At 39.1% G+C, this 72,089-nt stretch overlaps 6 protein-coding genes across 8 annotated transcripts; 2 read left to right on the top strand and 4 right to left on the bottom strand.

Annotated features, from left to right (window-relative positions):
- Positions 1–29,116: 29,116 nt before the first annotated feature.
- On the bottom strand, positions 29,117–30,155 carry LOC104119058 (chlorophyll a-b binding protein 16, chloroplastic-like). The gene has a single exon (XM_009630462.4). It carries the CDS (start codon positions 30,080–30,082, stop codon positions 29,282–29,284), a length of 801 nt encoding a protein of 266 aa, XP_009628757.1. The 5' UTR covers positions 30,083–30,155; the 3' UTR covers positions 29,117–29,281.
- A 1,806-nt stretch (positions 30,156–31,961) lies between these two features.
- On the top strand, positions 31,962–33,091 carry LOC138899446 (chlorophyll a-b binding protein 40, chloroplastic-like). Its single transcript, XM_070185859.1, has one exon. It carries the CDS (start codon positions 32,102–32,104, stop codon positions 32,903–32,905), a length of 804 nt encoding a protein of 267 aa, XP_070041960.1. The 5' UTR covers positions 31,962–32,101; the 3' UTR covers positions 32,906–33,091.
- A 1,658-nt stretch (positions 33,092–34,749) lies between these two features.
- LOC104119056 (chlorophyll a-b binding protein 40, chloroplastic) lies at positions 34,750–35,826 on the bottom strand. The gene has a single exon (XM_009630460.4). The coding sequence runs from the start codon at positions 35,739–35,741 to the stop codon at positions 34,938–34,940; it is 804 nt and encodes a 267-aa protein (XP_009628755.1). The 5' UTR covers positions 35,742–35,826; the 3' UTR covers positions 34,750–34,937.
- Positions 35,827–37,737: 1,911 nt separating this feature from the next.
- Positions 37,738–38,896, top strand: LOC104119055 (chlorophyll a-b binding protein 16, chloroplastic). The gene has a single exon (XM_009630459.4). The coding sequence runs from the start codon at positions 37,858–37,860 to the stop codon at positions 38,656–38,658; it is 801 nt and encodes a 266-aa protein (XP_009628754.3). The 5' UTR covers positions 37,738–37,857; the 3' UTR covers positions 38,659–38,896.
- A 1,482-nt stretch (positions 38,897–40,378) lies between these two features.
- LOC104119054 (histone-lysine N-methyltransferase, H3 lysine-9 specific SUVH1) lies at positions 40,379–47,347 on the bottom strand. 3 transcript variants are annotated; one of them, XR_011411081.1, is made up of 5 exons: positions 47,200–47,347; positions 46,864–46,910; positions 44,566–46,554; positions 44,329–44,495; positions 40,379–40,650 (listed from the first exon to the last, which is right to left on the bottom strand). XR_011411081.1 is itself a non-coding variant. In XM_009630456.4 (4 exons), the coding sequence occupies exon 3, from the start codon at positions 46,490–46,492 to the stop codon at positions 44,378–44,380; it is 2,115 nt and encodes a 704-aa protein (XP_009628751.1). In that variant the 5' UTR covers positions 46,493–46,554; positions 46,864–46,910; positions 47,200–47,347; the 3' UTR covers positions 40,379–40,650; positions 44,329–44,377. The 3 variants fall into 3 exon arrangements, 2 of the variants coding, with proteins under 2 accessions (XP_009628751.1, XP_009628753.1); XM_009630456.4 differs by having other exon boundaries at positions 44,329–46,554; XM_009630458.4 differs by lacking the exon at positions 46,864–46,910 and having other exon boundaries at positions 44,329–46,554; positions 47,200–47,325.
- Positions 47,348–68,483: 21,136 nt separating this feature from the next.
- Positions 68,484–70,181, bottom strand: LOC138899333 (uncharacterized). Its single transcript, XM_070185494.1, has 2 exons — positions 69,647–70,181; positions 68,484–69,547 (listed from the first exon to the last, which is right to left on the bottom strand). The coding sequence occupies exons 1-2, from the start codon at positions 70,179–70,181 to the stop codon at positions 68,484–68,486; spliced, it is 1,599 nt and encodes a 532-aa protein (XP_070041595.1).
- Positions 70,182–72,089: the final 1,908 nt, after the last annotated feature.

The following is a 72,089-nucleotide window of genomic DNA, read 5'->3' as shown; positions in this document are numbered from 1 at the left end:
TTTTCTAAGTGTGAATTCTGGCTTGATTCAGTGGCATCCTTGGGCCACGTAGTGTCTTGTGATGGGATCAAGGTAGATCCGAAGAAGGTGGAGGTAGCGCAGAGTTGGCCTAGACCGTCATCAGCTATGGAGATCCGCAGTTTCCTTGGTTTGGCGGGGTATTACCGTCGCTTTATGAAGGGATTTTCATCCATTGTAGCGCTTATGACCAGGCTGACCCAGAAGGGTGCTCCGTTCAGGTGGACCGATGAGTGTGAGGAGAGCTTTCAGAAGTTCAAGACAGCTTTGACTACAGCCCCAGTATTAGTATTGCCTATAGGTTTGGGGTCCTACACTGTTTATTGTGATTCCTCAAGGATTGGCCTTGGAGCGGTATTGATGCAGGATGGTAGGGTGATTGCCTACGCGTCTAGATAGTTGAAGGTACATGAGAAGAATTATCCAGTCCATGATCTTGAGTTAGCAGCTATTGTTCACGCCCTGAAGATCTGCCATCATTATTTGTACGGTGTTCCTTGTGAGATCTACACTGATCACCGGAGTTTGCAGCACTTGCTCAGGTAGAAGGACCTTAATTTGTGTCAGCGGAGGTGGTTGGAGCTACTTAAAGACTATGATATCACTATATTGTACCACCCGGGGAAGGCCAATGTAGTGGCCGACGCCTTGAGTCGCCGGGCAGAGAGTTGGGGGAGTTTGGCATATCTTCCGGCAGCTGAGAGGCTCTTAGCCTTGGATGTTTAGGCCTTAGCCAGCCAGTTCGTGAGATTGGATATTTCAGAGCCTAGCCGGGTATTAGCTTGTATGGTTGCTCAGTCTTCTCTTTATGGCCGTATCAGGGAGTGCCAGTATGATGATCCTCATCTTCTAATTCTTCAGGACAGGGTTCAGCGAGGTGATACCAGAGATATGACTATTGGTGATGACGGTGTGATGAGGATGTAGGGCCGGATCTGTGTGACCAATGTAGATAGGCTTCGGGAGTTGATTCTCGAGGAGGCCCACAGCTCGCGGTACTCCATTCATCCCGGTGTCGCGAAGATGTACCAGGATTTGAGACAGCACTACTAGTGGAGGAGGATGAAAAAGGATATAGTTGGGTTTGTGGCCAAGTGTCTCAACTGTGAGCAGGTCAAATATGAGCACCAGAGACCGGGTGGATTACTTAAGAGGTTAGAGATCCTAGAGTGGAAGTGGGAGCGGATCACCATGGACTTTATAGTTGGACTTCCACGGACTTTGAGAAAGTTCGATACTATTTGGGTGATCGTGGATCAGCTGACCAAGTCAGCTCATTTTATTCTAGTGTTGACCACTTATTCTTCTGATAGGTTGGCTGAGATTTATATCAGAGAGATTGTCCGCCTTCAAGGTATCCCAGTATCCATCATTTCAGACAGAGGTACGCAGTTCATATCACGATTTTGGAGAGCCGTACAGCAGGAGTTGGGTACTAGGGTGGAGCTGAGCATAACCTTTCACCCTCAGACGGACGGGCAGTCCGAGCACACGATTCAGATTCTTGAGGATATTCTTTGTGCCTGTGTGATATAGTTCGGAGGGTCATGTGACCAATACTTTCCACCTGCAGAGTTTGCTTACAACAACAGTTACCAGTCCAGCATTCAAATGGCACCGTATGAGGCTTTGTATGGTAGGCGGTGCCGGTCCCCAGTGGGATGGTTTGAGGCGGGCGAGGCCCGGTTATTGGGTACAGACTTGGTCCAGTATACCCTGGATAAGGTGAAAGTGATTCAGGAGAGACTTCACACAGCCCAGTCCAGGCAGAAGAGTTATGCGGATCGGAAGGTTCGTGATTTGGCATTTATGGTTGGTGAGCGGGTCTTGCTTCGGGTATCGCCTATGAAAGGTGTCATGAGGTTCAGGAAGAAGGGCAAGCTGAGCCCGAGTTTCATTGGCCCTTTTGAGATATTGCGGCAAGTTGGGGAGGTTGCTTATGAGCTTGCCTTGCCTCCTAGCCTAGCAGGAGTTCACCCGATATTCCACGTGTCTATGCTCCGGAAGTATCACGGTGATCCAACTCATGTATTGGATTTCAGCTCAGTCCAGTTGGACAATGATCTATCTTATGTTGAGGAGCCAGTAGCCATTTTGGACAGGCAGGTCAGAAATCTCAGGTCAAAGGATATTGCTTCAGTAAAGGTCCAGTGGAGGGGTCAGCCGGTCGAGAAGGCGACTTGGGAGACCGAGCAGGATATGTGCAGCCAGTACCCTCATCTTTTCACAGCATCAGGTATGTCTTTATACTCGTTCGATGATGAACGATTGTTTTAAGAGGGGGAGGATGTAACAACCTAGCTAGTTGTTTTAAGAAATAGATCCCTGATCCCCTAATATCTGCTTTCCCCATGCTTGTTTCTACTTTTGGGATTTGCCGGAGTGATTGGTTATGGAATTCGGGGAGTTTTGGGAAACTTAGTCCCTAGTTGTGAGATTAAGTATTTGAATTTGGACCGTAGTCGAAACTGTATGAAGATGGATCCGGAATGGAATTCTGTTGACTCCGTTAACTCCGTTGAGTGATTTTGCGGTTAGGAGCGCGTTCGAAATGTGTTTTGGAGGTCTGTAGTAGATTTAGGCTTGAATTGGCGAAAGTTAGTTTTTCGGCGATTTCGGCCGATAGTGAAAATTTTCATATCGAGCTCGGAATGGAATTCTGAAAATGGTTGTACGTTCGTAGTGTCATTTGTGACCTGTGTGTACAATTTGAGGTCATTCGGACTAGATTTGATGTGGTTCGGCGTCATTTGTAGAATTGGAAAAAAATCTAAATTCTTAGGCTTGAATCTGTGCTTAATTCATGATTTTGGAATTGTTTGATGTGGTTTGAAGGCTCGACTAAGTTCGTATGGGGTTATAGGATTGGTTGGTAAGTTTTGTTGAGGTCTCGGGAGCCTCGGGTGTGTTTCGGATGCTTAACGGAATGAAATTGGACTTAGGGAAAAATCTGGTGCCTTTGCTGGTTCTGGTGTTTCGCACCCACGGAAGGGAGGCCGCAGGTGCGGAGAGAGTGCGCAGATGCGGGACTGGTGGGGCTGGTGATGGAGCGCAAGTGCGCAAGTTTGACCGCACCTGCGAGCCCGCAGGTGCGAATCGTGGCTGCCTTTGTGAATGCGCAGATGCGCCGATTTGGACCGCAGGTACGAGAAATGCCTGCAGATGCGGCCCCAGCCCGGATAAGTGATCTTCGCACCTGCGATAATTTTGTCCACAGGTGTGTGGCCGCAGGTGCGGTCCTAGGTCCGCAGGTGCGAAAATCGCTAGGTTGAAGAGGCAGATTCGAGGGTTCATTCCCCATTTTTCACCAATTCGAATTTTAGCTCGGGAGAAGGTGATTTTTGCAAGGATTTTTAAGAAGAAATTAGTGGGTAACAATTCTTAATTCTAATTCGTGTATATTTCATTAATCTAAAGGAATTTTCCTCATTTAATTAAAGGATTTGAGTGAAAGAGTGGGAATTTGGGGGGAAAGTTCTCCAATTGATTTTTTTGGTTTTGATCGAGTTCTAGGTGTCGGAATTGGATAATATTTGGACAATTCAGCTCGTGAGTATTGGGTGTTCATAATTTGTAACTTTTACCCGATTCTGAGACGTGGGCCCGGAAAAACGTTTTGGGCGTTTTTCCAAATTTTATGTTTTAGCTTCGAATTAATTAGTTAAATTAGTTACTTGTAGTTATATTTATATTATGCAATAAATTTGAATAGATTCGGGCCATTTGGAGTCGGATACTCGTGGTAAAAATGTGATATCAAGTTGATTTGAGCGGTCGAGGTAAGCGGCTTGCCTAACCTTGTGTTGGGAACTTTCCCCTTAGGATGTTTGATATTAATTGAGGTGTGGGCGCCGTGTACATGAGGTGACGAGTATGTACACAGGCTGTTATTGCAAAAATCCCATTTTTCCTTTCTAAATTATAAACTGTCTTTCCCTTATTTAATTGCACTAATTCGTTTAATTGTTCATCTTAGACTAGAGAAGCATGCGTACGTGTTTTAACTGCCTATCTGACATTTTGTGTGCCATGCTTAGTTAAGTCCCTACTTTCCTTATCTGTGTTCTGTATAAACGGTGTAACTCGATGCCTTACCTGCCATTTTATCTTGCGTTGCATATTTAAATTGGGACTACAGACGTATTCCGGGAGATCCCTCCCTGTCTTGCATATTTATTTTGGGACTACAGACGTATTTCGGGAGATCCCCCAGCACTGCATATTTACTTTGGGACTACAGACGTATTCCGGGAGATCCCCCATGTACTGCATATTCATTCAGAACTACGGGACGGTATCCCCGAAGATTTCCCATTGTGTTTTCCTTGTTCTGAGCTGAGGGCTTCCTTAACTGTTAAATTTTTGAGAATTTCTTTAACTGTGTTACCGTAAACTTTACTTATATCTTTTACTATTTTATTTATTATATATACTCCGGTAGGGCCTTGACCTGACCTCGTCACTACTCGACCGAGGTTAGGCTTGGCACTTACTGGGTACCATTGTGCTGTACTCATGCCCTTTCCTGCATATATTTTCGTGTGCAAATCCAGGTGTGAGCTATTATCCTCGGGGTTAGTGCGTACTTCTGATTATAGGAGACTTCAAGGTACTTCTGCTTGCGTCCGCAGTTCCTCGGAGTCCCCTTCTACTCCCTCGCTTAGAGATTTTCTTTATTATCTTCAGACTTTTGTATAGAGCTACATAGGTTATAGCAGCTTGTGACTTAGTGATATTCCGGGTCTTGGAAAATTATTTTGTATATGCCGAGTGGTACTACTTTTGGTTATTCACAATATGTTGTTTATCTTTAAAATGTTATATTTTCTTTATATTTTTCGTAATATTAGGCTTACCTAGTCGTAAAGGCTAGGTGTCGTCACGACACCTTACAGAGGGTTAATTTGGGTCGTGACACATCAAGAATTTCGGTGATCGACCCCGAATCTCCTAAACTTTTGTGGGCTCATTAATATCGGCCTAATGAACATCGTCATTGTTTTGCCATGATTGTTCCTCATTTTTTGGCGCTTTAAGGCCATTAAACGGGAATTCAAGATGATTCCCAGATTAGTCGTATGCATAGTCCACGCTATCTGGATGAATTCGGGCGACCAACTCCGAATATCCTAAAGTTTTACGGGCATATAAAAAATGACCTAATGAACAATAGTCATAGCTTCTCCATGACCATTCCTCGTTTTTTGGCATTTTAGGGCCATTAAACAGGAATTTAGGATGATTCTCAGATTTTTGTGAGCTACAGTCTATGCCATATGCGTGAATTTGGGCGACCGGCCCCAAATCTCCTAAAATTTTGCAGTCCTATTAAAAAACCACCTAATGAAAAATATTCATCATGACCGCTCCATGTTTCTTGGCGTTTTAGGACCATAAAACATAAATTCAGGATGATTCTCATATTTTCATGTGATATAGTCCACGCTATCTGCATGATTTCGGGAGACCAGCCCCGAATCTCTTAATATTTTCGGGGACCATAAAAACGACCTACTAAATAATAGTCATCGCTTTTCCATGACCGATCCTCATTTTTTGGCGTTTTAGGAACATAAAACAGAAATTCAAGATGATTCCCAGATTTTCGTGTGCTATAGTCCACGCCATCTGTATGAATTCGGGTGACCGACCCTGAATCTCCTAAAATTTTGCGGGCCCATACAAAATGACCTATAAACAATAGTCAATATTTCACTATGATTGTTCCTCGTTTTTTGGCGTTTTAGGTCCATAAAATAGGAATTCAAGACGATTCCTAGATTTTCGTATGCTATAGTCCCTGCCATCTGCTTGAATTCGGGAGACCGACCACGAATCTGCTAAAATTTTGCAGGCCCATAAAAAATGACCTAATGAATAATAGTCATCGTTTTTCCATAACCGTTCCTCATTTTTGGTGTTTTAGGGCAATATAATAAGAATTCAGGACGACTCAAAGATTTTCATGTGTTATAGTCCACGCCATCTGCATGGATTTGATCTACCGACCCCGAATTTCCAAATATTTTGCGTCCCCCTAAACAATGACCTAAGGAACAATAGTCATTGATTCTCCATGACCGTTCCTCATTCTTTGGCGTTTCAAGGCCATAAAATAGGAATTCAGGACGATTTTCAAATTTTAGTGTTATGTCTACGCCATCTGTATGAATTCGGGCGACTGGCACGAATCTCCTAAAATCTTACGGACCCATAAAAATGACTAATTAATCAATAGTCATCGCTTCGTCATGACCGTTCCTCTTTTTTGGCATTTCAAGGCCATAAAATGGGAATTCAGGACGATTCCTAGATTTTTATGTGCTATAGTCCACGTCATCTGCATGAATTCGAGAGACCGGGTCCCGAATCTCCTAAATTTTTATGAGTCCAACAAAAATGGCCTAACAAGCAATAGTTATTGCTTCGCCATGGTTGTTCCTAGTTTTTTGGCGTCTTAGGGCCATAATACAGGAATTCAAGATAATTTTCAGACTTTTGTGTGCCATAGTCCACGCCATCTGCATGAATTCGGGTGACGGGCTCTAAATTATTTAAAATATTGAGGTTCCATTTAAAACCACCTAATGAATAATAGTCATTATTTCGCCATAACCGTTATTCATTTTGGCATTTTAGGGCCATAAAATAGGAATTCAGGCCGATTCATAATGTTTCCTGTGTTGTAACCCACACCATCAGCATGAATTTGGGCGTCCTACCCCGAATCTCCTAAAATTTTTCAGGGCCATCAAAGACACGATAATGAACAATAGTCATCACTTCGCCATGACCGTTCCTCATTTTTTGGCGTTTTAGGATCATAAAACAATAATTCAGGACGATTCTCAAATTTTCGTGTGCTATACAAGGAATTCTCCTGTCTCTGAAAAGATAAAGCTAAAAGCAATCTCTGGTATAGATATTGATATTGACCCACCTATACGGGAGGTGGGTGGGGATCAAGAGAAGAAAGGTCGTGCACATCATACTCTTTAGAGACTGTGTCATGTCAATTTTCACTGTGAATTTCTTGTGTATCCACCCTGAAAGTGAGAGCTTGAGGCGGTAGGAAAGGAGAATCAACAAGATATGATGATTTGTCCCAACTAACAAGAGTGGGAAGATTCCAGCTCTGAATCTTATGCAAGACGGTGATCATTTTTAGCACGTCATAATAATCTTTAGTGCTTTCTGTTTCAATGGCCGCAAATCTTCTAAAATTTTGTCGGCCCGTCGAAATTGACCTAATGAACAATAGTCATCGCTTCACCGTGATTATTTCCTTTTTTTGGAATTTTAGAGCCATAAAATAGAAATTCAAGATGATTCTCATATTTTCGTATGCTATAGACCATGCCATATGCATGAATTCCGGAAACCAGGCCCGAATCTTCAAAAACTTTGTCGGCCCATCAGAAATGACCTAATGAACAATAATCACTCCTCCTCCATGACCGTTCCATATTTTTGTGCTATTTTAGAACCATAAAATAGGAATTCAAGCCGATTCATAAATTTTCATGTGTTATAACTCACGACATCTGCGTGAATTCGGGCGTCCTACCCTGTATCTCCTAAAATTTTGCGAGCCCATCAAAAATGACCTAATGAATAACAGTCATTGTTTCTCCATGACCGTTCCTCATTTTTGCATTTTAGGGCAGAAAATAGAAATTCAGGATGATTACCAGATTTTCATGTAATATAGTCCTGCCATCTATATGAATTCGGGCAAGTGGCCCCGAATCTCCTAAAATTTTATAGGCCCATCAAAAACAACCTAGTGAATAGTAGTCCTCGCTTCTCCATAACCGTTCCTCATTATTTGGTATTTTAAGGCCATAAATTAGAAATTCAAGACGATTCCCAGATTTTCATGTGCTATAGTCCAAGCCATCTGTATGAATGCGGGCGACGAGCTCCTAATTGCCAAAATTTTTGCGGCCCCACTAAAAATGACCTAATGAACAATAGTCATCATTTCGCCGTAATCATTACTTATTTTTTAGCAGTTTAGGACTATAAAATAGGAATTCAAGCTCATTCATAAATATTCGTGTGCTATAACTCACGCCATCTTCATGTATTCGATCGTCCTGCCTCGAATCTCCTAAAAATTATGGGACCATAAAAATGACCTAATGAACAATTATCATCGCTTCGCAATGACTGTTCCTTATTTTATGGCGCTTTATGGCCATAAAACATAAATTCAGGATGATTTCAAGATTTTCGTGTGCTACAGTCTATGCCATCTACATTAATTCGGCTAACCGTCGCCAAAACTCCTAAAATTTTGTTGTTCATCAAAAACGAACTAATTAACAATAGTCCTGACTTCTCCAGGAACCTTCCTCATTTTCTAGCATTTTCTAAAATAGGAATTCGGGACGATTCCCCGATTTTTGTGTGCTATAGCCGACGCCATCTGCATGAATTTGGGCGACCGGCTCCGAATTTTCTAAAATTTTGCGGGCCAATCAAAAAATGACCCAATGAACAAAAGTCATCGCTTCGTCGTGACCGCTTCTCATTTTTTGGATTTTTAGGGCCATAAAACATGAATTCAAGACGATTCCCAAATTTTTATTTGATATAGTCCACGCTATTTACATGAATTCATGCGACCGGCCTCGAATCTCCTACAATTTTGCTAGCCAATAAAAAACATCTAATGAACAATAGTCATCGCTTCTCCATTATTGTTCCCTAGTTTTTGGCATTTCAGGGCTATAAAACAGGAATTCATGACGATTTCCAAACTTTCGTGTTTTATAGTCCACGCTATCTACATAAATCGGGCGACACGCCCCAAATCTCCTTAAATATTGCGGGCCCATAAAAAATGATGTAATGTACAATACACATCGCTTCTCTATGACCGTTCCTCATTTTTGACATTTTAAGTCCATAAACAGGAATTCAGGATAATTTCTAGATTTTCGTGTGCTTTAGTCCACGCTATCTGCATGAATTCAGGCGACCAGCTTCGAATCACTAAAACTTTGCAGGCCCATCAAATATGATCTAATGAATAATAGTCATCGCTTCGCCGTGACCGTTTCTTATTTTTTGGCATTTTAGAGCCAAAAAATAGGAATTCGGGATGATTCCTAGACTTTTGTGTGTGATAGTCCACGCCATATGCGTGAATTCGGGCGATCGGTATCGAATCTCCTAAAATTTTGCGGGTTCGTAAAAAATTACCTAATGAATAATAGTCATCTATTTTTCATTACCGTTCCTCATGTTTTGGCATTTTAGGGCAACAAAACAGGAATTCAGGACGATTCCCAGATTTTCGTGTGCTATAGTCCACGCTATTTGCATGAATTCGGGCGACCGGACCCGAAACTCTTAAAATATGGTGGCCTATAAAAAATGACCTAATGAACAATAGTCACCACTTTGCTATGATTGTTCCTTATTTTTTTTGACGTTTTAGGTTCGTACAATAGGAATTTAAGACGATTCCTAGATTTTCGTGTGTTATCGTCCACGCCATCTTTATGAATTCGGGCAATTGACCTCGAATCTCCTAAAATTTTGTGGCCAAATAAAAAATGACCTAATGGACAATAGTCACTACTTCGCCATGATAGTTCCTTATTTTTTGGCATTTTAGAGCCATAAAATAGGAATTCGAGATGATTCACAAGTTTTCATGTGCTATAGTCCACACCATTTGCATGAATTAAGACGACCAGCCCCGAATCTCCTAAACTTTTACGGGCCCATCAAAAAATACCTAATGATTAATAGTCATTTCTTCGCCATGACCGTTCCTCATTTTTTAGTCCACGCCATAAAACATGAATTTAGGACGATTCCCAAATTTTCGAGTGCTATAGTCCACGCCATCTGCATGAATTCGGGCGAACGGCCCCGAATCTCTTAAAATTTTGTGGGACAATAAAAAAAATGAACAATAGTCATCACATAGCCTTGATCGTTCCTTATGTTTTGGCGTTTTAGGGCCATAAAATAGGAATTTATGACTATTCCTAGATTTTCATGTGGTATAGTCCATGCCACTACATGAGTTCAAGCGACCAGCCCTGAATCTCCTAAAATATTGCGGGCCCATCAAAATGACCTAATGAAAAATACACACCGTATCGACATGACCGTCCCACGTTTTTTGGCGTTTTGAGGCCATAAAACAGGAATTCATGACGATTCCCAGATTTTTATGTGTTATAGTCCACGCTATCTACATGAATTCAGGTGACCGGCCCCGAATGTTTCGGTCTAATAAAAATGACCTTGAGAATAATAGTCATTACTTCGGCGTGACCGTTCATCATTTTTTAGTATTTTAGAGCCATAAAACTGTAACACCCCAGAAAATTTAAGGTTATTAAGAAGATTAACATGTGCTAATTATATTAATTCGGGTGTGAACAAGGAATAATGATATGAAGGATATCAATTGATCATGGTAATATGGTCTAAGAAGAGCCCTAAGGCTAAGTCAAGTTGGAAACCATATGATGGGATAAAGTTCCAAATGAGTTTGCACAAGACCTAACTTTAAACGAGCACAACTCCCAATATATAAAGATTTATGTGGTGTACAACTATCAAATTAAATATCTATGAGTCTAGTTTTCAATGCTTCAAATTGTTCGTCATTTGGATATTCTTATAAGAAGTTATGATATTTTAACTGAAGGGTAGCACAGCAGCCACGTAACTACACGAGCTGTGCGTAGCTGATTCTAACAAGCTTCTCAAAGGAAGGGGAACTGAAGAGGAAGTGAGCGTAGCTATGCTGGATGTGTGCGTAGCTACTGTTACGAGGCACCTTCCTGATGTTCCTTGGAAGGGCGACGTAAGGATAAGCAACCGATGTCAATGCGATTGTTGTCCGCCAACTGAGGTCCCCTCCGTACGCTAAACTAGATTGTCAGTGCCGTACGGGAAAACCAATTTCGTGATCAATTGAAAGAGAGAGCAGAAAAGAGAATTGAGAATGAAAGAAAGCTTGATTGCATTGAATGAAAGCTATTACAGAAAAACAACACGGTGTCGGGGGGAGAGACACCAGTACAGAGAATTATTTGCTTGCTTGAAAGTTTGATTGCTTGGTCCCCCTTAATAATGCTTAAAAAAAATAAACCAAAGTTACATCACTAGGCCTATGAAAGCTGGAAAATCACACTTAAAGAAAATGCAGTAAAACTACTCTATATTTATAATGAAAAGGACTTAGTCTTCTACAAAGCAGAAACAAGTCCGTTGGCAGCAACTTTGTCTTTAGCATCAGGGTCTGCGCGCGCAGCACTGTCTGCGCGCGCGACGCTGTTGGCATCTGCCTATGGCTGGGCGCTGGCGATGGCTATAGGTGGGGCGACAGAGGCACATGCGCGCTTGTCACTTGGAACTGCCGAGACCACGGGGCCGACCGTGGCGACGGGCATTGGGAAGCTGGCCAGGATGCCACGGGGCGCGTCCAAGGGTCATGGGGCATGGTTGGAAAGCCGCCCATGACATTCTCCCCCACCAGAGTTGGCGACGTCCTCGGCGACTTTCTTGCAAGGTAATCATCAATCAGGCTCTTATAGGCTTTGAGGTTTGTTCCTCTCTCCCAAGTATTCTCCTCTGCATCAGATCCCTGCCATTTCACCAAGAACTCCTGGTGATCTTTTCTTGAGGCGTGAATTACTCGATCATCAAGAATAGCTTCAGCACACCTTTTCCCGGTTGAATTGGGACCTCGAATACTTGGTATTATGAGTTGGCTTTGTGAAGGATCCTCAATATCTTCCCGAAAAGGTTTCAGGAGACTGACATGGAAAACAGGATGGATTTTCCACCAAGCTGGGGTATCCACCCGGTATGCAACTTTCCCAATGCTCCTTTCAATGGACAAGGGTCCAATATATTTTTGCAATAGGCGAGGGTCATGGACACCTGCAAATAAGTATCGCTTTGGGATTTTGACCATCACTTTGTCTCCCACTTGGTATTCAACAAAGCGGCGATTCTGATCAGCATGCCTCTTCATCCGCTTTTAGGCTTTGACAAGATAGCTCCGCACTATCTCCAAATTTTGCTTCCATTCTTTTGAGAAGCTAGCAGATCGAGGAGATTTTGTCATGTTTGGTGCGTTCACTGTGTGAGGGAGTAGCGGTTGCTATCCGGTAATAATTTCAAAAGCACTTTTGTTAGTACTTGAGCTCTTTTGTGAATTGAAACATAGTTGAGTAGCATCCAAAAGCTTCACCCAGTTCTTCTGCGATCCGGTCACAAAGTGTCGGAGATATTCCTCTAGCATGCCATTAAATCGCTCCGTCTGTCCATCAGATTGCGGATGAAAACTTGAGCTATGACTGAATTTTGACCCGAGACACTTAAAGAGTTGGGTCCAAAAATTTCTAGTGAAGCGTGAGTCGCGATCACTAACAATGTCTTTAGGTAGGCCCCAATATTTGACGACATGAGAGAAGAATAGTCGAGCTGTATCTTCTGCTAATATATATTGTGGGGCTGCTATAAAGGTAGCATACTTGGAATACCGATCCACCATAACCAAGATAGTTGTGAGATCTCCGACCTTGGGCAATCCGGTGATGAAGTCCAGGGAAACGCTTTCCCAAGGTCTTTTGGGACAGCTAGTGGTTCCAAGAGCCCTGCCTGCGTCAAGCGGTCTGACTTATCCTTCTGGCATACTAGACAAGTCTTCACATACTGAGCAACGTCATCGACCATTTGAGGCCAATAATATGCACAGCAAAGCAATGCCATGGTGCGTTCCTCACCGGGATGACCGACCCACAAAGTATCGTGGCATTCCGCTAGAAGAGCCCTTCGCACATCTCCTCCTTTAGGAACATAAAGTCCGTTCCCTTTCACTTTCAGGAAACCATCTTCGGTGTAGAATTGGTGAGTCTTGCCCTGTCCTACCAAATCAACCAAATATTGTGCAGCAGGATCCTTGATGAGTAGATCCTGCATCTGGTCTTTTATGGTGGTGGTTACTTTGCTTCCCTTTAGGGTGGCGAGTACACACACCGATGCTAGATCAGCTCTCCGACTGAGTGCATCAGCAACATGATTGGTCTTCCCACTTCGGTACTCCAGGTTGAAGTGAAATTCTGTTAGGATTTCCTGCCACCTAGCATGTCGACCATTCAGCTTTGGCTGGGTCATGAAATGGCTAATGGCTGTGTTGTCTGCCTTGACCACGAATGGGGCTCCCAGTAGATAATACCTCCAAAGGCGTAAGCAATGAATGACAGCCAATAATTCTTTCTCATGGACGGCATAGCGCCGCTCTGCATCCTTCAGCTTCCGGCTCTCGTATGCTACGGGATGCCCTTCTTGTAGCAATACTCCACCAAGTGCATAGTCGGAGGCATCCGTTTGCACTTCGAATGGCTTGGCCAAGTCAGGGAGGGCCAAGACTGGGCTACTAGACATAGCCATTTTCAATGCATCGAAGGCCTCTGCCCGCTTGGGGCCCCAATCCCACGGTGTGACCTTCTTGAGAAGTTCTGTCAGCGGCACTGCAATGAGGGAGTAACTTTTCACAAAACGCCGATAGAAGTTGCATAGGCCAAGGAACGACGTCAAGGCATGGATATCCTTAGGAGGCGGCCATTCTTTGATGGCCTGAATCTTCTGTTGGTCCATCTTGATCCGCCCTTCCTCGATGACATGTCTGAGGAAGTCAATTTGTTTCTGAGCAAAGGAGCACTTGGATAGCTTCGCATATAATTCGTGCTCCCGCAATCGGGCTAGGACCTTCCGCAAATGCTCCAGGTGTTCTTCCAGTGTCTGGCTATATACCACAATGTCATCCAAATAAACCACGACGAATTCATCAATGTATTCTCGGAAGACTTGGTTCATCAAGGTGCAAAATGTGGCTGGCGCGTTAGTCAAGCCAAAGGGCATAACCAGGAAGTCGTACGACCCATATCTTGTCACACAGGTCATTTTGTGCTCATCACCCTATGCAATTCGAACTTGCCAATAACCTGTCCTCAGGTCTATTTTGGTGAATACCGCCGCACTACCTAGTCTATCAAACAAGTCTGCCATTAGCGGAATAAGGTACTTGTTTTTCACAGTGATTTTGTTTAGAGCCCGGTAATCCACGCAGAGTCATAAACTACCATCATGTTTCTTTTGGAATAGCACAAGGGACCCGTATGGGGACTTGGAGGGCACGATGATCCCTGTGTCTAGCATTTCCGTCAATTGTCTCCGAAGCTCGGTGAGTTCAAGTTGTGACATTCTGTACGGCGCTCGGGCAGGTGGCTTCGCACCCGGCACCAACTCAATCTCATGGTCCACAGTTCGCCTAGGCGGAAGGCGCTTTGGCATGTCTTGTGGCATGATGTCTTCAAATTCCAGAAGCAACTCCTTCACGGGTGCAGGAATGGGACCCGAGGAGCGTTCTATATCTTCCATGCAGAGGGTAGCCAGGAACGTGGGTTCATGTCTTTTTACCCCCTTCTTCAACTGCAAGGCCGAGATGTTCTCGGCGGCCATATTCATAGGAATACACGAAATAATGTAGGGCTTAGCTCCATTTTCTCCCATCATCAGTAGCAAGTCTGCATACGGTGCGGGCATGGTATTGGTATGTCTCAGGAATTCCAACCCCACTATCAACTCGAAGTCATCTATAATCACCACGCGCAGGTTGAACTTTCCTTCATAAGGGCCAAGTTTCACCGGTACTTCTTTGGCTATTCCACCCACTGGCTGAGGTGGTGAGTTGATAGCCTTGACACGACCTTTGCCCTTTCCTACAACTAGGCCAAGGCACTCCACCTGAGTCGAGGCTAAGTAGTTGTGGGTAGCACCAGTGTCTATCATCACCCGAATGGGCTTGCTATTTACCTTCATGTCAACAAACATTAAGGTCCTCTCTTGATGAGGGGGAGTCCTATCGTTCGCCTTCTTTTTCCCTTTCTTGGCGATTGGACAGGGGTCCTTCTTCTTACGGATACCAGCACTGGTTCCCGATAGGGGTTCAGAAATAGAGCCAACAATGGCATTGAATGCACCAACTGGTTCGATCTGGTCCGCATCATCGGCATCGACATCCGTCCCATCCTCAAAAGCTTGATGGGCGTTCATCTGTGCATGTTGGCAATCATTGTTCTAATGTGATCCGCCGCAATGACGGCATCCTGAGGGGGGTTTCCTCTCTCGATCATTGTTGTTAGATGCAGCACTAGTACTGCTTGAGGAGGGAGCCTTAGATTTGGTTGCACTCCGGTCTCCTCCACTTCTGCTAGGGCCACAAGTGTTCGGCTGGCCTCATTTGTATCCTCCTCGGACAGGCTGTTGAGGCCTGTCCTTCCGGGCTTCTACTTGATAATCCCCAAGGCACTCTGCTGCTTGGATTGCCTTAGGTAACGTGTCTACCCTTTGTCTTTGCAACTCCATGCGGGCATAAGGTTTCAACCTTTCCAGGAAGGTGAAGAGTTTGTCTTTGTCCCCCATGTCGCGGATGTTCAGCATGAGCGCAGAGAATTCCCGCACGTAATCCCGCACTGATTTGGTCTGGCGGAGCTCCCGTAGCTTCCTCCTAGCATTGTACTCAACATTTTCGGGGAAGGACTGTAGGCGTATGGCTGCCTTCAGTTCTGCACATGTCTCGAGGGCATCTTCACCAGCCTTGATGGCTTCGTATTTCACCCGCCACCAGAGTTTGGCATCACCCTGAAGATACATGGCAGCAGTTGCTACCTTCTTAGCTTCTTCTAGGCCCCCACGGCATCGAAGTATTGTTCGATGTCGAAGATGAAGTTTTCCACTTCTTTGGCATTCCGAGCTCCACTGTATGGCTTTGGCTCAGGAATTTTCAGTTTTTGGGCCACAGGGGCGAGGTTCACAATACCCCCGATTTTGTTTCCACCTCCTCGAAGCAGGCCTTTTAAAGCAGCATTGACAATGTTGAGCTGGCCTGTCAAGTTGTCTATAGTTTGTTGCATGGCAGTCACCCTATCTGCCTCTTGTGCCCTGTTGGCTAAATCCTCGGCGCGCTCCTGTTGAAGGACCTCAAATTTACCAAAAATTTTGGCTGCCTCTATGGCTACCGTTTGCCGGTCTCCTTCAGAGTCGCGACTGATGTTTTCTAAGTCAACTTCGGCCTGGATCAGTCTGCAGTCCAGGTCATCCAATTTTTGCACTAGGCTGGTCTTTAGGTCATGCACCATTTCTACGATGGGCCGTAATGCGTCAACCGTTCCCTCAAGAGTCGCGATGCGATCCCCATAATTCACCATGGTCAGAAATTGTGGTAATTGCAATGTAATCCCTCGTACGATGTCGATCCTAGGCTCTGATACCAACTGTTACGCGGTGCCTTCCTGATGTTCCTTGGAAGGGCGACATAAGGCTAAGCAACCGATGTCAGTGCGATTGTTGTTCGCCAACTGAGGTCCCCTCCGTACGCTAGACTAGATTGTCAGTAACGTACTGGAAAACCAATGTCGTGATCAATTGAAAGAGAGAGCAGAAAAGAGAATTGATAATGAAAGAAAGCTTGATTGCATTGAATGAAAGCTATTACAGAAAAACAACACGGTGTCGGGGGGAGAGACACCAGTAGAGAGAATTGTTTGCTTGCTTGAAAGTTTGATTGCTTGGTCCCCCTTAATAATGCTTAAAAAAAATAAACCAAAGTTACATCACTAGGCCTATGAAAGCTGGAAAATCACACTTAAAGAAAATGCAGTAAAACTACTCTATATTTACAATGAAAAGGACTTAGTCTTCTACAAAGCAGAAACAAGTCCGTTGGCAGCAACTTTGTCTTTAGCATCAGGGTCTGCGCGCGCGGCATTGTCTACGCTGCGGCGCTGTTGGCATCTGCCTATGGCTGGGCACTGGCGATGGCTATCGGTGAGGCGACAGAGGCACATGCGCGCTTGTCACTTGGAGCTGCCGAGACCACGGGGCCGACCGTGGCGACGGGCATTGGGAAGCTGGCCAGGATGCCACAGGGCGCGTCCAAGGGGTCATGGGGCATGGTTGGAAAGCCGCCCATGACACTACACATGCCATCAAAATTATATTAGTGGCTATTTTTTGGAGAGAGAAAGAGATGGAATTTTGGAGTTAAGTCTTGAATCTAGAGAGAAGGAGGAGCACATCCCTCATCAACACACTTTAAGGTAAGTGTTTAAGATGAATTTGTGGCTACATAACACCATTTAATGTTAGTTCTAACATCATTCATGGATCAAAATCTATAGGGAATGTATTGAATCTTCAAGAACACCAAAAAGAGAAAAAGTGAGATTCTTCCACCAAGAGGTAATTCCTTCACTTGAGCTTCACATAAATGATATATTGAAGTATGGGTAGCATGTTTACGAAGTTTATTTGAAGTTATAATGAAATATTATATAAACCCTAAGAGTGGGTCTTGAAGATAGTATTTTGAATGAAGAAGAAGGTAAATAGTGGTGAGTTGATATAAATGGAATTGTTTTGAGTTTTTTAATGATGCCAATAGACTTGATAACCTAATTGAAGGAGGAATTGCCATTTGGCTAAGAAGTAACACTAGTTCATGAATTGAATGTTCTTGAACCTAGAGTTTTACTGGAGAAGATAATTAATAGTGACTTGGTGAGGTCGAGTAAATAATATAGTATCATTAATGACTCTAAATGAGTATTTAATGATAAAAATATAATTTAATAAGCTAATTGATAGAGCTATTGGATAATTTGGAATGGCTGAAGGCTTGTTGCCGAATTGTGAAGACTAAATAGATATTTATGAATTTTTCGTGTTTATTTTGATGTAGTTGGGATATCTAATAGTAGATATTGAATTGTTGGCGATATTTGAGCATTTTAATCAATTGGAGCGGTGTAGTATTATTTGGAGCTTGAAGGTTGAGGTAAGTTGATTATGACTTACTCTACTTGAAAGATTCTCTCTAAAGCATGTTTTGAGTTAATACGTGACATTACTTATAAATGTGCATCCGTACTTGTGGGGACAAGCGGGAAGGATATCACCATGTGTTTATTAATTTGTTGATTTTGAAGTGTCATGTGATTTTATATAAACATCTTAATTTCAAAACTTGTTTGCAAGATGACACTTGAGGAAAACGTTATAAGTTTTATTAAAATTTATCTGTTAATAAGAGTATAAGCTATTTGAGTGCTAAATATATGTTTTCATGAAAAAATATGTGGTTTGAAATTTGAACAAGGAAGTAGCACTTGTTGTATCTTTAAAAGATTGATGTTAAATTGCTAAAGGCATTAACATGAAAAAGGTTATTCATTTGATTTTGTTCAAATGGTTTGGATTGACTATGAAAATCATAATTTGATAAAATAGATCCTTCGAGACTATTAGGCTATGAATCTATTTTTGATAATCAAATATTTTGGGAGTTACTAGTGGAGACCACCGAGATTGGTTCGAATATTTAGTTCGTTACCATAGAACTACACGTACTGGTATAGGGACATATTCCAAGGCTTCAGCCGAGGTTTGTGGGAGAAAGTCCCCCATTAAGAGGGAAAATAATCATTACTTAAAATAATGAGGTTAAGTCGACCCGTACGGTACTACGAAAAGCCACCCAGACAAGTAAGGTCAAATACTTATTGCTAGGTCGATCACCTAGTAGTTGTTTATTATGTTGGTGTCGGCATAGTACTCCTGGTGAAAGATAAAGAAGACTTTCTTATGTTTATGCCTAAGGAGCCGAAAGTGATTTTAATGACTTAATAAAATTGAAATTATTTTGTATGATTTTTATTCAAAATCTTGGATTGATATAAATGTTCTAAGAATATATATCATGACTTATACTTCACTCTTCTTTTCATTTGAAATGATAAAAAGCATGATTTATATAATTGTTTATGTAGCACCCCGGAAAATTTTGAAGTACTTAAACGCTATTAAGAAAGTTGATGTGCGCTAATTATATTATTTTATGTGCAGACGAGGACTATTAATTTGATGGATATCAATTGGATATGATAATAAGTGTATGAGGCATATTATAAGTGACGTGGGGTCTAAGGAGGGCCTTAAGTCTAAGTCAAGTTGGAAATTACATGATAGACTAAAGTTCCAAATGAGTACGTATAAGACCAAAATTTGGAAGAGAATATCTACATATATATAAATGGTTATGTGATGGAAACCTATCAAATAAAAGATATTCGAGTCTAGTTTATAACGCTTCAAACCGTTTGTCATTTGGATATTCCTACAAGAAGTTATGACCAAATCACCAAAGGTTGGCGGAGGAGCCAGCGGATGTGAAGCATCTGAGGCCGCGTCCGAAAGAGAGGCTGGCAGTGAAGTAATGCCATAGCGTCCAGGTCTGTATCCGAACTTCAAAGAGGAGTGAAGTGGGGATGCGAAGCATCCAGGGCTGCATTCGAAACCCAGAATTCTGGGCTTATAAATACAAAATCGGGGGAAAAGGTTATTTTGTGTATTTGGGGGTTAGGATTCTTGAAGTGAAGGGGCGATTTTGAGCTCAATTCAAGTCCAATCAACCAAGGTAAGTTGTTAATGATGTTTTGGGTTGATTATTACTCAATATACATGAGTACTAACATCATTCTTACATCCAAATACTAGATTTCTTCATGAGTAGTTAGAAGTATTTGAAGTATTTATTAAAGTTTTAATGGTTGAAAGATTGGATTATAAAACTCTAGTTCATGGCATGAATAGTACTTTTGAGAAAATAAGAGAGAAGATGAATGGTAATCTTGAAGATAAAATTTATGAATACAATGAACCTATGGAATTATTTGTTAGCAAAAGATGGAAGTGATCAACTAAGTAATCACCCGAATTGTATATTTTGCAAGTGTTGATTATGGAAAACTGTGAATAGTAACTTGGTGGCAATGGACAATTGATGTAGTATCATTTATGACTCTGAATGGGTATTAAAGCATAAGAATGATGTTAATTGGTCTAGCATGTAAAACTATTTGGCGATTTGAGTTGTTGGAGGCTTGTAGCCAACTTGTGAGTCATATTTGGATGTTGATCAATATCTTAGGTCATATTTTGATGTAATTAGGATATCTAATTGTAGATATCGACTTGTTGGTGATGTTGAGTATTTTAATCAATATTGGAATGATGGAGGAGGATTGAAAGCTTGTGAATGTTAATAAAGCGAAAGCGAGGTAAGTTGATTAAAACTTACTTTTCTTGAGAGACTTTCTCTAAAAGCATGTTTCGAGTTAATACTTAAGTTGTTTGCAAATGTTCTTTCGTGCTTGTGGGGACAAATAAGTACGGATGTCTCCATGTACTAGAATATTATGTTGCATATGTAGTGTCATGCCGTTTTATAAAATTTTATTTTAAATCTTGTTGGCAAAGTGACACTCAAGATAAATGTTATAAGTTTTTATCAAAACTTACGTATTGACAAGAGTATACATATTTGAGTGCTAAAGATAATTTTTCATGGAAAGTATTTTTTTTGGAAATTGACGAACAGAATAGCACTTGTGGTATCTTTTAAAGAATTATGCTAAATTGTTAAAGGCTTTAGCATGTAAAAGGTTATTTATTTAAAGTTTGTTCAAAGGATTTAGTTTTTCTATAAATGCTATGATTTGATAAAAATAGATCATGTGGGGCTACTATGCTATGAATCTATTTGAAGTATCAAATGTTTTGGGATTTACTTGTGTTCACCGAGATTGACTTCGGATATTCGTGTTCGTTGTCATGAAACTACACGTGCTGGTGTAGGCGTAGATGGACACTTTATGGTATAGACTACGGCAGAGTGATCTCCCTCGAGAGAGTACTATTTTGTGCTATTATTAGCATGGCTGAGTCGATTCGTACGGCACTACGATGAGACGACCTGAGCAAGTAGGGTATATGATACTTGCCGCTAGGTACATAACCTAGTTGACCTTTTTGTGTCGGTGATGGTATAGTACTCCAAGTGAAAGGTAAGGATGATTTCCTTATATTTAGGCCTAAGGAGCCGAAAGTGATTTCGATGACTTAAAGCAAATGGAATGATTTTATCCAAAATTTTGGATAGATGTAAATATTTTAAAAGTTTATATTGTGGGTTATATCTCACTTGGTTGTTATTTAAAATAACAAGGGTCGTGAATTGATAAAATTTCTTATCGTTTTATATCAAATATTGGTGCATTATTTTTATAAAGTTTGTCCCAAGAACTTAAGTTAGAGAGAGTCTATGACACTTATTGAGTACCGATATGGTGTACTCAGCCCTTAGGGGCCCCCAGGGCCTTGCTTACTTTATATGTTTCAGTATGATATATGATACGTGGCATTTGGTCAGGCTAGGATGACTCTCTTTCCGAGGTATTATGAAGCACCACTTTTATTTCGTGGTAGCTATCATGTTCTTCCTTATTTTATTTTGTTGGAACTACTCCAACCGTTGGTTCTATTCTTTGGTATAGAGGCTCCATAGATAGTTGTGAAAGATTGTAATAACGGGGTTGTACACGACATACATGAAAGTATATTTATTTTACTTAGTCTCATTGTTATTATCATGAAAGACATCATGTGTGATTTTGAATTGAAAAATATTTTATCATTTAACTTGAAAATGTATATGATTTTCAAAGAGCTTCCGTAGTTAAATTGATTTTCATGCATATGATTTGGGTGCATCACATGGTTTGGTTCGCTCGGGTCGGGTAGTATGTCGGGTGCCAGTCACATGAATTTTGGGTCGTGACAGTTTATCACTTTATATCAAATACTGATTGCATAATTTTTGTAAAATCTTGTCCTTGGAACTTGAGTTACAGAGAGCCTACAATACTTATTGAGTACCGTGGTGGTGTACTAATCCCTTATGGCCCCTCTTCAGGGCTCCGCTTACTTTACATGTTTCACGATGAGGGGTATGATACGTGGCATGCAGATATGTCTAGGATGACTCTCTTCCCAAAGTATATAGTGAGGCATCACTCCTATTGTGGTAGCTATCATGTTGTCTTTTTTTATTTTTATGTTAGTCGGGCATTGGCCCAAATATTAAGTTCTATTCTTGGTATACAGGCACCATAGATAGTTGTAATGAGTTGCAATAACGGGATGGTACACGACATATGTAAAAAGATATTTATTGCATTTGATCCCATTATGATCATGAAAGGCGTCATGTGTGATTTTGAATTGAAAAAATATTTTATTATTTAACTTGAAAATGTATATGATTTTCAAAGACCTTCTGCAGTTAAATTGATTTCCATTCATATGATTTGGGTACATCATATGATTTGGTTCGCTCGGGTCGGGTAGTGTACCTGGTGCCGGTCACGTACTTTTGGGTCGTGAAAAAAATAGGAATTCAGGACGATTCTCAGATTTTCATATGCTATAGTCCATGCCTTCTATATGAATTCGGCCGACCATCCCTGAGTCTCCCTAAATTTTGCGTACAATATAATGAACAATAGTCATTGCTTCGTCATAACCGTTCTTCATTTTTTGGCGTTTTAGGGCCATAAAACAGGAATTCAGGATGATTCTTAGATTTTCATGTGCCATAATCCATGTCATCTATATGAATTTGGGCGACAGACTCTGAATTACCTAAGATTTTACGGACCCACTAGAAATGAACTAATTAGCAATAGTCTTTGCTTTGCCGTGACTGATCCTTTTTTTAGTGTTTTAGGGACATAATACAGGAATTCTAGACGATTTTCAATTTTTCGTATGCTAATGTCCACGCCATTTTCATGAATTCGGCGAAGGGCTTCGAAATGCCTAAAATTTTGTGAGCCCATCATAAACGACCTAATGAATAATAGTCATTAATTCGCCATGACCGCTCCTAATATTTGGCATTTTAGGGCCATAAAACAGGAATTCATGATGATTTTTGATTTTTCGTGTGCTAATATCCACACCAGCTAGATGAATTTGGGCAACGGGCTCGAATCGCCTAATATTTTATGAGCCATTAGAAATAACCTAATGACCAATAGTCAATGCTTCACCATGATTGTTCCTGGTTTTTGGCGTTTTAAGGCCATAAAATAGGAATTCAAGACGATTTCTAATTTTTCATGTGCTAATCTCCACGTTGGCTTCATGGAATCTAGGGACGAGCTCCAAATCTTCTAAAATTTTGTGGGCCCATCAGAAACGACCTAATAAAATTTAGTCATTCCAATTTTTTGTGTCTTAATGTCCACATCATCTTCATGAATTCAGGCAACGGATGCCTAAAATTTTGTGGGCCCATAAAAATAACCTAATGAACAATAGTCATTGCTTCGCCATAAATGTTCCTCATTTTTCGGCGTTTTACAGCCATTAAACAGGAATTCAGGACGATTTTTAATTTTTTGTGTGCTAATGTCCATACTATTTTCATGAATTTGGGCGATAGGCTCCGAACCGCCTAAATTGTTGTGGGACCATTAGAAACAACCTATGAACAATAGTCATTATTTCGCCATGACTGATCTTCTTTTTTCGAGTTTTAGGGCCATAAAACACGAATTTAGAACAATTTCCAATTTTTTTTGTGCTAATATCCATGCCATATTCGTGAATTCGGGCGACCGGCTCCTAATCGCAAAACATTTTATGGGCCCATCAGAAACGATCTAATGAACAATTGTCATGGCTTGACTGTTCTTAATGTTTAGGCATTGTAGGGCCATAAAATAGGAATTTAGAACGATTTCCTATTTTTGTGTGCTAATGTCCACACCATCTTCATAAATTCGGAAGACATGTTCCGAATTGCCTAAAATTTGTGGGGCCGTTAGGAACGACGTAATGAATAATAGTCATCACGTCATCATGATTGTTTCTCGTTTTTCGCATTTTAGGTCCCTAAAACATGAATTCAGGATGATTTTTGTTTTTTCGTGTGCTAATGTCCAGGCCATTTTCATAAATTCAGGCGATAGGTTTCGAATCGTCAAACATATTTGGGCACATAAAAAATAATTTAATGAACAACAGTCATCATTTCGCCATGATCATTCCTCGTTTTTGGGCATTTTAGGGCCATAAAACAGGAATTCAAGACGATTTCTGATTTTTCGTGTGCTAATGTCCATGTTATTTTCATGAATTCAGGCGATAGGATCTGAATCGTCTAAAATTTTGTGATTCCATCACAAACAACCTATGGCGTTTCGAGGTCATGCAACACAAATTTATAATTATATCCAATTTTCTTATGTTTTAGCACATGCTGATTTTGTAGAATTCATTTGACGGATTCTGATTGGCCTGAAATCTCATTGGTCCATAGAAAACGTCCTAGTGACCATACTCATTGCTTCTCCATGTCTTTCGGGTTTAGTTTTTGGTGTTTCGGGGTCATGGAACACGAATTTATGACTATATTCACTTTTTCTTGTGTATTAGTATTGTCACGACCCAGAATTTCCACCTTCGGGACCGTGATGGCGCTTAACATTTCACTTGCTAGGCAAGCCATCGTTAGAATAATTTAAACCATTTTTAACAATCCATTTTAAGTAATTAACAAAGAAACCAAACAACAATAAAAATGTCTGAATTAAAATGAACAATCCAAAATAATAACGATGTTTAAATACCAACCCAGAACTGGAGTCACAAGTGCACGAGTTTCTAGAATAATACAAACAAGGGTCTGAAAAAAATAAAGTTGTCTGAAAGAAAGCACATAACTAAAATAAAGTAGAAGGGGGTTTCAGAGCTGCGAACGTCGTACAGCTATACCTCAAGTCTCCAGAATTTGTACAAGAAGTGCAGAGTGTAGTATGAGTACAACCGACCCCATGTACTCTGTAAGTGCCGAGCCTAACCTCGACGAAGTAGTGACGAGGCTAATAACAATAATAATAATAATAATAATAATAATAATAATAATAATAATAATAATAATAATAATAATAATAATAATAATAATAATAACAATAATAATAACAGTAATAATAATAATGATAATAATAACAGTAATAAATAATAATGATAATAATAACAGTAATAAAAATAATAATAATAATAATAATAAAAGTAATAAATAATAATAATAATAATAATAATAATAATAACAGTAATAAATAATAATAATAATAATAGTAATAATAATAATAATAATAACAGTAATAAATAATAATAATAATAATAATAATAATAATAATAATAATAATAATAATAATAATAATAATAATAATAATAACAATAATAATAATAATAATAATAATAATAATAATAATAATAATAATAATAATAATAATAATAATAATAATAATAATAATAATAATAATAATAATAATAATAATAATAATAATAATAATAATAATAATAATAATAATAATAATAATAATAATAATAATAATAATAATAATAATAATAATAATAATAATAATAACAGGAATAGAGGTAAGACAGGTAAATCATATCAATAATTGAAGTCAATCCAGCAAACATAACCAATTATTTCATTTATCATTCTGTTGCGGCGTGCAACTCGTTCCCCCAATATAATCCTTCAATTAAATTTCGTTGTAGCGTGCAACCCGCTCCAACAATATAAACTTAAAATATAATCTGTTGCAGCGTGCAACCCGATCCCTCAATATATTCATTTTCATTTCTGCTGCGGCGTGCAACCCGCTCCAACAATATAATTAAACAACTCTTAAATGTAATAAAAATACTCTAATAAACACCACATTCAATAAGAAATTATCAGGCACCAAATCATACAATAATTATAATTTATTCAGGAAACAAGTAATGATAAGTAGCAGTTAATTATGGAAATCAGGGAGAAAATAGGTAATTTAATATTTAATATGCTAAATGTCAAGTAGCAATTAAGAAACATAAGTCAAATAAGCATGTAGCAATTATGACATGAATTCAAGACTTAATATTTGGCAAGAAATATGAGAGAAACAATTAATATAATAATTAACTCATGATAAAGAAAATAATTTATGATTTCCAGATAAATATGCAAACAATCAATTTGACGACGTATAGGCACTCGTCACCTTGCCTATACATCGTTACACATGAAATTCACGTAACAAATAATTCAAGGGTTCTATTCCCTCAAATCAAGGTTAATCACGACACTTATTTTGTTCCGCAATTTCAAATGATCACTCGACCACAGTTTTTCCTTTCGAATTATTCTCCAAACTAATCAAACCTAGCAAATTATTTACCAACAATTCAATTTGAGCTTTAGAAATTATTCACAATTCGAAAGAGACTTAATTTAAGTCATTTTCGGAAAAGTCAACCAAAATTCAATGCGGGACCCACTTTTCGGAACCCGATGAAAAATCACAAAATCCTTACACCCATTCCGATACGAATTCAACAATACAAAAATTATCGAATTTCGACATCGAATTTCCCTTCGAATCCTAAAATTATAGTTTATGAAGTTTCTATAGTTTTCCCCAAATTTTCCTCTCAAAATGCTAATTGAATGATGAAAACAGTGATATATTCATGTATAATAACCAAATCCGAGTTAGAATCACTTACCCCGATAAATTTCTTGAAAAACTCATGAAAAATCGCCACAAGCCGAGCTCTCTAGGTCTAAAAATAAAAAATGAGATGAAACCCTCGTTTATATGATACCACATCTGATCTCCAAATGTGCTGACCGCACATGTTTTTGTACGATCCGCACATCTCACGTTCTGCGGCCGCAATCCAAATTGTGCGGCCGCACTTCAGCAGCTCTACACTATCAGAATTCAGTAAATTGATCATAGCTTTCTCTACAAATATCCAAATTGATTAATGGTATATCTTTATGGAAACTAGACTCAAAGGGCTACAACTTTTCATTTTGAATCATCTCCAAATTCCTTGTAAATTAAAAGATATAAGCTTCCGAAGTCGGACCATCGAACCTGCAGAATCTCCTTTCTGCGGCCGCGAGAGGAATTCTGCGGACCGTACAATTTCAACTACGATCCGCACAATTACCACTGCCTCCGCACTTTGGGAGTTTGCGGCTGCACATCTGCAATCCAAAATATGCCTTCCGCAATTCAACTGTTCCTAAACATCATCAGAGTGCCCGAAATGCCCAAACTCGTTCAAAACTCACCCCGAAACTCACATAAGCCACTCGGGGACCCCGTTCAAATATATCAACCAGTCCCGTAACATAACGCGAACCTACTCGAGGTCTCAAATTACGTCAAACAACATCCAAACTATAATTCTCACCTCGATTCTGACTTATGAGTTTATGAAATTTTCAATTCTATAACTCACGCCGAAACATGTCAATTCAAATCCGGAATAATCTCAAATTTTGCAGGTAAGTCCCAAATGACATAACGTAGCTATTCCAACTCTCGAAATCTCAATCCGAGTCTGATATCGATAAAGTCAAATTCACGGTCAAACTTTGAAAATCTTTAGCCTTTAGATTTCTAGTTTCCGTTAAATAGCGGTAATTTGAGTTAGGGACCTCTGAATTTGATTACGGGCATACGCTCAAGTCCCAAATCATGATACGGACCTACGAAAACTGTCAAAATACTGATCCGGGTTCGTTTGCTCAAAATGTTGACCGAAGTCAACTTAGTTGAGTTTTAAAGCTCTATTTCACATTTTAATCAATTTTTCACATAAAAACTTTTCGGAAAAATTTATGGACTGCGCACGCAAGGCGAGGAATACTGAAATGTGCTATTTTAGATTTTAGAATACAAAAATAATTATTAAATTTAAAGATGACCTATAGGGTCATCACAAGTATATATTAATTTCATAAATTATTTTTACACACTCTGATTAGCCTTATATTTTGTAGGTCCTTTGGAAACGGCCTAGTGACCAATACTCAATGGTTCTCCATGACTTTCAAGTTCATTTATGGCGTTTTAAGACCATGCAATACGAATTTATGATTATATCAACTTTTCCGTGTGTATTTGTACATGTTGGTTTCGAAGAATTTTTTTGACGGACTCTAATAGGCCTGAAATTTTGCAGCTTCCATAGGAAAAGGCCTAGTGATCAATATTCATAACTTTGCCATGAATTTCGAGTTCATTTTACGGTGTTTCAAGGTCATGCAACACAAATTTAGGATTATATCCACATTTTTCGTGTGTATTAGCACATATTATTTTGTAAAAAAATAATTGACAGACTGTGATTGGCCTAAAATTTCGTAGGTCCATGGAAAACTGCCTAGTGACCAATATTAATTGCTTCGCCATGACTTTTGAGTTTATTTTTTGGTGTTTCAGGGGTTATGAAACACAAATTTATGACTATATCCACTTTTTTGTGTGTATTAATATATTATTTTTGTAAAAAAATAAATTATTGACTCCGATTTACCTGAAATTTCGAAGGTCCATAGGAAACGTGTTAGTGACAGATGCTCAAAGCAATTGGTTATGACTTTCAAGTTTATTTTATGGTGTTTTGAGGTCATGCAACACGAATTTAGGATTATACGCATTTTTCCGTATGCATTAGGACATGCAGATTTTGTAGAATTCATTTAGCGGACTTTGATTGGCCTAAAATTTCTTAAATCCATAACAAATAACCTAGTGACCAATACTCATTGTATCACCACGAATTTCGAGTTCATTTTGTACTGTTTACATCTTTGAATAATATTCCTAGGTCCATAGAAGATTCGTAGGATTTGCATCTTTATTTCTTTTATCAGATAGAACTTCAGTGTATATTTATTTGTACTGTTTACATCTTTGAATAATATATCGCTTTCATCAGATACAACTTCCTTGGGTTTCTGGTGACAATTACCCTTCATTTTGCTTTGCATCTTTGAATTTTTCAATTTGATACAGTGGAAGTTTAGTTTGGGGCAAAACTGACTAATCTAAAACTGAACTCTAAAAAATCAAACTAAACTGAGTTTATTTAGTTTGAATTTAGATTGTACTAATACGAACATAACTCGTCTTATTGAAAAAAAGAGAGGAAGAAACTATATAATACCCTTTTTCTTGCACAGGTTATGTAAACGTTCTTTGAACATTTTTTTATTCTGTATTTTCACAGCCATTTGAAACACTTTGAAATCATAAAGTAGTACAACATTAGATTGGAAGTGCAAGAAAGAATATGAAAAAATTCACATGTTCTTCATTAATCCCAACCAATTTACACCACATAACAATCTCTTTAATGAACCTAGAACGCCAAAAAAAAAAAACTCTGACCCTTCTTTGGGTCATCACTCACAACTATCCCACACTACTTGAGGATTAGAGATCAATTTTTGTTAAACTCACTTTCCAGGGACAAAGTTAGTAGCGTAGGCCCAAGCATTGTTGTTAACTGGGTCTGCAAGGTGATCGGCAAGGTTCTCCAATGGACCCTTTCCGGTGACGATAGCCTGAACAAAGAACCCAAACATGGAGAACATAGCAAGTCTACCATTCTTGATCTCCTTTACCTTGAGCTCAGCAAAAGCCTCTGGATCTTCAGCAAGACCCAATGGGTCGAAACTACCACCAGGGTAAAGTGGGTCAACAACCTCACCGAGAGGCCCACCAGCAATACGGTAACCCTCAACAGCTCCCATCAACACAACTTGACAAGCCCAGATGGCCAAGATACTTTGTGCATGGACCAAACTTGGGTTGCCCAAGTAATCAAGTCCACCCTCGCTAAAAATCTGCGATCCAGCCTTGAACCATACAGCCTCGCCAAACTTAACACCGTTACGAGCCAAGAGTTCGGGAAAGACACAACCAAGAGCTCCGAGCATGGCCCATCTGCAGTGGATCACCTCCAACTCACGGTTCTTGGCAAAAGTTTCTGGATCAGCTGAAAGTCCAGCAGTATCCCACCCATAGTCACCAGGAAACTCACCAGTCAAGTAACTTGGGGACTCACCTGAGAACGGACCCAAGTATTTGACACGGTCAGGACCATACCATGGGCTGCCAGAAGAGACAGGCTTGGCCTTGGTAACAGTCTTCCTCATGGTAACTTTCCCATTTCCAATGATTTCAGAGGAAGATGGTGAGAGTCTTACTGCCTTTCCGGCAAAAGAAGAGGAGAGGGCCATTGTAGAAGCAGCCATTTTAGAGTAGAATTGGTAAGTCTTAAAAGCACCTACTGCACAAAAAGAAGAGTTGATTTGAGGCTTGGAGTTTCATGGTCTTTGCACTAAGTGTATATAAAGGATTCTACAGACCCAAAGACCCTATCCTTGAATATCAATATCTACTTATTGATTGGTGGATGATAAGTTGTAACCTTTTGTATTCTTGTCCATTTGGCAAAAAAATCTGCACAATTAAACATGACTAAATATTTAGATACATTATGTTTAAAAAATCTAACCCAATGAAGATTTCCTTGCTTATAGCCAATGGAGATTTGCCACGTTTGATTGTGGATTATTGCAGTATAGTATCCCTTGACTAGAGCATAAGATTAACTCATGGCCATGCATTGTTCACACACTTCTGTATATTTGGCTGACTTGTAAAATAGGACCAGTTGTATGAGTGGCAAATTGACAATAAGACCAAACCTTTGAACGTTTGATACTACAAGTACAACATCTTGATCATGTATATGCAATAAATTTTTAATATTTGAAATGAAGCTTTTGGTTAGGGTTCATGAAGAGGTTATGATCACCCATTGCCGGCTCAAAGGCTAGGTAAGTAAGGCATATGGCTTAGACCCCCAATTTTGAGAGGCCTCGATTTTAAAAGAAATAAGTTATGTGTTAATTTTTTTTAAAAAAAAGTTCGAACATTTTATAGTAAAAATTTATCATTATGGAGTTAATGTGACTGTTGAGGGCTGAAAAAATCCTCTAGGGTAAAGTAAACAAATATTTGTAATTTTTTTAAACTTGATGTAACATTCATTTTGCTTTTTTTACATTCTGACCATTAAAACCTATAAGTATTATTTTAAAATTTTGAGATTGCTAAATGATGAGAATTTGAAGGGAAAATAAAATATTGTATTAACTTTTAATGATCCTTAAAGCATAATAGCTACTCTAATATTGATGGCTTATACTTATATTTTGAGATAAAAGTGTTAAAATACTTAATTGCATAAAAAGATTTGATTCTTTTGCAAATGCCTAACAATTGCCACAACGAAAATAAATTTTTCAAAATAAAAATACCTAAGATCAACAACGTTTCAAGAGTGATTAAATCGGTTAGCTATATTATCAATTGAAAAATAATTACTAAAAAAATTGATTATAAAAAATTTGGGCATCTAATTGTAGTTATGTTTTTGGCCCCCAATTATGTATGGTCACTCATGTGATCACCTATAAGCAGAGGCAGAAGTGGCGCACTAGTTATGTGTTCATCCGAACAGTGGCTAATCCCTCTTAGTCTAAGGTGTTTGCCGAAAAATTATATTGTGTAGTTAGGCCAAAAAAATAATTTTATATATATAGTATACGCTGAATCTCCTTAGCTTTTTCATATGTTTATTTCTTTCTATTTTCACACCCCTTAATGAAATTTCTGGCTCTGTCACTGCATCTGAGCAATCTAATAATTTTGGCTCAAACTCTGTACATATGTTAACAAATTCACCAAGTACAAATAATAGATTGTAAAATCGAATAGGTTGTTGAATTTCAAACTCGAACCCATAATATTCCGATATTGGATCCGCCTCTACCTAAAAAAAAATGTCTAAATTTAATTTGCGTGAGAAAACATATCTATTGGCTCTTCGTGGTGATGCATTTAACTAAAGGAGATTTGGTGGTGGCTTTAAAGATTTACAAAAATGTCGACATTAAATTCAGAAAACTTATAAGTTTCACTTTTCCTGAATATATCTTCCAGAAAAATCATACTGCAAGCTTTCAAGACAATTTGCAATCGTCAAAGCCACATATTTTGGTTGGACCCCAGTAGTAAATATCTTGGAAGAACAAATGGTAATGGAATCTTGAAACCCAATGAAATTGTAGATAGAGATATCATAAGATAAGAACTCTTTCACTCACTCCCTATATAAATATTTAAGCCCAACGGACTACATCACCACAGCTAACATCTCTATTACTTCAGCCATCAAAAAAACACTTACTTCTCCTTGCTAAACCATGGCTGCTTCTACAATGGCTCTCTCTTCCCCTTCTTTTGCCGGAAAGGCGGTGAAACTCTCACCATCTTCCTCTGAAATCACGGGAAATGGAAAAGTCACCATGAGGAAGACTGCTAGCAAGGCCAAGCCTGTCTCTTCTGGCAGCCCATGGTATGGTCCTGACCGCGTCAAGTACTTGGGACCATTCTCTGGCGAGTCTCCAAGCTACTTGACCGGTGAGTTCCCTGGTGACTACGGGTGGGACACTGCTGGACTTTCAGCTGACCCAGAAACATTTGCCAAGAACCGTGAATTGGAAGTGATCCACTGCAGATGGGCCATGCTTGGAGCTCTTGGTTGTGTCTTCCCTGAACTCTTGGCCCGTAATGGTATCAAGTTCGGTGAAGCTGTATGGTTCAAGGCTGGATCCCAAATTTTCAGCGAGGGTGGACTTGACTACTTGGGTAACCCAAGTTTGGTCCACGCTCAAAGCATCTTGGCCATCTGGGCTTGCCAAGTCGTGTTGATGGGAGCAGTTGAGGGTTACCGTGTTGCTGGTGGACCTCTCGGTGAGGTTGTCGACCCACTTTACCCCGGTGGTAGCTTCGACCCATTGGGCCTTGCTGAAGACCCAGAGGCTTTTGCTGAGCTCAAGGTAAAAGAGATCAAGAATGGCAGACTTGCTATGTTCTCCATGTTTGGATTCTTCGTTCAGGCTATCGTTACCGGAAAAGGTCCATTGGAGAACCTTGCTGACCATCTTGCAGACCCAGTTAACAACAACGCCTGGGCCTATGCCACTAACTTTGTTCCCGGAAAGTGAGTTTGACAAAAGTTGATCTCTAATCTTTAAGTAGTGTGAGACTAAGTATGTAGCTTGTGAGTGATGAACCCAAAGAAGGGTCAGAGTTTATTTTTAGCATTCTGGGTTATGGGTTCATTAAAGAGATTGTAATGTGGTGTAAATTGGTTTGGATTAATTAATGACGAACATGTGAATCTTTTCATATTCTTTCTTGCACTTCCAATCTTTAACGTTAATCACTTGTCTCCGGCTGTGGTAGGACTTAACTTATAACTAACTAGATGGGATTTACATTGCTTTCCCTTGAAAAAACATAGAGAGTTATATCTGAATTAATTTGCACACATCATGATATTTCAATCTAAATTCAACCCAAATAAGCTTTGTTTGGTTTGATTTTCTAGAGTTGTTTTGGATTAGTCGGTTTTGCCCAAACTATGCCCATCTTGACTAATTTTCATTGCATTTGATTGAAAAATTCTAGCAAAGCAAGAATGCAAGAGTTATCTTCACCAAAAACCCAAGGTGAACTTTTTTGGATCTTGCAGATTTACTAATAAAGAGGTGGGTGGGAGCGGGACAGCGCAAGAAAATAACAATCCTACCCGATATTCAGAGTGCAGGAGATTGAAGCAGGGGAAGCCGAATAATTTCCATCCATATGTTGTCTACGTTTATTAGAATTGAAATTCATAACATAAAAAAAATTCCGTTTTTCTTTGTATTGTTTGAATATTAAGGAGCTAAAACCATTCAAATACCCTCTTTCGCCGTGCATAAACTAAATCAATAATTAGATTTGATTGCGTAGTGTATATCATTATGTACACTGTAACAAATAGACAAACTTCTTACTATATTAATATGAACTAAAACTCAATTACAGATTGGGATAACAATTCAACACTCAAACTACTGAATTACAATGAAAAATATTGGAATGTAAAAGTAGTTTAAGGATTAGAGATAAGAAAGGGAGATGAGAAGGTTAGACTCAGAGAAAGGGGTTGAGAGTAACAGACGTTTTTCTTCAACACTACACATATCTCCAGAATAACCGACCAATCCCTTTTTTAATAGAAGCGTCTTTGCGTCAAATACTCAACCCGGATCACAAATTAATCTGGCTCTATTACTTGTTCTCGGCCCAAAAGCTCTTCTCAGCCCAACCATTTATCCAGCAAAGAGGAATATACTCTGGACTGGATAGTAGCAAGGAGAGATTAATGCACATATTGATCAAAAAAAGAAGGTAGGTACAGCTAAGCCATGAACAGTTAACCATACTATAAAAATTGGTTAGGACTACTGAAAAATGGTCCTATGGCAACAGTTATTTAAGCAATGGTTCACAAACCGTTGGCATAGACTAGATATCATAGCGTTTACAACTGTTACAATAGCATTTAGGAGATATCAGCACACTTTAGCAATAAAACCGTTGCAATTGTGATAGAACCGTAGATTGAAAAATGGAGAAAAGGGGACCGTGTTAACAACAAGATCTTTTGAAAAAGAAAACTTCCACAATTTTTTCTTAAAATTCAGAAAAAGAAAAATGTCCATAGGTCACTGCACAAACTCTCTTCTTAAAAATTTGAGTTAATTTTATATCCATATGTAAATTTTCTTTTACAAAATTTTCAACTCTTAAAGTCGATTCTTTTTGTCTAACTTAAAAATATCATAAGATCGCAATTTCATGTGCTGGGAAAAATTGGTGAAATAAAGAATGGATCTTGTACGGTTAAATGTTCTCTTAACATTGTTCGATTATGTGTTTTGACTATTTTCACTGCCATTTTAAGGCATTAAACACTTTGAGATAATGAAGCTTTAGACTAAAGATTGGAAGTGCAAGATTAAACTTTAAAAGCTTCACATGTTCTTCATTAATCCAAACCAATTTACATCACATACCAATTCCTTTACTGAACCCATAGCTCAAAATGCAAGAAAAAAAAAGACTGAAAACTTCTTTGGGTTCATCACTCACAAGCTACATACTATCTCACACTACTTGAAAATTAGAGATCAACTTTTGTTAAATTCACTTTCCGGGAACAAAGTTTGTGGCATAGGCCCAGGCATTGTTGTTAACTGGGTCTGCAAGGTGGTCGGCAAGGTTCTCCAATGGACCCTTTCCAGTGACGATAGCCTGAACAAAGAATCCAAACATGGAAAACATAGCAAGTCTACCATTCTTGATCTCCTTTACCTTGAGCTCAGCAAAAGCCTCTGGGTCTTCAGCAAGTCCCAATGGGTCGAAACTGCCACCAGGGTAAAGTGGGTCAACAACTTCACCGAGAGGTCCACCAGCAACACGGTAACCCTCAACTGCTCCCATCAACACAACTTGGCAAGCCCAAATGGCCAAGATGCTTTGTGCGTGGACCAAACTTGGGTTGCCCAAATAGTCAAGTCCACCCTCGCTAAAAATTTGAGATCCAGCCTTGAACCATACAGCCTCGCCAAACTTGACACCGTTACGTGCCAAGAGCTCAGGGAAGACACAACCAAGAGCTCCAAGCATGGCCCATCTGCAGTGGATCACCTCCAACTCACGATTCTTGGCAAAAGTTTCTGGATCAGCTGAAAGTCCAGCAGTGTCCCACCCGTAGTCACCAGGGAACTCACCAGTCAAGTAGCTTGGGGACTCACCAGAGAATGGGCCCAAGTACTTGACACGGTCAGGACCATACCATGGGCTACCAGAAGAGACAGTCTTGGCCTTGCTAGCAGTCTTCCTCATGGTAACTTTCCCATTTCCGGTGATTTCAGAGGAAGACGGTGAGAGTTTCACTGCCTTTCCGGCAAAAGAAGGGGAAGAAAGAGCCATTGTAGAAGCAGCCATGGTTTAAAAAGGAGAAAGAAGTGTTTTTTTTATGGCTGAAGTAATAGAGAAGTTAGCTGTGGTGATGTAGTCTGTTGGGCTAAAATATTTAAATAGGGAGTGAGGGAAAGAGTTCTTATCTTATAATATCTCTATCTACAATTTCATTGGATTTCAAGATTTCACTAGCATTAGTTCTTGTCGACTTGGCATTTTGTAATCCATCAATTTTCCAAGATTTTTAGTACTGTGGTCCAACCAAAATATGTGGTCTTAAATTGCAAACTGTCATATAAGCTTGCAGTAGGATTTTTCTGAAGTTTGAAAAATAAATTCAGGAAAAATGAAACTTATAAATTTTCTGATTTTAATCTCTAAAATTTGCTGCAACTCTGTAAGCCACAACTAAAATAATACATGAACTTAGATTTTGTGATAATGAAGGATGCATGACCAGTAATGTTTTAATCATATATAAAGGATTTTAGCCAAAGTTAATGAATTCAGGTAAACCCGTAACTAGTTTGTTGTATTCGCCTCTGCTGATAGGTGATTATAACCTCCTCAAAAGCAATTTCTACTCCATTTCACCTATAAAATAATCAGAAAACTTAAGTTATATACATCAGTAAATAAATTTTACACCATAAGATAAAAATTGCTTTCGCTAACGGTTAAGGGTGGCATGTGGGCCGGGGCCGGTTCTAAGTGGGCTTTGCGGGCCCGATCCTAAGTAGGCCCAGTCCTAAGTGGGCCGGTCCTAAGTGGTCCCGGGTTTCGCAGGCTTCTTGTTGTAATCGGCCCTGGATTGGGACCACGAACTAACGGTCCCGGGTTAAGTGGGCCGGTCCCGGGCCTAAGTGGGCCCAACGAATACTTTCTATTTTTTAAAAATAATTTATAGAAGTTAGAGAAAAAAAATGAAAATAAAAATATTTAAGGCAATTCCTTGTAAATTATATTATAGAATTGTGACCTAAATTTTTTAATTCAAATTTAAAGATAAAAATATTGTAAAGAGATATTCAAAGCAATGTGTTATATATATATATATATATATATATATATATATATACTAAGTGTATAGTATATAAGCTATAATCGATATATATCTTAAGATGTATATATAGTATTATAGTATAGTATAGTATATCTTAACATGTATATATAGCTATAAAAAGTATGGGGTTAAAACAAAGTTGGGAAAGGTTATTTTATAAATTGCCAACGGCTATTTTAGCAGGTAAAACGGCCATATTTTAAATGCCATAACGGCTATAATGTGGCAGATTTGTTTTTTAAAAAAACTAACCGTTGGGCCCGAATAGGCCTTTTTAGGACCGCTTGAACCGGCCCACTTCCCAGCCGGTCCCGGTCTCGCGGGCCTCGCCTATGGGACCGGCCCACTACCCAGCCCACCTCCCCACGGTCCCGATCCTATTCGGTTAGAACCGTTTAGGCCCACCGCCCATTTGGGCTTGCGGTCCTGGGCCGGACCTGAACCTAACCGGCCCACATGCCACCCTTACTAACGGTAATATAACTTAGAAGTTATTGTATACGTATGATCGAGCTGTTGGACTTGTAGTATCAAACTTTCAATTGACGCATCAAAATTAATTATGGTAGCTTCGCTGTTGGGACACTTGTACATGCATTAACTTGATTTCAATTTCTTTTTTAAAAATATTTGTCTATTGTCAATTTACCACTCGTACTTGAAGTGGGCCTATTTGACAGGTCAGCTAAATACAGAAGTGTATGAACAATGCGTGGCCAGGAGTAACTCTTATGCTAAAGACAAGTGGATATTATATTGCAATAATCCACAATCAGACGTGGCAAATTTGGATTGGCTATAAGAGAGCAAATCTTCATTGGATAGATTTTTTAAACATAAAAAGTATCTAAAAAAATCTTGTCATGTTTAACGGTGCTGAACTTTGCCAAATGGACAAGAATGCAAAAGGTTAAAAATTGCAATCCACCAATTGAAAAGTAGATATAGATACTCAAGGATAAGGGTCTTTGGGCCTGTAAAGCCATTTATATACACTTAGTGCAAAGCCCATGAAACTCAAGCCTCAAATCAACTCTTTCTTTTTGTGCATTCAAGAGTTATCATTTTACTCCTACAATGGCTGCTTCTACCACAGCTCTTTCTTCTCCTTTTGCCGGAAAGGCGGTAAAACTCTCACCATCTTCCTCTGAAATTACTGGAAATGGGAAAGTTACTATGAGGAAGACTGCTAGCAAGGCCAAGCCTGTCTCTTCTGGTAGCCCATGGTACGGTCCTGATCGTGTTAAGTACTTGGGCCCATTCTCTGGTGAGTCTCCAAGTTACTTGACTGGTGAGTTTCCTGGTGACTACGGATGGGATACTGCTGGACTTTCAGCTGATCCAGAAACATTCGCCAAGAACCGTGAGTTGGAGGTGATCCACTGCAGATGGGCCATGCTTGGAGCTCTTGGTTGTGTCTTCCCCGAACTCTTGGCACGTAATGGTGTCAAGTTCGGTGAAGCTGTATGGTTCAAGGCTGGATCCCAAATTTTTAGCGAGGGTGGACTTGACTACTTGGGCAACCCAAGTTTGGTCCACGCACAAAGCATCTTGGCCATTTGGGCTTGCCAAGTTGTGTTGATGGGAGCTGTCGAGGGTTACCGTGTTGCTGGTGGACCTCTCGGTGAGGTTGTTGACCCACTTTACCCCGGTGGCAGCTTCGACCCATTGGGCCTTGCTGAAGATCCAGAGGCTTTCGCTGAGCTCAAGGTAAAGGAAATCAAGAATGGTAGACTTGCTATGTTCTCCATGTTTGGATTCTTTGTTCAGGCTATCGTCACCGGAAAGGGTCCATTGGAGAACCTTGCTGACCACCTTGCTGACCCGGTTAACAACAACGCCTGGTCTTATGCCACTAACTTTGTTCCCGGAAAGTGAAGATCTTAAATACGAGTCTTTTCTGATTGTTTGATAACCCTGTAAAGTTAGCTATTGTATATTACTGGAGATTATCTATGAATTTTTATTTGGTCTCCAATAATTGTGTAGTTCCATGTTGTTTATGTCAACATTTTGCAAGAGTACTATCAGGTTGTATATGTCTCTTCATAATGTTTATTTTGTGGCCTCTGCTAGGTTAAAATTATACAAGTGCCTGCCTATATTCTGATGTTTATTTTGTGATATCCACAGAAGAAACAGTGTGATGTTTGAGCAAGAAATAGGGGTGGGCGTTCCACCGTTCGAATTGAATATGAGAATTTCGGTTTGAATTGAATCTGTTTTCAGATGGAAGAAATGACAATCCCAATAAATTCGGATTGGATTGGATTTTTTAAGTTCGATTTTGGATTAATCGGTTTGGATATTATGGATTTTCAGTATAAGTTGAGATATTTCTACTTTTTACAAAAAATAAATATCCAAATGAAGTACTCATGTTAAATTGCATGAAAAGTTTCTCATTCTTGCCACAATCATCCAAATAAATTATTCAAGTAATGAAATTATTATCAAAAAAATACAACAAAAACATTAATACGGCTGATAAGAAGTAGCAATAGTAAAATCATGTCTAAATAAAACATATTCTAACAGTAACTCAGTAATTAATATTGAATATATGAGATAATATCTAATGGGAAGGGTACTGAACTTATTATTATTGGCATATGGATAAGGGACTAAATATAAAGTATAAAAAATTTGTATTTTCGGATATCCAAAAATCCAAAGTACCAAATCCAATATCCGATCCGAAATCTTAAAAATTAAATCCAAAATCCAAAAATTTTAAAAATTAAAACAAAAATCCAATCCGTAATCCGAAAATCCAAACCAAAAATCCAAAAAATTCAAATTTCGGTTTGGATCCCGCCCCTAGCAAGAAAGGACCAAATAAAAATGCTGATGGCTCATAACTCGCACTCTTGAACACGTTGAATTTCCTGGCTTAATACATGTAGCTTCATACAACTTTGTAATAATGGTGATTGGACTTGCGTTTGTTTGTAAATAACTGAATAGCTCCTTAAATTTTTCTCTTGTAATAACTATTCATCATCCATGGCAAAGGATGCAGGAAGCATTAGACATACAGCCATTTTCAAAGTTTAAATGGCTAATACCAACTCGAGCTGTAAATTTTTCAGTAGAAAATGTGAGGTGAACTGCAAATTTTCAATTTAAGCATAAAAGAGCAGCCCGATCCACTAAGCCGGGAGCCGGGGAAGGCCGGACCATAAGAATCTATAGTATGCAACCTTACTCTACATTTCTACAAGAGACAGTTTGAAGATCACATGGCAGCAACTTCTACCGGTTACAGCAAGGCTCCCCTTCAAATTTTCAATTTAAGCATAATGCAGAAATTAGCAGTAGCTCTAGTAGAGCTAGAGCTACCATATCATTTTGTGAAATGTAAAAGAGAAAGAGGCTTCTCGGTAGCTCATGCAATCAAGAATATATACATACCCTTCTCTCTTTTTTCTTTAAATGAGAAAATAACTACATATAGTAAGCTAGCTTTGTACCTCAACAGTCTAAGCCATAATAAGGCATGGAACTTCTTCTCCTTTACCCCCTTTGATTCAGAATCTTAATAATATCAAACAAGTTAAAGAGGAAGAGGGGGGGGGGGGGGGGGGGGAACGAGCAGTCAGAACAAAATAACTACGTCTTAGTAGAGAATTTCACAGGGAAATAGTTCAACTAGGGAAATTATGATGAGCAAAGACCTATGCCTCATCAACAAGCTGACTAGAAATTGCAAACATAAAGTTTGACACATCAAAGCTACAAAAAGTTACAAAACTTTAGCAAGCTGATAAGATACAACTACAAACACCAAGGACTTCGCTCCCTGTGATGCGATAAATCTACAGTTTCGACGCCATCCATTCGCATTTTTGATCTTCAACCTATGATCATCTGACAAGAGGGAAAACCAGCACACTTAGCATGTCCACCATATATTTTTTTTATGGGTGCAGGAAGAACACAAAAAGATTTATCGAAAGGTAGAAGAGACATGAAGGAAGCAAAGGAAAAAGGAAATGAAAACACAAAAAAAATCAGATATACTCGAGTGAGAATACAGTTGATTCATAAGGTATCTAATTCCAAAACCACTCTGGATCGGCTACCATATGAGACAAAACGGAAGAAAATGGAGAAATGCAAGCCAAATTGATCATGAGCACGACACATCTTCCCCTTGTCACCAAATACTAATATGGTAAATAAAATTCGACAAATAAATGCTTTACCACTAACATTTTTGTCATAGGGTGGGTAATAAAATGATATCTACAACATTCAATTAACATTTTTGTCATAGGGTGGGTAATAAAATGATATCTACAACATGCTCGGTAGGGGTGTTAAAAATAGTAGGACTAAGAATTTTACCGAAGCTTGCAGTGTGCTTTACTGAGCATCCATGTGAAAAGAATATATATACACACACACATATATATACATATGTATAATTTTTTCCTTGTGACAGCTAAGAAGATGAAATGTTGTTCCCACGTTACTTAAAATGATAATAAAACATGCTCAGTAGCAGGACTATTGCAGTGTGCTTTAGTGAGCATCCATGTGAATAGAAAATGTCATCACACCAAAAATTGCATTTAGAATGAAACCAAACTTCTCTACTGTATAGATTAACACATCAATTAACCTCAACTCCGCCCCAGTAATCTATCTCTCAACACATACCTACAACAGCAACAGCAAGAAAACTAATGAGTAATGACCATTTCGTTTTAGAAAATCCGAAAATAACCAATTCATAACTGTCCATGTTTTCAGTAAGAACTTTAACAGACACTGTAGTTTCTAACACGGCTACAGTACACTTAATTTTTGGCTCTAAAATATCAAGTTACCTGAAAATATGAAAGAAACTCGGTAGGACAATTAGATGATGTTAAGGAACAGGAAACCTTCAGCAGAAATACAGAAAGGAGGAACACCAATTGTTGAGGTATGAAAAAACACAAATAAAAGACATCCAGAATTCCAGAATCAGTAAGTATTCCGTTTACAAGTAAAACTCCTCAAACTCATCCTCACCCCACCTCCCCCCCCCCCCGGGGAAAAGAATGGAAATTTAAAGGGAGGGAGAGGGAGAGAGAGAGAGAGAGAGAAGGTGTCCTAAGGACACAAAGGATGACAAATGAACACCTCTATTGCTTCAGTGAATCTTTAGCAAAGGGACACTTGATATCATCAGTTTCCTCCACCTCTTTTTGAAAACACAAAATTTGTTAAGATTTGATCAGATCAAGAATTTTCTGTGAGGGAGTTGGTTCACGACGTTTTACAAATTAATATCTACACAACTTCCAACCAAGTTCCAAAACTCAAATTCCTCAGATTTATACCAGAAATCCATTTAAAATCACATTTTTACAACAAATGTAATGTTATCCACTCCTCTTTCAAAGAATATACATTCCATTTGTCCCATTTTGTGTGCCACAGTTTGATTTGAGGTCAAACTCTCTAAAACATTGTAATATACTTTGACAACCTGATCACTACAATTATTAGAGCAGTTTTCAATGGTTCATGTTCCCTTTTCCTAATCTGAATGAGTTTATGTTAGCTCCCACTCAAAATTAACAATTTTAACATTAAAAGAATAAACTGTGACATTGTATGACAGTAGTATATCTATATATATAAACATATAAAAGTCAACTAACTTCTTACACCAGACAATCAAATTGGTCACATGAAATGTGATGAAACGAGTATAATTGAAATCAAGAAAGAGAAAAGGAGAGGGGAAAGCATAACTGAACAGGGAAGGAAATACGGAGCTTATTTTACATGGATAAAGTATTTGATAAGGGGAGGGATCTCGAGGTCGGAGTCGTCATTCCTATTATTTTAGGATTCACCAATATGTATATATGTACGATTAGGGGCGCTGGGATAGTGCAATAAATGTGCACGTAAGATACATATGACAGTTAATTAGAAGTATTGAAAAGTAAATTTCTTTTGATTAACAATGTTGCTTGAATTTACTATTTTAAGTTATTCCAGTGGTGTTCAATAAACCTTATTTGTATAAGATAATTCATCCAAGGGTAGCCCAACTTATTTTATAATAAGTGTCTTTTAACTTTTAAGTAGCTCAACTTATTTTTTCTTCTTGGGCTAGTTTAAAACTAAACAATAACCCTGTTTTTTGGTAAAAATAATATCATATTATAAACTTATTTACCCCTTACAGAGGTTATAACTTAATTAGATTAGCATATACAATTTACCATTTATATACAAAATTTTATAAAGTACCATTAGAAAGGTATCTCCACCTTTGCCTTCCTTGTGGACTGCAAACTTCTCTGACCATTAAAAAGCACCATACTCTTATTATTCCAACTCAAATCAAAGCAACTATCCTCAAAGCAAAACAAAGATCAAACCTTTTTTTATCCAAATGTTAAAAACTAAATTAATTGTACTGTATAAGCAGAGAAGTTAGAACATTGCAATTAATTCCGTGCAATCCACTTTCTGTTTTCAAATTGTAAGTTGGTTTAATTCCAGGATGCTAGCTTAATATCTCAAAGTAGATTTCTTTTAGTTTATTGAAATCAATAAATTAAATAGTATTAATGAGACGTGAGTAGATTGAATTGGGAACCTTGTTAATCCATTAAAAACTCTATTGATAGCCATTAAAATACTTTGAAATTTTGAATTCGAAAATCAAAATTTGTGAAATTGATATTTGTTTGGAATGGGTGTTGTTACAAATGATCGGGAATATTCTTTGGAGTTTATATCTCAATTTTGAGAGAATTGGACGAGGATTCGAGGTTGTTTTGGTAAGAATTTCAGATTGAAACTCGAAGAATGAGACTTAAACAAGTTGTATATATTTTGTATTTCGGGTGTAGAAACGACATACAAAATATATACAACTAACATTATTATATATAAGTTGTATATAAATTGTACGTAAATTGTAGTTTTTTACTGGATTCTGTACAAAAAAATTGTATTTATGTTGTAGATATATTGTAAATTTTGACCGAATTTGTATATATTTTGTAAAAAAACGTTAGTTACTTTCCGTAAATAGGAAAACTTAGACAAAACCGGATAAATAAGTTTAAAATCTCGTATATATACGAAAAAGTCCCCAAAAATAAACTGTGTTTGTACCAAAACTTATTTGTAGCCCAAATAAAATCGTGCACTTATTAAAAATTGTGTTCAGCCCATTATTTCAAACACATCTGCAACTTACAAAAATTAAAAACTTAAATTAAAAAGAAATGGCTTGCGCCTCTACCCTAGCATGTGCCTCTTTTCATTTTGAAGGCAGTCTTCGGATTAAAATCCAGCGTAGTCATAATATGTGAAGATAGCCAGCAACTTTAACTATTAACCAATTGACTTAAGAGTTTCACATGACTTCAAATATTCACCAATTTACTTAAACTACGTTCACATGACTTTAAATATTGACCAATTTACTTTATCTATGTTTCTCATGATAATCACTACCCATGGGTTAAAAAGGAAAAATGAGCAATCACAATGAGAGTTTTGACTTTTGAACAAAGGAAACCTAACCTGATCCAGTGGAATAGAAAAATCCCTTTGCGTCATCAAACCTTGAAGACTAGTAAAAATAACCTCTACAGTTCAACGAGCCACATAAGCACTTCTTTCTCCTATGATCGGCTTTGTCCATACCATAATCAAAGGTCAACTCTTGCATGGGAGGAATGTGTCTAATGGCGAAAAAGGCGATATGGTAGGTTGCTTCATTGTTACTTTGTCGTACAACAAGCTGCCAGTAAACATTAGGCGAACAACTATGGTTCATAAAGCGAGAAATATTTCCACCATTCTTGGCACTTATGACCAGGGGAAAAGGGACTTTCCGAGACTCGTCATTATAATCACGCTCGGCTTCCAATGGCGCATATATACGGGTTGCATCAAAAATGTAATTGTCGTCACTGTAATTACCAGCGTCTATGACTTCTCCAGCATATTCACAAATGAAACCACCTCCACGTATAGGATCCCAAGATCTGAGTCCCCAACCTCTATTTTTTGTCTTGAAGACCTCCAAACGAGCTTTAGGACCTCCTTGAGACATTCGATTTCGGCAATTAGGAGGGCATGAACAGGCCGAACCACACTCATGTATCAAGGCTTTGTAACTCAAAAGAACTCCAAGTGAACTATAAGGCAAAAAGCCACCATTACTCTGAATACAAGCGCAATTGGAGTCACCAGGTTGGCACCCGCCAACGCAGTGACAACTCGGAGAGGGTCTAGGCATTACAAAAGGTTTTGAGTACTTCAAACTAGGAATATATGTGAAATAGGCAGGTCCTTTCTCGTCATCTACATCATTAACAAGACAAACTGGTTGACTTTCTGCACCAGACGTCAGGTCCGGTAGGATGACTCCAACACGTGATGCCACGCCATCTTTCCATTGCTGAATTGACTTCCATACTTTAAATGCTTCGGGCTGCCCAGGGACTCTCAGAAGTTTGTACTTGAATACATTGCAGCCCACCTTGTTTTTCTCTGCCCATGATTCCTGAATCTTATAAAGTCCGTCGTAAATATAAATCTTCCCGGTTGGATATGCGACATCCTTAACACCCCTAATTACTCTTACTTCATTGGCTCGATGCACACTCTTTTCCAGAGCAAGGTTTCCCCTCTCAAGTTTCTGATCAAACACTTGCCCGTCTTTCCTCTGGACTCCACCCTGGCCAGTGTAAATTAATACATCGCCATCACCTCCATCATCATCATATCCTCCAGAGGACACTATGCTGACCGCAAGAGGTTCTTCGTCCATTGTTAGTTTGACACTCATATAATCTATCCCAGCCATAGTTGGCGCATGCAATCCCACTAGGCACAATTCCATCCTGAAGAAGAAGATGTCACCAACTTCAATCCCGGGTGCATTTCCAATCCTCTTTGTTTGGTTTGTCCGAACTCCCTTTGTCATCAGCATATTAGAAGCTTTTAGGTCTGGTCTTCTACCAGAACCTGACCCATCCCTCGATTCGTCAATTTGGGTCATCCTTCTTCTGAACAAGTCAAAAACCAACAGTACCCTCCCCACTAGCTCCTTGTCACCATCAGCTTTCTTGACCTGATCGAAGTCAACAAGTTTAAAAGACGTGAGCAACTGAGTCAACAAAGGTTCAACATCCACTTCCAAAGGGGTTGACCCCTCAGCCTGCTGAGCTCTCCGAGGCTTTTTCGGTCTTCCCCTTTTTTTTCCAGTACCGGAATCTTCAACATTATTCACGTGCACACTAAATCCACTGGCAAATTGGTCATTCTGATCCTGTGAATTACTGTAATCATCATCGTCTACAGCCCTCCTGGACCTCCCACTATTTCCATTCGCAGTTGTTGGAGTTCTGAATGAGTTTAAAGGAACAGGAGATATAGGCTGCGCAAAACCAAAAGGGCCGCCCTGATTCGGCACCCCACTTGGAGTTTGTTGACTACTTTCACCTGGCCTTCCCGACTCATTTGGAGCCACAAAGGGGTAAAATGGAGCAACCCCAGGGGGGAACGGACCAGTGGGAGGAACACAGACAAAAGGTGATGGCTGTGGAGTTGAAACAGAAGACATTCCATTTGGGGATGGAAAAACAGGTGCAAGACATCTCAAAGGCTTCACATCCAAAACCCTAGTCTTATCGATGCTCGGAGGATTATTACCCTCAGAACGCAAACCTTGTTCCATTATCAAAATCAACCAACTTTAACTCACATTTACAACTTCAAATCCCCTTTTCAATCATTGACCTACCAACACAAAGCAAGTAATAATTCAGAGAAAGTAGGCATAAAATAATACTCCCTTCATTTCAAAAAGAATGATACATTTCGGATTCCGAGAGTCAAAATTCAAGCAAATTCGAACATAGAATCTATAAATTTAAAAAGTACTACAAGTCGCAATGATTAACAATTCAAAATATTTAAAAGTCATACAAAAAAATCATGGTCAAAGAACACCACGTTTCAATCTCGAAATCCGAACTACATCAAACAAATTAGGACGGAGAGAGTACTTTGTTAAAAAAAAATTATTCAAAAAAGTTAAAACCTTACCAAATCTCCAAAACTGCAAACTCTTCAAATATATTAAAGAAAATTTCCTGCATCATAAAAAGGAAATTAATCAAAAAAAAATGAGTTAAAACTTTCCAAAATGAAAGCTTAAACTTCAAGGAGAAAACCCTAAATGGAATTAAAACCCAAAAACCAGTAAAAACAACCGAAAAATCAGCAGAAATGAATTCACACATAAAAACACCTAAAAAGAAGCTGACCCTAAGAAATGAAGTCAAAGATTCAAATTCATACTATCAGATTTAAGAAACAAAGTTCACAGGAAAACATAAATAAAAAAGAAATAGAAGCAAATCATCGTACTTTGAGAAATACCTTAAAAATTAGAGAGGACTGAGATTGTAAGGGAGGGGGAGAGATTTGGAATGGGTGAAAAGTAGGGCGTTTTTGGACTTCGCTCTATTAGTACATTCGAGGATTCGAGCTTTTGCGAAAATGAAGAATAAACGAAAGGCAAGTTATATATTTAGCCGGTAAGCTAAAAATAATTTATATTTGCTAGCTAAATATAAAAAATATAAAAAATAACACACACACACATATATATATATATATATATATATATATATATATATATATATATATATATATATATACAAAAAATAAATATTTTATCGGATATTATTTTTTGGAGCGACCTTAACTGACTGAAGGCAACCAAATAACAGTTCAAGCAATCGATTAAATTAAAAATAATCGATATATATTATGTGTATAATTCATATATAATATGTGTATAATCATGTATAATCTATATATAATGATTAGAAATAGTGAATCCATCTTGCCATTTGTGCAAAGATTCTTGTAAAAATCTACGGTCATTTGAAAAACTTTATTATTATGAGGGGAAAAAAATATTATCAAAATTCCAACTTTTTAGGTTACTAGTTCAATCATATTTTTTGCAAAAATATTAGTATCATATAGTATCCACTTAATACTTCTTATATGATATTGATGCTCTTAGTATATTTCTTTTACTGTCTTTACTAGTGTCAAAACAAGTATTGACTAAATAATTCAACATTAGGGATTAAGCTAATGATCATTTATTGTAATCTATTGTCATTAATGACCGGTCAAATATTGAAGTGTTACTTATGCATACTAGACTATTCTTAAAATATGTTTTATTATTAATTTTATAATGTATCATCAGACGGTTCTAAAGTTGAGACGGTAGAGCTCAGGCAGTTTATCATTTGCCATCTCAAGCATATGCAAAACCAACGAAGGACCAATGAAGGCTTGAAGCGTGATATTATCATTTGCCATCTCAAAAGAATGATTGCCTAATTTTTGGGAAAAACAAACAGTTGTTTATTAGGATATAACAAGCTTATTATCAGTTATCTTGTAATGTCTCAAATTTGAAGTGAAACTACACCCATATAAAGGAAGTGTCGGTCGTTAATTCCTGCAACTATTATATAGTCATGTCGCTTAGAATTCAACTTTTGAAATACTCCCAAGTCCCAATACATTTTTCTCAAAATCTTTACTATAATCATTTTTCACTACAATATTATAAACTACCGAAAAAGATCAAAACTACCTTTAAATTATTGGAGTTGGTAAGTAATACCCTCCGTCCAATTATTTTGTAAAATTTACCTTCACCATTTATTGTCCCGCTCAAGACTACCCTTATGACTAATAGCCATGTTTGGTTTTTAAAAAAAAATTAATTAATTTTCACGTGTCATCGTCCCTTTAACCTAATTTAAAACTTACCTTAATTAAAATAAACCCACCTACATCAAGGACCCATAAACAAAAATACTTTTTCCTAGTCTATCCTTCTCCCTCTTCCATTTCTTTCTCCTCTTTCTTTTCAAAAATATTCCAACATCCAAAACTCTCATACACCCATTTTTTTCCTAAGCAAACAAAACTTTCTCTTATAGTTAATCACCTACCTCTTTGATGTTGGGCATATTTCGATATGTGTTGATGTTACTTTACTCATGTTTTAACCGCTTTTTGATGCTATTTGATCCTTAAAATGTCCAACATGGTTTAATTATTGATTTTATGACTAATTGAGTTGTGTGTGATGAATTAGGGTGTTTGGAGTGCAAAAATATGAAGAAAAGGTGCTCTAGGTAGAGGAAGCGGGATTGGATGCGTCGCATCCAATCCAGAGAAAAAAATCAGATTTCATGCACCCTTAGCGGTGAAGTCGGCCCATAGCATCCGCCATAGCATCCGCACCTGGGCAAAGCTGAGTAGGAGGAACAAAGGGTGGATGCGACGCATCCACCATAGCATGCGAAGCTGAGAAGTGGAGGACGAGGTGGATGCGACGCATCCACCCCAGCATCAATCCCTGTAGCCAAGTCGGATTAGGAATAGGAGAACTTTGACCCACGACTTTTGTACGTAATATATAAGCCAAAAATGCCTCTTTTAGGGCATCTAACTACGGGGAAGAGAAAAACAAGCCACAAAAAAGCTGGGGAACCACGGAATTCATCTTGAGTTCTTATTTTTCCTTCTTTTATTGATTATTATGCACTCTTGTGAATTGTTTGATGATTGCATGAACACAAGTGGCTAAGAACCTTATTGTTCTAGGGTCATGGGTATACATGAATGTTGATGTTTGAAGTTTAATTTGACAAAGTTGATTTTATCATATTGGGTTGTTTATTTAATTCTGTTTTTAATTATTTTGCTGAGTAGCTAACAGTGAAATACTATCTACGAATCTAGAGTTGAACTCGAAAGTGGGAACTCTAGATTGCAAGAATTAAATAGAGCAAAGTCTTAAACCCGGGCATCGGGGAATGGATTTGCAATTGGGATAGACATATACCTAATTGCCTTGCTCAGTTGCAATACAGGAATTGTAAATGCGTGCTTGTTAATCTTAATTCCATAGACATATAGGTATTAAGTTAGCTTGAATAGGCGAGTAAGGGTTCGACAGATTCTTATGAGTAATATCAACCCTGTCAACCAACAATCCAAATAAATCAATTAGTTATTTTAAGCTAAGAATGCAACATGATTGTTAGATAACCCGTGACTCTGGAATATTATCTCCCATTGATTGTTATTTAAAACTATTTAAGTGTTGTGTTGATTTCTAGTATTTCATTACTTGATGGTCTTTAGGTAGTAAATTAGACAATTATCTATTTTATAAGAAATCGCTTGAATCGATAAGGTATTTGAGTTTGAATTAGTCAAAAGTTAATCATAAGTCTTCGTAAGAATGATACTTTATTCACTACTCTATTACTTGACGACCACGTATACTTGCGTGAGTGTGTTTGGTCTCAACAAGTTTTTGGCGCCGTTGCCGGGGACTTAGAAATTAGCTACTTGACTGAGTTAAGCTTTTATTACTTATTAGTTCAAGTTTTAATTTTTAGTTTGCCTTGTTTGTGTTAACGCAAGATCTTCTCTTGAATGCGGAGGCGTAGAAGTGCAAACAACCTCCTTCTTTTTTATCCAGAGATTGAACGAACACTTCATAGAGTGAGAAGGGAAGTCGAAGCTAGAATGAGAATAGAAAGAGAGTTGGACATCGTAGTTCAACCACAGCCAATAGAGATGGCAGGTAATGAGGAGCGTCCGGTGATAGAAGCCGCAAGGCCCAATCTTGCTAATATGACTCAGGCTATCGTAAAGCCTGATATCACGGGGCATTTTGAACTCAAACAGTACATGGTACAGCTGATTCAGTCCACAGGGCAATATGTGGGTCTATCTCATGAAGACCCGCAGAGGCACATTCAGAACTTCTTGGAAATTACGGACACTTACAATTATCCGAACGTTTCCAAGGACTATGTCAGGCTGACACTATTTCCCTTTTCATTGTTGGGGGAAGCTAAGGAATGGTTGCAAAATGAGCCTGCGAACTCAATCCACACTTGAGATGATTTAACAAGGAAATTCCTAATCAAGTTTTTCCCTACTAAGAAGACAAAATCGCCGAGGAGCCAAATTCTTGGGTTCCAACAACGGGATGGCGAGACACTCTGTCAAGCTTGGGAAAGATACAAGAAGCTACTCAGAGACTGCCCACATCATTGTCAGACTGATGAGGTATTGGGTCACACTTTTGTTGATGGGCTAGACGAGGCATCAAAGATGAATCTTGATTCAGTTTGTGGGGGTAGTTGCATGGCAAGGCCTATAGTGAAATACAACTCTTGCTAAATAACTTCACTGCTAATGACCATAATTGGCAAGGAGATGGGGACGCAAAAAGAGCAATTAAATAGAAGGCAGCCGGGGTGATTGAGTTTGATGACGTCTCAGCCATGAGAGCAGATATTGCAAAGCTGGCAAATCAGATGAATAGAATGACAATGCAACAAACACAACAGATGCAACATGTACAGCAAATGTCTATTTGCTGCGAACTATGTGGTGACAGTCATATGAGTGACATGTGCCCCACGAATCCTGAATCTATATACTATGTGGGGCAACAAAACAGAGGTCCGATGAATCAGCATGCACAATATGGGAACACTTACAATCCAAATTAGAGGAATCATCCTAACTTCTCATGGGGCAAAAATCAACAGAATCAGAATCAGTATAGGCCTCAAGGAAATTTCAATCAGCCTCAGAAGCCACCCCAACAAACAGAAGAGAGTACGAATGACTTGCTAAAAAAGTTGTTACTTGACAATCAACAGCTCAGGACTGATTTCAGAAATCTTGAGAGGCAAATGGGGTAGTTGGCAGCAAATCAAAATACTAGACCTACAGGCTCTCTTTCCAGTGATACAGAGAAGAACCCTCAAGTTAATGCAGTTACACTCAGAAATAGGAGAGAACTAGAGGAAGTGCCAAAGAAGAGAAAGGACAAACCTATACCTGAGGGGGAGCTGACCCCTAAGGCAATACACGAGTCAAAGAAAAATGATACAAGTTCAGAGCGAATGGAGGCTGCAAGGCCACCACCACCTTTCTCCCAGAGATTGCAGAAAAAGAATGACGATCGCATGTTCAACAAATTTCTCTCTATGTTGAGTCAGGTTCAATTAAATATTCCATTAGTGGATGTACTTCGTGAAATTCCAAAGTATGTTAAGTACATAAAAGATATAGTGGCTCACAAGAGGAAATTGACTGAGTTCGAGACAGTTGCACTTACTGAGGAGTGCACTTCAAGGGTCCAAAACAAGCTTTCTCAAAAGCTTAAGGATCCTAGCAGCTTCAACATTCCAGTGCGAATCGGTAATATTGATGTGGGTCGTGCTCTTTGTGATTTAGGTGTGAGCATAAATCTGATGCCATTGTCCTTGTTTAAGCAATTGGGTCTGGGAGCTCCAAGACCAACCACTGTGATGTTGCAATTAGCTGATAGGTCCATAGCCTACCCTGAATGAGTGATTGAAGATGTGCTGCTGCAAATTGGGAAATTTATCTTCCTAGCTGACTTCATTATTCTAGATTTTGAGGCTGATGAACAAGTTCCAATCATATTGGGACGACCTCTTTTGGCTAGTGGTGATGCAATAATTAAAGTGAGAGAAGGGAAAATGATTATGAGGGTGGACAACGAGGAAGCAGTTTTCAATGTCTACAAAGCAATCCAACTTCCCCGCCACTATGAGGAGCTCTCTATGATATCTGTTGTGGAGGTTGATGAGCAACTTCTTGACACGAGTGTATATCTAGACGACTCTCTAGAAAAAGCAATCATGTTGTTTGATAGCTTGATGATTGATGATGAGGTTGAAGAGATGATGCATATCCTAGATGCATCATGTGCTTACATGCAAGGAATACACCCGTTTGACCCCCTGAATAGGCCAAGTGGCCCCACTCCAAAGCCGTCAATTGAAGAAGCTCCAAAATTGGAGCTTAAACCCCTACCCCCCACCTTCAATATGCTTATTTGGGTAGTTATGACACTTTACCTGTTATTGTTTCTTGTCACTTGTCTAAATTGCAAGAAGAAAAGCTATTGAGGGTGCTACGTGAGCACAAGCGAGCAATTGGGTGGACAATGTCTGATATTAAAGGCATTAGTCCAGCTTTCTGCATGCATAAAATCCTCATGGAGGACGGACACAAGCCAAGTGTAGAGCAACAACGCCGACTAAATCCAATCATGAAAGACGTGGTAAGAAAAGAAGTGATTAAGTGGCTTGATGCAGGTATTGTATTTCCAATCTCTGATAGCAAACGGGTAAGCCCCGTTCAATGTGTGCCAAAGAAAGGGGGGATGACTATAGTAGTTAATGAAAATAATGATTTAATTCCAACAAGAACTGTCACTGGATGGAGAATTTGCATAGATTATAGAAAATTGAACAATGCCACCTGAAAAGACCACTTTCCCCTCCCCTTTATTGACCAAATGCTTGATAGGTTATCTGGCCAGGAATATTACTGTTTCCTGGATGGTTATTCGGGGTATAATCAGATTGCTATAGCCCCAGAGGACCAAGAGAAAACTACATTTATATGTCCTTATGGCACGTATGCGTTCAAGAGAATGCCCTTTGGTCTTTGTAATGCACCTGCGGCTTTTCAAAGGTGTATGATGGCTATTTTTACTGACATGGTTGAAAGATTTGTAGAAGTATTCATGGACGATTTTTTTGTGTTTGGATGTTCTTTTGATAATTGTTTAATGAACCTTGATAAAGTGCTTGCTAGGTGTGAAGAGACGAACTTGGTGCTAAATTGGGAAAAATGCCATTTCATGGTACGTGAAGGTATAGTTTTGGGGCACAAGGTGTCCCAAAGCGGTTTGCAGGTGGACAAAGTGAAGGTGGAGGCGATTGAAAAATTGCCCCCACCGACATCCGTCAAAGGCATTCGCAGTTTCTTGGGCCATGCAGGTTTTTATCGTCGTTTCATTAAAGATTTTTTGAAAATTTCTTCTCCTTTATGCAGGCTTCTTGAGAAAGAAGTGCCCTTCAAGTTTGATGATGCCTATCTGAGAGCATTTGAGGAGCTGAAGGGAAGGTTGGTGACTGCACCAATTATCATTAGCCCAGATTGGGCGCAATCATTTGAGTTGATGTGCGATGCAAGTGACATAGCAATCGGAGCTATTTTGGGGAAAAGGAGGGATAAAATCTTTCACCCCATTTATTATGCGAGCAAAACTATGAATCCAGCTCAGATGAATTATACAGTTACTGAAAAGGAGTTGCTTGCAGTGGTGTGGGCGTTTGACAAGTTCAGATCCTATCTAGTGGGAACCAAAGTCATCGTTTACACAGATCATTCAGCTATCAGATATTTGTTTGAAAAGAAAGACGCCAAGCCGAGACTGATTCGTTGGGTCCTCCTCTTGCAAGAATTTGACTTAGAGATCTGAGATCGAAAAGGGACAGAAAATCAAGTGGCTGGTCACTTGTCCAGATTAGAAAGTCGGAACCATGTAGCTGAAGGAGGGTCAATCAAAGAAACATTTCCTGATGAGCAGTTATTAGCAGTCACCTCAGGTGAAGCCCCATGGTATGCAGATTATGTGAATTTTATTGCAAGTGGGGTGACGCCACTAGAATTGACACCTGACAATAGAAGAAGATTCTTACATGATGTGAGACTCTACATATGGGATGAGCCATTCTTATATAGGCAGTGCACAGATCAGTTGGTGCGAAGGTGTGTTCCTGAGGAAGAGATGAATGCTATACGGCATGACTGCCATGCTTCGCCTTATGGAGGTCATCACGGCGGGGATAGAACCGCCCAAAAAGTACTACAATCAGGTTTCTATTGGCCAAAATTGTTCAAGGATGCACATGCCTTTGTTAAAAATTGTGACAGATGCCAAAGAATCGGAACTATCACACGGAAGCATGAGATGCCCTTGCAAAATATTCTGGTAGTAGAGCTTTTTGATGTTTGGGGGATTGATTTCATGGGACCGTTCCCATATTCTAATGGGCACAGGTACATCTTGGTGGCGGTCGACTATGTTTCTAAGTGGGTGGAAGCCATTACTCTTCCTACTAAAGACGCAAAGGTAGTGGTAAGCTTTGTAAAGAAGCACATCTTCACACGTTTTGGGACTCCAAGAGTGTTGATAAGCGACGGGGGAACTCACTTTTGTAACAAATTGCTGAATAATGTTCTTGCAAAGTATGGAGTTAAGCATAAGGTTTCCACAGCCTATCATCCCCAAACGAGTGGTCAAGTAGAAGTTTCCAACAGAGAGGTAAAGCAGATTTTGGAGAAAACAGTAAGTGGGAATAGAAAGGACTGGGCCGGAAAGCTGGATGATGCATTATGGGCATATCGCACTACATACAAGACCCACATAGGTACTTTTTCGTATAGGTTGGTTTATGGGAAGGCGTGCCACTTACCTGTTGAGCTTGAACACAAAGCCTACTGGGTGATTAAAAAGCTAAATATGGAGATGGACTTGGCCGGTGAGAAGAGATTGCTACAACTCAACGAGCTTGATGAATTTCGATTGCATGCGTATGAAAATGCCAAATTGTATAAAGAAAAGACAAAGAGGTGGCATGATAAGCATATCCAACATCGTGAGTTTGAGCCAGGTCAAGAGGTTCTCTTGTTTAATTCGAGGCTAAAGCTTTTTCCCGGAAAGCTTAAATCTCGATGGTCGGGTCCGTTTGAAGTGGTTAGTGCGAAACCTCATGGGGCGGTAGAATTACGTGATACGAGTTCCAATGCGACATTCTTGGTAAATGGCCAGAGAGAAACACTATTGGGGTGGTGACATTGCACGTCACAAGACCTCGATGGATTTGGTGGAGGCATGAAGAACATGTTGCGTCGTGCCGCGACGTTAAATCAGGCGCTTCTTGGGAGGTCACCCAAGTCCTATTTTTTTTTTAGGAATTAGATCTTGTATGTATATATATATATTTAAAAAAAAGATGAAAAAAAGAAAAAAATAAAAATAAAAATGCGTCGCATCCACCAATTTCAGAGAAAACAGGGTGGATGCGTAGCATCCCCCTCAGCAAAAATTTTGACGGACCAATTGCTCAAGGCAGTGAAGTCTGCCTATCGCGTCCATATCGCGTCCAACCAATTTCAGAGAAAACAGGGTGGATGCGTCACATCCCCCTCAGTATAAAAAAAAATGAAAATATTTTTTTTTGCTCAAGGTAGTGAAGTCTGCCTATCGCGTCCACATCGCGTCCAACCAATTTAAGAGAAAGCAGTGGGGATGCGTCGCGTCCAAGCTCGCACGCACAGGTAAGTGTTATATTTTAACACATCCTATGCCAAAACACAATTCAACACAAAATTGCATTCTGGCCAAACCCTCCCCTCTCGTCTCACTTGTGACCAAACACATCTCCTCTCTTCTCTCGCGTACAGGTATGTATCTTCGCTCCCATTTTTTCTTTTTCTTTACTCTTCTCACTCTCCTCTCTTCTCTCTCTCGCTGGTAGCAACAGACCCCTTGCCCTAAATTCCCCTAGGTTAAGTTTACCAATTTAAAGGTCACACATGTGATTCAAAAAGGTTGAGGTTTGGGGATGTCGTTCCTATTGGTTGTAATGGTTGCGAGATGATAAACTATAATTCCCTTCATCTCGTTAATTTTGGGAGGGTAGTCGAATTACCCCACTGATAGAAGAAACTAGACACAATTGTTGCATATCACCTATTCGACGAATTGCCCGAGAGGTAAATTTAGGCGCCGGTGAATTCTGAGTAACCGAGCAACACTGGTATATACTAGTGAATAAGTATAGGGTCGTGTGTCTTGATTGTCGGAATGTTTTTCGCCTATGAAAGATTGTCTAAGGGAATTGAACATCCGGCACATGCCAGACGTCTTGAATTGTAAAGTGTTACTCGATCTGAATTGTGTGAGCTCTATGCGTAATGATATGTCGTGAGAATAAGTGTGGGGTCGAGTGAGCTGCTATGTGTAATTGAACATGGTTAGTGAGCGTCGCTCGGATAAACCTCATGTTGTGCATAATGATATCTATATCGCGAAGTGCTTATTTGTAAACTTGAAAAGAGTTATCACATCCCTGCTGAAAGACATGGGCTATACTTTCAGACGCAAATGATTGGAAGTGCTAGATGTTGCAACTGATTTATAGCTGAACTTCACTGTTCTATACGCTCATTGTTGATTTCTTCGCATTGCAGGTACTGAGGCTGGAAAATAGCAGCAACGAGCAAACTGTCCAAGCAACAAGACAAAGATAATAACAAGCAACCACCCAAAAAGCCCACCGGAAAGGCAACAGGTGCTCCAAATCCACAGAAAAAAAAGGAAGCAGACTGACAAAGAAAAGGAACTGCAGACTAGGCAATTAATTGATGATTCAGAGCAAGAAGAAGAGGAACCATTAGTCAGGAGGACAGTGAAGAAGGGTATTACAACAACATCATTAAATCCACCAAGCAAAGGGATAGAGATAAGAGAACCTGTGACATACCAGAGAAAAGCCTCCAAACAGAGTGATCCGACTGATAAAGGAAAGCAGAAGATTACTGCAGAATCTGAGTCCGAGTCCGATTCGGATAATGACCTTCTACATGTCGACATGAGTGATGAAGATGAGGGTGAACCAATAGACCGAGTTGCTTGGAAGAAGAACTTTGTTAATGAAAAGGCATTCCGAGCTTATAATAAGATACCGGGTTCAAAGAAGTACATTCCAGAAAAGCCGATCAACATCAGAACACTTAAGAAAAAGTACCCAGAGTTTCTAAAATCAATTCGAGAGGTGCAACAATGGGGACCTATCTTGAAGGGTCACGGCAAAGACAACCTCACTATCGTCAGAGATCTTTACGCCAATTGGCATCATTCCAGGGGCAGCATTGTGAGAGTACGAGGGGTGGATATTAATGTCTCAACTGAAGCTCTGAATAACTTCTTAGGGGTGCCACACACACTAACAGATAGGTTTGACTCCATATGCACAGCACCAGATTATGCACACATTCGGTCGGTCCTATGCCCTACCAGGAAGGATGCAAATTGGAAACATGGGAGTATGGAGTACCATTCTCTGGCCAAGGAATTCATGAGTACGTTAGCACGTATGGCTCTTAATTTCATATGCAACCGCCTGATGCCATGCCAACACAAAACTGATGTCCCTCGTCACCGCGCAATAGTATTGTATGCTTTATTGGAGGGAAAACCGCTCAACTTAGGAGCCATCATGCATGACCAAATGCAGCGCACCAGGATGAATTACAAGTGGAGGCTGTTCTTTGCAAATACCCTATCGGCTTTCTTGACAGAGATGGGAGTACTATGGGACAAGGAGAATGATGACATTAAGGCTAAAGCTCCAGGACCATATGATGTTACTCATGTTCTAGAGCCGAACAAGGGAAGGTCTTCTAAGCTCACCATCCAACAGTTGTTTGAGCAGATGCAAGCTGATATGCAAGAGAACAGGGCTGAGTTGATAGCAACTCGTGTCGAGTTGAGTGCCACCAGGGATGAGTTGAGTCAGACTCGTGCGGATCTAAGCCGAGTTCAGACTGAGCAGGCCACGATGATGAGGGAGGTATCATTACTCCTCCGTGCTCTGGTTCATCATGTAGATATAGACATCTCACATCTGCTTGCATCGTCCACTGCTGGACCATCTACTTCTGCTTCTCGTATAGTTCCTGAGGCCCCACACACCATGCCTGCTGAGGCCGATGTCCCACCTACTACAAACTCAGCTCCAGTTGTTGATGATAGGACTGTGACAGCTCCCCATATTCGTGAAGATGCTATCGCCAGGCCGGAGGGGGTCTTAATGAATGCCTTGGATGCTGATGCTCTTCCACAGACTGCGGATGAGCCTTCCACCTTGACTTGAGGGGAGTTTCTTCTCATCCTACTTTACACTATTTGTGTGCATTGGGGGCAAAGCACGGTTTTAAATGTGGGGTGGGGGTTATCCTTATGCTTGTGGATGAATGTACTTAACTGTTACAATTTTTGTTGATTTTGATACTATTGAGGGCTGTAATATTCACTGGACTAATGGCCTTTAATAGTTAGTAAATGTCATCTATATGGAGTAACTCTCAGTTCATTGATATGTGTAGTCGTAGAAAATAAAGGACTTTTCCCGACGACGGACTACCTGGACAGTTCTCTCGAGGGATTAAGGTCCTTAGAAAAACACAAAAAGATTTTCATTTGATTTTTGAAATTAGTGTTAGTATTAGAAGATTGACAGAAAACTAAAGAAAAGCAGAAAAGTAGTTAGTAAATTTTTTTAGGTAATAATAATCTCCTGTGGTTTTTCTTTGTGCCTCGGTTCTTTTCCATGTGATGTATTTTGAACCATGAGTAATAGTTTTTTTTTTTAAAGAATAGATTAGGAATTTAGGAAATAAAAGGAGGAAGAATGATGAATCTAAGCGCCTTTGACTTGTTTCATAGTAACATACTTATGCTTTGGCATGTGTAGTATCTCCCCTATATCGTGATGTTAACCTTGATGCCTTTATATATATTAGATAGCATGTTTTGTGACGACTATTTCTCGTTTTCTTGACTCGTGTTCACTTTGCGCTTAATGCTTAATATCTTGTGGCTCCGTGAATACTTGCATTGCTTGAGAGTCGGGATGTGATCGTCCTTAGTAAAACATGTGCCATGTGTGGTGAGGTTTTTGTATAGTCCATGTATTGTACTTGTGTCTAGAACTTGCCCGGTATGTGAGTTGAAGCGAAATTTGAGGTGATGCTCGGTCTGAAAAATGATTTTAGGCTTTCTTTAATCTTTTTGAGCTTATTACTTATCACAAATAAAATCTATCCCTAGTTAACCATTTTGAGCCTATTGAATTTTATTTGGTACCCACATTACAAGCCTATACCCTTTTTATTCTTAATTGACATTGTTTTGATCCTTTTACCTCTTAAAGAACTTTGTCACACCCTTTTTTCTACCCGCAAAATAATATTGTGTGGATTAAAGGGTTTTTCCAATTAAAGTGACAAAATTGAGTGGGGATTATTTTATTTACAGAGTCGCCACTTGGAATTGATTTTGTTGGTATTCCAAGTTACCTTTTATTTGAATCCCTAATCAAAGGAAGATTTGACTCTATTATTATTGGTCTACGAAAACAAAGTCCGGGTAAGGAATTCTGTTAACCAGGGAGAAGGTGTAAGGCATTCCCCGAATCCCGTGGTTCTAGCACGGTCACTTTTATTGACTAAAATTTGGCTTGAATTATTTTTGGATAAAGTGTGTATTATTTGCCTTAAGTTACTATTGTCTAGTGCTGCTTAATAATTAATAATTTTGGCCTAGGAGCGTGCAAGCACACAAAATCCTTATTTAATTATATGTATTAAAACAAAGAACGTGTCGGTACACATGGTTTAAATACAATTAATATTGAAAAGTCAAGGAGCGGGAATGCACACATGACTACTTTATTAAAAACAAAATCGACCAAGGACCGTGTATGAACACATGGTCTACATCTCAAACGTGCCTAAAATTGCCTATCGCTTAAATTAATTAAAAAGCGCTTCTTTTTTATTTTTTACTTGTTCGACTGAAAAAAAAATATTATTATTAAAAATAATTTTCACTAATGCAAGACATTAAACCCGGGTAAGCTTATGTTAAACTTTCATGGTATTGGACTACTTATTTTATTTAACAAAAGATAATTTATTGATGTCCAAGACAACACAAAATAACAAGTATTCTTCTAAGCCCAAATTGCTTCTTACATTGATGTCCAAACTAAATTTTTTTTTTTTCATAAAAGAAACTTACATGTTAATTATTATCTTTTATCTTCTTAACCAACTATTTCTTAAGGACTAACATAATATTTCTACTCATCTACATCAATCATGGCACTAATCAAACTACACTCATTAACAACATAAAAATCACGACTAAATATAAAAACTACAAAAAAACGGTAATACTTCAATGCTAAAGAGAAGAACTATATTAAGTATAACATTATGTTGGCTATAATTCAAAGCATCAAAACATTTGAAGCTATAAGTCTTTCTTAGATAATTATACATGAACCATGAAAGTAACTCACGGAAAAGAGCCCAAACTAAACAACACATGATTAAAAGTGGGGTCTTTATCTTTTTCTTAAACTAAGTAATCTTAACAGAATGCAATTTCAATCACATATATAAAGAAGAAAACGATAATTTAATGAATTTTTAACAGATTTACATAATGATAACACTAATATAACTCTCATCTTGAAACAAAATCAGATCTAATATATTCCATCAACCAAACCGGGATCAAATCCTTCTTATTATCATCAAGAATCTGCAATATAAGAATTTGAAATTTACCTGGTTTGTGGAATAATAAAATACAGCAGTGCAGCAACAAAAAACTCAGCAGCAAATACAGTAGAAACAGCAGCAACTCAAGTGTTAAGACAACCCAGAAAAACTCAACAAAGATGCTTGAAACTGGTAGCTATCAACTTCACAAATTGCCTAAGGGGTCTTTCTATTTTTTTCGAGATTTTTGCACTCAAATAATCCTCACAAAACTCTGAAATTTCAGCTTGTTATATGTATTAAGCTGCCGATTTTTTCTCAAAGATATATGTCTTTAAGCAACTCTCCAAGATGTGTCTCAGTATAAGATAGAGTGTGTAATAGAGTATCCCCCTTTTCAGTGAGTAGGCCTCTGCATTCTAAGTGTAAGAGAGTCCCTTTTATATGAGAAAAGCAGCCCTTTCAATAGGCAAATAAAGTTAGATTTTTTGGACAGATTTTGGTTCACCAAAAATTTGTCCAAAAGACTGACTTTGTGTGCTAAACATTGTTCAAGATCTGTCCCAAAGGTGAAAGGACAACCTGAAAATCTGTTGTGTCAGAAGCAAGGAGAAAAAATGTCCTTTCAGCCACCCTACTAGTAAAAGTAAGCTACTATAATAAAATAAACTAAACTTCAGATTTTAACCATCAACAAACAATTACTTGCTCAACACAAATCAAACTTGGACAACTATGAACTGACAAAGCATAGACAAGACTAAAAACGTAATTGAACTAAGTATTAAAACCAACTTGATGGGAATAAATTTGATTTGTGCAAACTAATTACTAAACAAACAACTAAATTCATAAACTAATGCTCAAAACAGAACGAGTGTCGTTAACAATCGGACAACGACTAACAACAACTAAATAATCGACTAACTAAGTGAACGATTTAACTAATACACTAAAGATCATGTTTAAATCAATAACGAATCTAACAAACCACTAAACTTAATAGAGATAGCTAATTAAATAAACCTAACTTGAAACTCTAATTAACAAAAAATAACCAAAACAGAAAAATAAAAAAATAAAAAAAATTAGAAACTAATCTACGAAATTAAAAAAAATCAGAAATTAATTAAAGAGATGACGATTATACCTAACAAGTATGCTTGAAGCCATTCGAGCCACGAGAAGACGCCGGAGATGCTAAAAGGCGACTACCCAACTCCGAAACGCATGTTTCTTTCGGGTAGATGCTAGAACGAAATGCGTTTCAGCATCTCGCCAAAAGAAACGAGTGTCTTTGAGTCGAAAAATAGCTAAAATGGGGGTTTGGGGCATTTTGGCAGTGGAGCCGTGGCGGCGGCGAGGAGCGGGCCGGCGGGGACGGGGATTTTGGGGGTGAAATGGGTAGGAAAATATAGGTCTCGTGGAGCTCTATCCATTCATGTATGTGTTGTAGGGTGGTGTTGGCCGGAGCTTCAAGAATTTGGACCAAAAAGTGGCGGCTAAAGTTTCTTAGATCTAAAATTCAAGAAGTTTGAGGGTTTTTTGAAGGAATTGGTTTGGAGATATGGGAAGAGGAGGTTGTGGAGATTATATGGTGCTAATTTAGAGGTGTTTGGAGGTGGTCCACCGCCGGTGGGTGATTTCCGGCGGCGGCGGCGGAGAGAAGAGAGAGGAGAGAGAGAGAGAGAAGAGAGAAAGAGTTAATGGGGGAAATGAGGGAATTTTTCAGATTTTTGAGGCTTTAAATACCTCTTGAGAGATCAAATATGGACCATTAGATCAAGGGGTGATCAATGGATGAGATTTGATCTTGGGTCACTTAATGAAACGACGTAGTTTTGAGGCAAAACTACGTCGTTCCGGACCCTTTCAAAGGCAGCCCCTTATCTTGCATTTTTGGCCACTTTCTCTTTCAAATTTGGCCCAATTTCTTTCTTAATCCTACTTATTAAACTAAATTTACACAAACAAATAAATTAATTAAGTAACCTATTCAAATAATTAATTAACTAGATTAATTCACCAATTGAATAGTTAGTTAATTCCTAAAATGCACAAATAAAGAAAGAACTATTTTTTTGGTATTTTTATGATAGGAAATATGCAATCAAAGACACAAAAATTGGGAAATATAATTAAAGCAACAAAACACTAATGACTTTAGGAGGTGTTAAAATAGTACAAAAATTAGGTATTCACAGCTGCCCTCTTTGCTCGAGAACATGAAGAGTTTTCGTGCAAAGAAAAGTGAATGCCATGGCTAATTTTTGCTCACATATTACTCCAATGAAAGCATTTTTTTAAAATGGTGACCGAACCCTGCTTCCGAGGTAGCCTACATATCCTTGTTTAGAGGAATCAGGTCAGTGTAGTTCTGGAAAAATTTGGTAGCTGGGACTACCAGACACTAGATTTAAGACTGCTGTTGCTGTTGTTGTTGTTGTTACTGTTACTTGCTGCTTGCATCAAAAGGAAAAGAGAAAGAACTACATATGTCTGGAAACTAAGAGTTACAAAATTCCTAATCTATGTGTCTTGTGGAGTCAAATCTTGATTCTTGACCTGCTCGCTTGTGTTGACCTTAGATTGGATCTTGATGCTCTTTGAGGAAAGGATCATGGATCATTCTCGATTGCTTGCTTTCCGGATCAGAGTTCGGAAAAATGAAACTCGAGAAGCTGGGCTGCTGACACATTATCCAAGCTAACTCCAACTATCTTGTGACCGAAAAACTTCTTTATTATGATGAGAAAGCTGAAACTGCAAGCTTTAATCATCACAACATGTGCTCTACGGCAGGGCTTACAAAGCCATCAAAGACAGACAAAACGAACAAAATTTTCTGCCCCAGTTTGGCACTAAGAAAATTTTGCGAGTTATTGGGTAAAACTGCAGGTCAGCTTATTTTATTTGAAATATCCAAAAATGAAACTAAAGGCTCCGAAAAGGATGTACTTATCTTAGGTATAAAATTGATATAACTTGGACTTGGGAGGTGCGTGTCCCATGGGTATCATTGGAATGACTGTGAGATTGAAGGACTCGAACTAGGAATTGCATCTCCTTGGAATAATGACTCATATTAGGGAGTGCATCTCCTATTAAAATGAATACGGTTGACTCAAGCTAGGAAGTGTGTCTCCTACGAGTGAGGTTGAAAGACTCGGACTAGGAAGTGCGTCTCCTAGGATTAATGGTTCATATTAGGAAGTGTGTCTCCTATTGGAATGACTCAAGCTATGAAGTGCGTCTCCTACGAGTGAGGTTGAAAGAATTGGAGGAAATGTAACCAGGGGTTGGCGCCCTGTATCACTGAGAATGAATGTAACCAAGGGTTGGCACCCCGTATCACTAAGAAAGAATGTAACCAAGGGTTGGCACCCGGTATCACTAAGGGGGAATATAATCAAGGGTTGGCGCCCAAACTAGGAAGTGCGTCTCCTACGAGTAAGGTTGAAAGACTTGGAGGGAATATAACCAGGAGTTGGCGCCCTGTGTCACAGAGAATGAATGTAACCAGGGGTTGGCGCCCTGTATCACTAACAAAGAATGTAACCAGGGGTTGGCGCCCTGTATCACTAAGGGGTAATATAATCAAGGGTTGGCGCCCAAACTAGGAAGTGCGTCTCCTACGAGTGAGGTTGAAAGACTTGGAGGGAATGTAACCAGGGGTTGGCGCCCTGTGTCACTGAGAATGAATGTAACCAGGGGTTGGCACCCTGTATCACTAACAAATAATGTAACCAGGGGTTGGCGCCCTGTATCACTAAGGGGGAATATAATCAAGGGTTGGTGCCCAAACTAGGAAGTGCGTCTCCTACGAGTGAGGTTGAAAGACTTGGAGGGAATGTAACCAGGGGTTGGCGCCCTGTATCACTGAGAATGAATGTAACCAAGGGTTGGCACCCCGTATCACTAACAAAGAATGTAACCAGGGGTTGGCGCCCTGTATCACTAAAGGGGAATATAATCAAGGTTTGGCGCCCAAACCAGGAAGTGCGTCTCCTACGAGTGAGGTTGAAAGACTTAGAGGGAATGTAACCAGGGGTTGGCGCCCTGTATAACTGAGAATGAATGTAACCAGGGGTTAGCGCCCTGTATCACTAACAAAGAATGTAACCAGGGGTTGGTGCCCTGTATCACTAAAGGGGAATATAATCAAGGTTTGGCGCCCAAACTAGGAAGTGCGTCTCCTACGAGTGAGGTTGAAAGACTTGGAGGGAATGTAACCAGGGGTTGGCGCCCTGTATCACTGAAAATGAATGTAACCAGGGGTTGGCGCCCTGTATCACTAACAAAGAATGTAACCAGGAGTTGGCGCCCTGTATCACTAAGGAGGAATATAATCAAGGGTTGGCACCCTGTATCAGTGAGAAAGAATGTAACCAGGGGTTGGCACCCTATATTACTAAGAGAGAATATAGCCAGGGATTGGCACCCTTTATCGCTGAGAGAATATAACCAAGGGATGGCGCGTTGTATCACTTAGAGAGAAAGTAACCAGGGATAGGATACCTTGTATTAAAGTGGAACCTCACTAAGGATTAGTGTAACTTAGGTTGGAAAATACATCTAGGAATTGGTGTACCCTATACTGAACATGCGATTAGGGTGTGGTGTGCCCTATATCAAAATGGGACCTCAACTAAGGACTGATGTACCTTATGCTGGAAAATGCAGTGGTTGATGAAGTAATTATGGGCATGCCTAGAAAGCAGAAGTAGAGTCTTTGAAGAACTTACATTTGGTACATTCGTACTTTGAGAACTTCATTTCTACGCTACTTTGTTTCTTGCTTCAAACAAAGAAAGATTTGTGAGTTTAACAGTGGTGGTCGGTTTGTGGCCTTGATACCCTGAGTAGTTTGAATTTGCGGCCACCTTGCTGAAAAAGAACTGATTCTTTCAGCGCGATACCGAGTTGCTTGGATGCCCTGTATTGCTTTTTGGAAATCTTGGTTTTCCATCGTTGCCCTCGACTATTTTCATACCCGAATGTCTAAGGTGATGTTGAACCTTGCCTATAAAGCAAGTCTTCACTTTGGAGGTTTTTTCCTTTAAAAAGCAAACTTAATCATCTTGCACCCGATATCAGTTTTGTGTTTGTGGTGCTATCATCTTTGCCCATGAAGCAAGTCTTACTTAGTGACCTTTTCGATTTCTTCTAAACACTTTGTTCGGCTTATCAGAGAAAATCAGAGTTGGATTTGTGCCTTTGTCAATACCGTGTATGCCTTACATCATTTGTTTTGTACTTACGGGGAATGGTGACCAATTTTGTGTCCCTTTCTTTGTTGGCTTCTAAACAAATAGACCAGCAAAGTTTTCTCTTTGGAACTTTCGTCTGCATGAAACCTCAGATCTCGTTTAATCTCAACAACTTATTGTGCATGTTGCCTTCTGGATATGTCCTCTTTGATGTGCTAGGAAAGAACTCGTTTTGTATAGATAGAAAGCTGGTAACAGATTTTGAAATTATTTCTCTTTTATTTTTATAAAAACTGACTCAAAATAATAATGCAAATGAATAAAATGACGCGATGTGAAAATGAGAAAGAATTGTATTTAACTGAAAAATGACACTTTACGAGGAGAAAAACATAGAGTGGGATCTTTTGAATATGGCAGTCAAGCTTTAATGATCATGACATGCATTTTGGATTGAGCGGCCAAATCTATCCAGCCAATCTACCCTTTCTACTTGTTGTTCCCTTTCGTCTTTGAAGTTGGCCTCTTTGTGCCAATCATTTGCATAAAATCATAGCTCACCTTCGACTGGTAGTGCCCCGGAAGGTTTTCACCAACCGATCTCTCTCATTTATTTATCTCTACTTACTATCACCTTACAGTGCCCATGAGGGTTTTCACTAGTAAGGCCCTCTCATTTTATTTTTTATTTTTTTTTTGCTTTCTTGTGTGAGCAACTTGACATTGTTCTATGTCGTGTGACAACTGTTGCTTATTACGTGCTTCGCTTGGCATTCTTAGAGATTAATTGGGAGGTATTTATTTGTATGGATTTTGTATAGGGTTAAAAATAAAGGGTTGTATAAAGGCTCAAAATAGACTCAAGATGATGGGGTTGTATACTTACAACTCTTGAAATCGACTCTTCATAAAAACATAAATAAAAAATAAAAAACTCCTGCCCCAGTTTCAGATACTGGGGAATTTTTATTTTTGATTTGGTTGGACTGAACCCTAGTATAGAGCTGCCTACGTATCCTTCAAAGGAATCAAGTCAAACGTAGTTCAAACTAACACGAAAGATTTCTTTGTTGTCTTTTTTTTCTTTTCATTTTTTCATTTTTCTTTTCTCCTTTCCTTTTCTTCTCTTCTCTTTTTTTTTAAACAACAAATTGACCTAGCTCCTATTTTCTGGTGGCATTTTTTTTTTTTTTTTGAACTTTGACTTTATAGTTGATTCCAAAAGAGGGGGGTCAAAGAAAAATAAAACAGGCTCAAAAGGGGTGACGAAGGGTATAAGTATTTAGGTAGCAGAAAAATAGCCCCCCGCCTCAAGAATGCCAAACATACTATCTCTTCTCAGGTTCGGCATTGATAGACATGAATGTCTTTTTGGTTTTGTCAGTTGTACAGCTCCGTAGTCAATATCTTGTTCGCAACAAATAATCTTTCACAAATTGGAGCCACATTTTATGGTCTTGGCCTTAATGTGAAATGATACATTTCAGTACCAACTAATCTATTTTAAATTCCCTGGAATGCACCTTCCTTGGAGATTTGGGTCATCTTCCCTGATATGATTAGATTATGGCAGGTCGTGGCCAAAGAGCCTTTCATCGATTACTCCGACTAGGCTTCAAAACTTTCAATTATCCTTAAGTCGGTATTCATGATAGGTTTGAGATAAACATCTTTAATCTCTACGGATATGACTATATTGGTTCCATGTGACACAGGCTTATCATTAAAGTTCTTCAACTTCTTATTTATCCTTAGAGTATTTTTTCTCGATTCAATTCAAGATTAAACAGGCTTTCTAAAATCTAGCCGAAAACTCCGTATGCATGTCATGTCACTAAAATTGGCGTGAAAAGAACTATATATGCAAAAGAACTATACATAGTGGATTAAAATGAGACAAAGCGAAAAGTTATATTTTATTGATTAAAGGATAGAGAGGTTTGATGACAGGACAATCAAACAACATCTGGATCACAACCTCGAAATAATACGGATGATAGAAATTATGACAAAATAAGTTACCAAGATTCCTTCCCGGCAAGGTGGGGAGTGTCTTTCCAATTATCAAGCTCAAACATCTTAGCTACGAATTTGCGCATCAACATCAAACAGGACCTTCAATAATTTTAATTACCTTGCATTCATCGGACAGGTTCTTGACATTTTTCACCAAACCGTACCCATATTCTTTATCATTGTAAATCATATGAACATTGCGTGCTTGGTCATGACGTTTAGGATGCCATTATCTTGAACCACGATCATTCCTTCTTGAATCATTATTTCTATTTCCCTTTTCAAAGCCCGACAATCCTCAATGCTATGCCCCTGGACATTAGAATGGTACATGCACCGTACATCAGGGTCAAAACCTTTTGCATATGGATCGGGAACATACCCTTGAAGCGGCTCAATCATGCCACAATGTTTTAGCCTTTCAAACAAACTTATGTAGGATTCTATGATTGGCATGAAATTGTCCCTCTGCTTATGTTCCCTTTCACACTCTTGTTTTGGACGAGGACGAAAGTATGTTAAAGTCGGGGCTCGCATATGTTGGCGATTGGATGGCTTGGCATAAGACTGAGCATTGAATGTTGCATACTGTGGAGCAACTGAGTATCGTGGATCCGGGGGTTGAGATGTTCCCCTTTGGCCTCTTTTTGCCCGTGATGCCATCATGGCCTCCTCATCTTTCTTCTTTTGATTAACAAGGTTGTCCGGCCTATTCTGGATTTCTTGGGTGGCTGCTTTGAGAGCTACTTGACTTATAATTCGGCCAGTATTAAGGCCATTCTCGATCATTTCTCCTATCTTGATTGCGTCAGCAAAAGGTCTGCCCATTGCGTACATTATATTTTGAAAATAATCAAGATCCTGAGCCTGAAGGAAGACAATGATTAACTCATTGTCATACATGGGTGGATTAACTCTAGATGCTTGCTCTCTCCACCTAACGGCATACTCCCTGAAGCTTTCAGTCGACCTTTTCTTCATATTGGACAGGGCATTGCAATCTGACGCAATGTCAATGTTGTACTGAAATTGTTTGATGAAGTCTTGGGCCATGTCGTCCCAAATGTGCCAGTGAGAGACATCTTGGTCAATGTACCATTCAGAGGCTACCCCCACAAGGCTCTCCCCGAAATAAGCCATCAACAACTCTTCTTTTCCTCTCGCGCCCCTCAGCTGGTTGCAGTACTTTTTCAAGTGGGCGATAGGGTCACCGTGTCCATCATATTTCTCAAATTTTGGGGTCTTGAACCCTGGTGGAAAATGGATGTGAGGAAACAAGCATAAATTACTGAATGAGACACTTTTGTGACCACCTAGTCCTTGTATGTTCTTTATGTTCTACTCAAGACTTTTCATTTTCCTGACCATCTCATCTGGCTCTCCTGTCTTGAGAGCCTTTTCATTTTCTGTAGGTGACTCATACTGTAGGGTATGATTGTGTGGAGTCGAAACCTTAAAAGCCATATCTGGAGAGTAGCACTGGCCATGATAAGCATGATATAATGGCTCGATGTTTGGTCTCGTCATAGGATTTAGTGGCGGGATTGTATACACTGGCGCGCCAGACATAACGAGAGGGGTGTTCCTAACCGGTGCGGCAGGAGGTCGTACATTGGAAGTACCAGGGGCGGCAGGGAAATTGTAATTTGGCACATACCCCGGAGGCAGAATGTGATCACTCGTTGTGGGGAGCGGTGGTTGAGTATCCTGGGGTACGGTGTAAGTTCCCTCTGAGGGACCCTGAGGCGGAGGCTGACCGAAGACCCAAGCCTGATACACGTCAGACAGTTGTCGTTTCAATCTTCTCACTTCCCCCGACTCTTGCTCAACTGATTGACCCTGAGGGTCGTCACTAACCACCTCGATTTCATCATTGTTAGCCATTGCGACCTTCCTCTTAGATCAGGTAAAGTAATGATGTGTTGCCAGTTTCAACACAAACCAACCACCTTAAACTTACTAAATAAGAGAAAAAATGTGTAAGCATTTTACAGATATGAATCAGACGTAATATGCCATGATCCTAACAATATCACCACTTCTAACATGCTTTTGGAAGGCTTCATATTTCATTCCGGCTTATAAGATTGCTGCATATTATTTTCTCTCTTTCTTCTCTTTTCTTCTTCTTCTTCTTCTTCTTCTTCTTCTTCTTCTTCTTCTTCTTCTTCTTCTTCTTTTCTTTTTTCTTTTTTCCTTTTTACTCCTTTTTATCTTCTTCCCTTTATTTTGGAATTATTGAGAAATATTTCGATCGAACCTTTTGGGGTTGTCTACGTATCATGTCACCGCATGAATCAGATCGTTACGTAGTTCAGGGACATGACGATTGTTTTTTTTTTTTTTTTTTACAAAACAAAGTTTTCCTCTTTTCCTCTTTTTTTTAATGTACAAAAAACAACATCTTTTTGTTTCATTTTCGAATTTTCTAAAATAAAATCTTTTTCATTGATTTTTGAATTTTTCTTCTCTTTTTTTTTTCTTTTTGATACAAGACAAAGGAAAATTACATAAAGATACAACCTAAAAGACAAATATTTAAATAAGACCAGACCCGACTCAAACAAACTTTTTTTTTTAAAATAAAAAAATAAATAAAAATAAAAGGCAAAAAAAAAAAACAAGGCTCAAAACACCAAAAGACTTTTACAGTTTTGATGACTACAAATGAACAATCAAAGTGGACTGCCAACTAAAAGAAGACTCTAATCTCTGCATGAGAATCCACCGGCATCATTGTAGTCAAAGTGCTTATTCCTGCGGTTGATCTCCCATATCATGGTATATGCGCTTCAAGTCTCTGGCAATGTGGCGTGTGAAGTTGGGCGCTACCGTAGCAAATTGCTCTCGGGTCAAACCCTGACAAGTCACACACCCTCGAGCGGTATAAGTAGCCACTTCATAGACCTTCCTTCTAACATGCTCCTGGCTCTGACTTAAAAACTGGATCTGTCGCTCATGGTTATTGGCTATGTCCGATATATCCGCCTCGCGTTGTAACGCTAGATTTAGCTGGTTCTGGACCTTTGCTAGCTCATTCTCTACCTGGTTCTTACCTGATTCTGCAGCCTTGGCCCGATCCCTTAGATCATGGATGATAAGGCTGTGATGCATTTGAATGGCTGGATGTTGTTGAGCAGCAACCCTTATTCTCGTTTGCCGAAGTTGTGCTTGAAGCGCTTGAACCTCATGTATCAGTCTGATTTTCTCCTCTTCAAACTCAATGCACTGCAAATCCATATTCACGTTGGCGATACTTATATCCTTACGTAGAGCCCAGATGATGGATTCATAATCTCTTGTTATTTCTTCCTTGGCATGCCCTACTCTTGTTCTGATTTTAGTCTCCCATTCTGTCGTGCTCTTCAAAATTGTCTCTTGCCTGGATCTAAAAGCATCTTGGTCATAGAACCACTCAAAATATGCCGGGTCTAACTCTCCTCGATCCTGATCTTCCACCATAGTGTGAGATTCAAGCACCTTAATTTCATCCCAAACCTGTTGAGCATAAGCCTCACGAACAAGATCCCCTGATATTACCTCCCATGTGAATCTTTGCATGTGCTCCACTGTGGGCACTACTTGTTTTCGACCTAACTGGCGTAGGGCTCTCATAGGCACATACGGTTGAAAACCCCGAAGACCCATCAAAATCAAAAACGAATGGCAGTAAGACCTGTATATGACTTCTTTTGGTGAGAACCAGTGGTAGTTCCATGTGATTTCAGTAGCGGTCAACTTTTGAAGATGCTCTCTCCATGCTTCGACTCCCTTGGGGAAGCTACTGTCTTC

The sequence above is a fragment of the Nicotiana tomentosiformis genome, chromosome 9, assembly GCF_000390325.3.
Source record: "Nicotiana tomentosiformis chromosome 9, ASM39032v3, whole genome shotgun sequence".
Lineage (NCBI taxonomy): Eukaryota > Viridiplantae > Streptophyta > Magnoliopsida > Solanales > Solanaceae > Nicotiana > Nicotiana tomentosiformis.
The sequence above is the reverse complement of the archived record's forward strand: the minus strand, read 5'-3'. Positions and strand labels throughout refer to the sequence as shown.

Excerpts from the sequence above, each read along its gene's own strand:
- LOC104119058 (XM_009630462.4), bottom strand. The coding sequence starts at position 30,082 with ATGGCTGCTTCTACAATGGCCCTCTCCTCTTCTTTTGCCGGAAAGGCA.
- LOC138899446 (XM_070185859.1), top strand. The coding sequence starts at position 32,102 with ATGGCTGCTTCTACAATGGCTCTCTCTTCCCCTTCTTTTGCCGGAAAG.
- LOC104119056 (XM_009630460.4), bottom strand. The coding sequence starts at position 35,741 with ATGGCTGCTTCTACAATGGCTCTTTCTTCCCCTTCTTTTGCCGGAAAG.
- LOC104119055 (XM_009630459.4), top strand. The coding sequence starts at position 37,858 with ATGGCTGCTTCTACCACAGCTCTTTCTTCTCCTTTTGCCGGAAAGGCG.
- LOC104119054 (XM_009630456.4), bottom strand. The coding sequence starts at position 46,492 with ATGGAACAAGGTTTGCGTTCTGAGGGTAATAATCCTCCGAGCATCGAT.
- LOC138899333 (XM_070185494.1), bottom strand. The coding sequence starts at position 70,181 with ATGGCTAACAATGATGAAATCGAGGTGGTTAGTGACGACCCTCAGGGT. Across the intron at positions 69,548-69,646 it reads GATGGTCAGGAAAATGAAAA|GGTTCAAGACCCCAAAATTT; the intron begins GTCTTGAGTAGA and ends ATTTTCCACCAG.